General features: G+C 37.1%; 3 protein-coding genes, 1 long non-coding RNA gene and 1 other non-coding gene across 7 annotated transcripts; 3 read left to right on the top strand and 2 right to left on the bottom strand.

The window, feature by feature from the left end:
• Window positions 1-17,925: 17,925 nt before the first annotated feature.
• Window positions 17,926-18,033, top strand: LOC112746675 (small nucleolar RNA R71). The gene has a single exon (XR_003174546.1). It is a non-coding gene; the product is annotated as a small nucleolar RNA R71 (small nucleolar RNA).
• A 10,390-nt stretch (window positions 18,034-28,423) lies between these two features.
• Window positions 28,424-32,122, top strand: LOC112743694 (uncharacterized). 3 transcript variants are annotated; one of them, XR_011871069.1, is made up of 8 exons: window positions 28,424-28,695; window positions 28,951-29,068; window positions 29,291-29,390; window positions 29,672-29,702; window positions 29,815-30,071; window positions 30,692-30,753; window positions 31,132-31,223; window positions 31,326-32,122. It is a non-coding gene; the product is annotated as an uncharacterized lncRNA (long non-coding RNA). The 3 variants fall into 3 exon arrangements; XR_011871070.1 differs by having other exon boundaries at window positions 28,951-29,216; window positions 29,526-29,702; XR_011871068.1 differs by having other exon boundaries at window positions 28,431-28,695; window positions 28,783-29,068; window positions 29,526-29,689.
• Window positions 32,123-44,166: 12,044 nt separating this feature from the next.
• Window positions 44,167-44,967, bottom strand: LOC140178667 (calcium-transporting ATPase 12, plasma membrane-type-like). Its single transcript, XM_072215881.1, has one exon. It carries the CDS (start codon window positions 44,965-44,967, stop codon window positions 44,167-44,169), a length of 801 nt encoding a protein of 266 aa, XP_072071982.1.
• Window positions 44,968-44,987: 20 nt separating this feature from the next.
• LOC112742916 (calcium-transporting ATPase 12, plasma membrane-type-like) lies at window positions 44,988-47,201 on the bottom strand. The gene has a single exon (XM_025792159.1). The coding sequence runs from the start codon at window positions 47,199-47,201 to the stop codon at window positions 44,988-44,990; it is 2,214 nt and encodes a 737-aa protein (XP_025647944.1).
• A 2,121-nt stretch (window positions 47,202-49,322) lies between these two features.
• On the top strand, window positions 49,323-49,733 carry LOC112742915 (uncharacterized). Its single transcript, XM_025792158.1, has one exon. The coding sequence runs from the start codon at window positions 49,323-49,325 to the stop codon at window positions 49,731-49,733; it is 411 nt and encodes a 136-aa protein (XP_025647943.1).
• The last annotated feature ends 22,356 nt before the right edge of the window (window positions 49,734-72,089 follow it).

The raw sequence follows: 72,089 nt of genomic DNA, 5'->3' as shown, positions 1-72,089 counted from the left end.
AATAATATCTCATAGTTTTTGAGTGAAGCTCAGATTCTAATTAAATGAGCGGGACTAGTAGCTTTTTGCTTCCGAACAGTTTTGGCATCTCACTTTATCCATTGAAGCTCAGAATGATTGGCATCTATAGGAACTTAGAATTCAGATAATGTTATTGATTCTCCTAGTTCAGTATGTTGATTCTTGAACACAGCTACTTTATGAGTCTTGGCTGTGGCTCTAAGCACTTTGTTTTCCAGTATTACCACCGGATACATAAATGCCACAGACACATAATTAGGTGAACCTTTTCGGATTGTGACTCAGCTTTGCTAAAGTCCCCAATTAGAGGTGTCCAGGGTTCTTAAGCACACTCTTCTTTTTGTTTTGGACCTTGACTTTAACCGCTTAGTCTCAAGTTTTCACTTGACACCGTCACGCCACAAGCACATGGTTAGGGACAGCTTGGTTTAGCCGCTTAGACCAGGATTTGATTCCCTTAGGCCCTCCTATCCACTGATGCTCAAAGCCTTGGATCCTTTTTTATTACCCTTGCCTTTTGGTTTTAAGGGCTATTGGCTTTTTCTGCTTGCTTTTTTTTTTTTGCAAGCTTTGTATTCACTGCTTTTTCTTGCTTCAAGAATCATTTTTATGATTTTTCAGATTATCAATAACATGTCTCATGTTCATCATTCTTTCAAGAGCCAACATATTTAACATTCAAAAACATCAAATTCCAAAGACATATGCTCTGTTCAGGCATTCATTTCAGAAGGCAGAAAGCATTGCCACCACATGTAAATAATTAGAATTTCTTTTATTAAGAATTCGAAAAAATATTGCCTCCTTATTCTAAAGAAAATCTTCTATTTTATTCATGTTTAATGATGATGAAAGAAATAAATTATAGCTTAATTGGAGATGAAATCACTACTAATTACTACTATAACTTCTAAGGTAAAACTCAAATAAGAACAATTATCACAGAGTTAAGGCTAAGATTAGAACTCAACAACCTTGAGTTTGGGATGTGGATGTTCCTCTAGTCTGTGGGGTGCTTGGTCCTTCAAGAGATAACTTCTGACGCTTCAGTTCCTTTAAGTCACGCCCTTGCTCTTCTTGTTCCCTGAGCAGTTTGCAGAGCATATTGTTTTGATTTTGTTGTTCTTCCTTTATTTGGTCCATAGATTCTTGCAACTTGGTAACAGATGCTTCAAGCTGTTCCCAATATTCAAATTGAGGGACTTCCAGGAGAAATTCTTGCGCCCTCCTCTTGATGGGGTCATCCTGCACTTGTTGTTTTTCCATTGTGGTTTTAGTGATTGGTTGCTCCACTGAGATGTACTCCGTTATTCCCATCCTTACTCCAGCATCTTTGCAGAGCATAGAGATTAGGCTTGGATAAGCCAACCTGGCATCTTTGGAGTTCTTGTTTGCAAGTATGTAAAATTCAGATGGAATCAGTTGATGAACTTCCACTTCTTTTCCCAACATAATGCAATGGATCATCACTGCTCTTTTAACGGTGACTTCCGAACGGTTGCTAGTGGGCAATATAGAACGCCCAATGAAGTCCAACCATCCTCTGGCGACTGGTTTGAGATCTTCTCTCTTGAGTTGATTTGGGACACCCTTGCTGCTACCACCTGGCTCCAGGGATGCATATATCCTCTAGAATCTTATCCAGGCCCTTGTTTGTTCTCATCATTCTCCTATTGAAGGAGTCTGGGTCATCTTTCAGCTAAGGTAGCTTAAAGATCTCCCTGATTTTTTCAGGGTGGATGTGAACAATCTTTCCTCTGACCATAGTCCAATAGTCATAGAGGACAGTTTCAGATATTCTCTGCCTGTCTGTTTGCCACAGATTTGCGTAGAACTCCTGAACCATATTCCTTCCCACTTTTGTTTCAGGATTAGCTAGGACTTCCCAGTTCCTGTTTCGAATCTGCTCTTGGATCTCTGGATATTCTTCTTCTTTCAGATCGAACTTGACTTCCGGGATCACTGATCTTAGACCCATTATTTTGTAGTAATGGTCGGAATGTTCTTTGGTTAAGAACTTCCCTTGATTCCAAAGTGGTTTTGGAATACTCTCTTTCTTGCCTCTTGGAGTGGGTTGTTTTCCTTTAGGAGCCATGATCTTAGTGGGTATAGTTTAGTGATCACGGATAAACACACCAAACTTAGAGGTTTGCTTGTCCTCAAGCAAAAGAAAAGAAAGGAGAGGGATAGAAGGAGAGCTAGTGTCGGATGGTGGATGAGAGGAGGGAGGCCGAATGTGGATTTAAAAGGGAGGGGGTGGGTTTTCGAAAATTTTAAAAAGATAAGATATAAGATATGATTAAAAAAATAAGTATGATATGAAAAGATGTGATTTAAAATTGAAAAGATATGAAAGATATTTGAAAAAGATAAATTTGGATTTTGAAAAAGATAATGTGGAGATTTGAAAAAGATATTGATCAGTTGAAAAGATTTTAGAAGGAAAAGAGATAGATTTGTTTTGGAAAATTTGAAAAAGAGTTGGATTGGATTGAAAAAGAATTTGTGTTTATGGATTAAGATACATTTGATATTTTTAAAGTAGGATTTTTAGAAATTAGGGTTTGTAACATGTTTATGCAAGAAATCATGAATTGAAACATGAAAATTAAAAAATGTGAAATAAAAACGAATTTACCTCCTCCCCACCATCCTGGCGTTAAACGCCCAAATGCTGCATGTTTTGGGCGTTTAACGCCCAAATGCTGCTTCTCCTGCGCGTTCAACGCCCAGCTGTTGCTTCTTTCTGGCGTTGAACGCCAGGAACTCCTTTGTCACTAGGCGTTTTTCTGAACGCCCAGGATGCTGTCAATCTGGCGTTAAACTCCCAGAAGCTGCTTCTTTCTGGCGTTTAACGCCCATATGGCTATCATTACTGGCGTTAAACGCCCAGTAGATGCTTCTTTCTGGCGTTTAACGCCCAGTTGTGCCTCTTACTGGCATTTTCTTGCCAGTGAGCTCTTTTTCTCTGTTTTCCTTCTGTAACCCTGTGAACCTATGCAATTGACTCTTTGCCTTATTAATAGTGAACTTTATATAAACAAATAAAATCAAGAATAGGGCAAAACAACAGAAAAAGTTTTGCCAATGGCTGGGTTGCCTCCTAGCAAGCGCTTCTTTATTGTCTTTAGCTGGACCTTGCTGAGCTTTTAATCTATCTTCAGCCTTGAGCACTCTTGCTCAACATTGCCTTCAAGATAGTGCTTGATTCTCTGTCCATTAACAATAAACTTCTTATCAGAATCAATGTCTTAAAGCTCCACATAACCATATGGCGATACACTTGTAATCATATATGGTCCCCTCCACCGGGATTTCAGTTTCCCGGGGAATAGCCTGAGCCTAGAGTTAAACAGCAGAACCTTTTGTCCTGGTTCAAAGATTCTAGATGACAGCTTTCTGTCATGCCACCTTTTTTATTTCTCTTTATAAAGCTTGGCATTTTCGAAAGCAGTGAATCTGAATTCCTCTAGCTCATTCAGCTGGAGCAATCTTTTTTCTCCAGCTAGTTTGGCATCAAAGTTCAGGAATATGGTTGCCTAGTAGGCCTTATGTTCCAGTTCCACGGGCAGATGACAGGCCTTACCATACACAAGCTGGTATGGAGAGGTTCTTATAGGAGTCTTGAATGCAGTTCTGTAAGCCCACAGAGCATCATCCAACCCTCTTGCCCAATCCTTTCTACGGGTACTGACAGTCCGTTCCAGGATTCTTTTTAGTTCTCTATTAGAGACTTCAGCTTGCCCATTTGTCTGTGGATGATATGGAGTGGCCACCTTGTGGCTAATCCCATACCGGACCATGGCAGAGTAAAGCTGTTTGTTGCAGAAGTGAGTGCCCCCATCACTGATTAGTACTCTTGGGACACCAAACCTGCTGAAGATATGTTTCTGGAGGAACTTCAGCACTGTCTTAGTATCATTAGTGGGTGTGGCAATGGCCTCTACCCATTTTGATACATAATCGACTGCCACCAGGATATAAGTGTTTGAGTATTATGGTGGGAAAGGCCCCATGAAGTCAATTCCCCATACATCAAATAACTCAATCTCCAAGATCCCTTGTTGAGGCATGGCGTAACCATGAGGCAGATTACCAGCTCTCTGGCAACTGTCACAGTTACGTACAAACTCTCGGGAATCTCTATAGAGGGTAGGCCAGTAGAAGCCACATTGGAGGACCTTGGTGGCTGTTCGCTCACCTCCGAAATGGCCTCCATATTGTGATCCATGGCAATGCCATAAGAGCAGCATGGTCAGTGTACACAATCACTTTTGATCCTACTAAGTATGATCTAAACTTGTCAATGGCATAGACCACTGCAAGTAATTCCTTTTCTGTGGTTGTGTAATTTTTATGGGCATCATTTAAAACACGGCTAGCATAATAAATGACATGCAGAAGCTTGTCATGCCTCTGCCCCAGTACTACACCAATGGCGTGATCACTGGCATCACACATTAATTCGAATGGTAATGTCCAGTCTGGTGCAGAGATAACTGGTGCTATGACCAGCTTAGCTTTCAGAGTTTCAAACGCCTGCAGGCACTCTGTGTCAAATATAAATGGCGTGTCAGCAGCTAGCAGGTTGCTTAGAGGTTTTGCAATTTTTGAAAAATCCTTTATAAACCTCCTATAGAATCCTGCATGCCCCAGAAAGCTTCTGATTGCCTTAACATTGGCAAGTGGTGGTAATTTTTCAATTACTTCTATTTTAGCTTGATCCACCTCTATTCTCTTGTTTGAAATTTTATGTCCAAGGACAATCCCTTCAGTCACCATAAAGTGACATTTTTCCCAGTTTAAGACCAGGTTAGTCTCTTGGCATCTTTTCAAAACCAGTGTCAGGTGATCAAGATAGGAGCTGAATGAGTCTCCATATACTGAGAAGTCATCCATGAAGACTTCCAGAAATTTTTCCACCATATCAGAGAAAATAGAGAGCATGCATCTCTGAAAGGTTGCAAGCGCATTACACAGTCCAAATGGCATCCTTCTGTAAGCAAACACTCTAGATGGACATGTGAATGCTGTTTTCTCTTGATCCTGGGGATCTACTGCAATTTGGTTGTAGCCTGAATAGCCATCCAAAAAACAGTAATAATCATGACCTGCTAGTCTTTCTAACATCTGGTCTATGAATGGTAAAGGAAAATGATCCTTTCTGGTGGCTGTATTGAGCCTTCTGTAGTCAATACACATGCGCCACCCTGTAACTGTTCTTGTAGGAACCAGTTCATTTTTTTCATTATGAACCACTGTCATGCCTCCCTTTTTGGGGACAACTTGGACAGGGCTTACCTAGGGGCTATCAGAAATAGGATAAATAATCCCAGCCTCCAGTAATTTGGTGACCTCTTTCTGCACCACTTCCTTCATGGCTGGATTTAGCCACCTCTGTGGTTGAACCACTAGCTTAGCATTGTCCTCCAATAAGATCTTGTGCATGCATCTAGCTGGGCTTATGCCCTTAAGGTCACCTATGGACCACCCAAGAGCTGTCTTGTGTGTCCTTAGCACTTGAATTAGTGCTTCCTCTTCCTGTGAATTTAAAGCAGAGCTTATGATCACTGGAAAAGTGTCACCTTCTCCCAGAAATGCATATTTCAGGGATGGTGGTAATGGTTTGAGCTCGGATTTAGGAGGTTTTTCCTCTTCCTGAGGAAATTTCAGAGGCTCTTTCAATTCCTCTGAATCTTCAAGATCAGGCTGAACATCTTTAAAGATATCTTCCAACTCTGATTCGAGACTCTCAGCCATGTTGATCTCCTCTACCAAAGAGTCAATAAGATCAACTTTCATGCAGTCTTTTGGTGTGTCTGGATGCTGCATGGCATTGACAGTATTCAACTTAAACTCATCCTCATTGACTCTCAGGGTGACTTCCCCCTTTTGGACGTCAATGAGAGTTCGTCCAGTTGCTAGGAAAGGTCTTCCTAGAATGAGAGTAGCACTCTTGTGCTCCTCCATTTCCAGCACTACAAAGTCAGTGGGAAAGGTGAATGGCCCAACTCTGACAATCATGTCCTCAATCACACCTGATGGGTATTTAATGGAGCCATCAGCAAGTTGGAGACATATCCGGGTTAGTTTAACTTCTTCAGTTAAACCAAGCTTTCTGATAGTGGATGCAGGTATTAGGTTGATGCTTGCCCCAAGATCACATAAGGCTGTCTTGGTGCAATTACCCTCTAATATGCATGGTATCAGAAAGCTTCCGGGATCTTTAAGCTTTTCTGGAAAGCTTTTCAGAATGACTGCACTGCATTCTTCAGTGAGGAGAACTCTTTCAGTTTCTCTCCAATCCTTCTTATGACTCAAGATCTCTTTCATGAACTTGGCATAAGAAGGTATTTGCTCAAGTGCCTCTGCAAACGGAATCTTTATTTCAAGAGTCCTGAGATAATCTGCAAAGCGAGCAAATTGCTTATCCTGCTCCTCTTGGCGGAGTTTTTGAGGATAAGGTATCTTGGCTTTATATTCCTCAACCTTAGTTGCTGCAGGTTTATTTCCTACAGAGGTGGTTGGAGAAGCCTTTTTAGAGGGGTTGTTATCAGCACTTGTGTATGTCTGATCCCTCACTGGCATTTGAATGCCAGGGTTAAAAGCTGGAGTGATGTTGGACGCCAACTCCTCACCTGTTCCTGGCGTCTGAACGCCAGAACTGTGCTTCTTTTGGGCGTTCAACGCCATTTCCTTGCTTGTTTCTGGCGTTGAACGCCAGGACTGAGCATGGTTTGGGCGTTCAATTCCAGCTTTCCACCCAATTTATGGTGTTTGATTGCCAGAATTATTCCTCTCCGGGGTCTTACTGTCCTCAGATGAATTTTGGGTATTTTGCTCATTTCTTAGCTTCTTGCTACCTTGAGGTGGGGCATCTAATGTTTTCCCACTTCTCAATTGAACTGCTTGGCACTCTTCTGTTATTTGTTTTGACAGCTGCTGCTTTGTTTGCTTTAATTGTACTTCCATGTTTATATTAGCCATTCTTGTCTCTTGTAGTCTCTCCTTGAATTCGGCTAACTGTTTTGTTAGAAAATCCAATTGCTGATTGAATTCAGTAGCTTGTTCTACAGGACTGAGTTTAGCAGTCACTGTTCTAGCCTCTTCTTTCATGGAAGGTTCACTGCTTAGGTACAGATGCTGATTTCTGGTAACTGTATCAATGAGCTCTTGAGCTTCTTCAATTGTCTTTCTCATGTGGATAGATCCACCAGCTGAGTAATCTAGAGAAATCTGAGCCCTTTCTGTAAGCCCATAATAGAAGATGTCTAACTGAACCCACTCCGAAAATATTTCAGAGGGGCATTTTCTTAGCATCTCTCTGTATCTCTCCCATGCATCATAAAGAGATTCATTATCTCCTTGTTTAAAGCCTTGGATATCCAGCCTTAGCTGTGTCATCCTTTTTGGAGGGAAATATTGATTCAGGAATTTTTCTGACAGCTGTTTCCATGTCCTTATGCTAGCCTTAGGTTGGTTATTTAACCACCTCTTAGCTTGGTCTTTCACAGCAAATGGAAACAGTAATAGTCTGTAGACATCCTGATCTACTTCCTTATCACGGACTGTGTCAGCAATTTGTAAAAACTGTGCCAGAAACTCTGTAGGTTCTTCCTGTGGAAGACCGGAATACTAGAAACTTTGCTGCACCATGATAATGAGCTGAGGATTCAGCTCAAAGCTACTGACTCCAATGGAGGGTATACTGATACTACTCCCATATGAAGCAGTAGTGGGGTTAGCATATGATCCCAGAGTCCTTCTGAACTGTTCATTTCCACTTAGATCCATGATGGAGAAAGGGAGATGATGTAAAATAGAAAAAAAAAATATTTTTATTTATTTATTTATTTCGAAAATAAAATAAACTAAAATAAAATAAATAAAGATGGGTGAAGATTTTCGAAAAATGAAGAGAGAGAAAAAAGAAAAAAGGTTAGAAAGTTTTGGAAAAGATATGATTTGAAAAAGATATGATTTTTAAAATTGATGACTAATTTAATGCTAATTTTTCAAAAATTATGAGTGGAATGAAGAAAAGATATTTTTTTATTTTTGAATTTTATGATGAAAGAGAAAAACACATAAAAGACACACAACTTAAAATTTTTGGATCTAATGCTCCTTGTTTTCGAAAATTTTGGAGGGAAAACACCAAGGAACACCAAACTTAAAAATTTTAAGATCAAAACACAAGGAACACTCAAGAACACTTCGAAGAATCACAAGAACAACAAGAACATGAAGGTAGAACACCAAACTTAAAATTTTTAGAAAACTAAAATAAAATTTTCGAAAACCAAAGAAAAATCAACAAGAAAACACCAAACTTAAAGTTTGGCACAAGATTTAATAGAAAAATTATTTTTGAAAAAAAAGAATTTAAAAAGAAGATACCCAATTACCAAGAACATAGACCAACGCTTTAGCCAATTGGGCAGTAAATGTAACACTTGTTTTGAAGAAGTATTTTTAATAACTAAGAATAATTTTTTTTTGAAAACTAATGTTTTGAAAAGGCACACGAAAAACAAGAAAAGAAACAGAACAAGAAAAACTAAAGATCAAACAAGAACAATAAACAAGAACAACTTGAAGATCCAGGAAAAACAAAGAACACAAATTCGAAAATTTAAAGGAAGATATAAAATATGCAATTGACACCAAACTTAAAATATGAAACTAAACTCAAACAGAAAAATTCAATTATTAGTTTATAAAATTTTTGAAAAGTTTAAAAAGAGAAAACAAGGATTTTAAAAGAAAAACTTTTCCTAATCTAAGCAACAAAATAAACCGTCAGTTGTCCAAACTCGAACAATCCCCGGCAACGGCGCCAAAAACTTGGTGCACGAATTGTGAATCACACTTTTTACAACTCGTACCACTAACCAGCAAGTACACTGGGTCATCCAAGTAATACCTTACGTGAGTAAGGGTCGATCCCACGGAGATTGTTGGTTTGAAGCAAGCTATGGTTATCTTGCAACTCTTAGTCAGGATATTAATTTGTGGTTATCAGTTGACTTGCAAATGAACAAGAGAGCATGAATTAAAGGTTACTTGTTATGCAGTAATGGAGAATATGTTGGGGTTTTGGAGATGCTTTGTCTTCTGAATTTCAGCTTTTCTCTTGTATTCCTCTTCCCTCATGCATACAAAAGTGCAAAGTTCCTTCCATGGCAAGCTGTGTGTTGGTGGATCACCGTTGTCAATGGCTACCATCCATCCTCTCAGTGAAAAGGGTCCACGTGCGCTGTCACTACACAGCTAATCATCTGTCGGTTCCCACTCATGCTGGAATAGGATCCATTGATCCTTTTGTGTCTGTCACTACGCCCAACACTCGCGAGTTTGAAGCTCGTCACAGCCATCAAATCCCAGAATCCTACTCGGAATACCATAGACAAGGTTTAGACTTTCCGGATTCTCATGAATGCCGCCATCAATCTAGCTTATACCACAAAGATTCTGATTAAGGAATCTAAGAGATACTCATTCAATCTGATATAGAACGGAGGTGGTTGTCAGACACACGTTCATGGATTGAGGAAGGTGATGAGTGTCACGAATCATCACCTTCTCTATAATTAAGCGCGAATGAATATCTTAGATAGGAACACGCATGTTTGAATGAAAAACAGAAATAGTTACATTAATTCATCGAAACACAGCAGAGCTCCTCACCCCCAACAATGGAGTTTAGAGACTCATGCTGTCAGAGATTACAAAGTTCAGATCTAAAATGTCATGAGATACAAAATAAATCTCTAAAAGTTGTTTAAATACTAAACTAGTAACCTAGGTTTACAGAAAATGAGTAAACTATGATAGATAGTGCAGAAATCCACTTCTGGGGCCCACTTGGTGTGTGCTGGGCCTGAGACTTAAGCTTCTCATGTGTCTGGGCTGTTTTGGGCGTTCAACGCCAGGTTGTAACCTGTTTCTGGCGTTGAACTCCAACTTGTAACCTGTTTCTGGCGCTGGACGCCAGACTGCAACATGGAACTGACGTTGAACACCAGTTTACGTCATCTATCCTTGAGAAAAGTATGGACTATTATATATTTCTGGAAAGCCCTGGATGTCTACTTTCCAACGCAATTGGAAGCGCACCAATTGGACTTTTGTAGCTCCAGAAAATCCATTCCGAGTGCAGAGAGGTCAGAATCCAACAGCATCAGCAGTCCTTTTTCAGCTCGAATCAGATTTTTGCTCAGCTCCCTCAATTTCAGCCAGAAAATACCTGAAATTACAGAAAAATACACAAACTCATAGTAAAGTCCAGAAATATGAATTTTTCCTAGAAACTAATGAAAATATACTAAAAATTTAACTAAAACATCCTAAAAACTACATGAAATTAACCCCAAAAAGCGTATAAAATATCTGTTCATCACTTGTGCATGGTTGTAGATCCTTGATTGGTTTGGATGCAGCTTTTTTTAAGACTTTCTATAGAAGATGGTTGATGTTTGTCATGGGGGTAAGATGCAAACAACTATATCTACCCCATAGATGCTATTGGAGTAATTTATGTTACTAATGTTGTTTAGAAATCACAATTTGATCATTTTTATTGAGTATTATAATAATTTATTACTATTAATATTGTAAATATTAGCATTATAGTTGATTCTAGTTGTTATGATTGAGAGTTGCTGAAGTGAAAGATAACTAGGCGAAACAAATTTCTAATTATTATGCCATCTGTTGATACTACCAGTTCTCCAAAGACAAACTCTGTCCCTTGCAGCTCAGCCCTATCAAATGTTGGTGCTGCTAACATGGTTTTAAGGGAGAAAATCAAAGGAGTAAATACAGAAACATCTGAAAAGATGGAAGATTTGATAAAGTTTGTTTTAATACCTGAATTTAAAGCACCAAAAAAGAAAGTCTAATGATGTGATGATAAATGTAATATGTTGGATAGATAGTAGGACACATTTGGTGCTATTAAGTTTACTTTTTCTTTTGATACATTATGACTAAACTTATATTTTGAATTTGCTTTTGTATATTGGTGTGGCCCTCATACTAAATGGCCTAATTTATATTTTGCTTTTGCATTATGCTGATGCATAATAGACACTAATATATGCTTTTGCACTAATAATACCAATGTAATAGTTATTATAATGTTAATTAATTAGGGGATGTTTTATTTATCAATCCATCTTTGTTCAAATTTTTTTGTTATTTATTTTTGACCATATTATCTATTGAAACTGAAAAAGTTGATAAGTAATTACCAAACTTAACTTCATTTTAATTATTATATAATGAACTTAAGATTGTACATGATGGTCAATTGATCATAAACACACCCACTGGTGCGCAGAAGTTGTGATTACACTTTAATTATGTAAAATTCATCGCTCTTTCTTTCCCTGGTAATGGCGCCAAAAAACATGATGCCAATACCCTGGTTCACAACTTCGCACAACTAACCAGCAAGTGCACTGGGTCGTCCAAGTAATACCTTACGTGAGTAAGGGTCGAATCCCACGGAGATTGTTGGTATGAAGCAAGCTATGGTCACCTTGTAAATCTCAGTCAGGCGGATATAAAATAGTAATGGAGTTTTCGAAAATAATTAATAAAATAGGGATAGAAATACTTATGTAAATCATTGGTGAGAATTTCAGATAAGCGAATAGATATGCTTTCGTTCCTCTGAACCTCTGCTTTCCTGCTATCTTCATCCAATCAGTCTTACTCCTTTCCATGGCTGGCTTTATGTGATACATCACCATTGTCAATGGCTACTTTCGGTCTTCTCTCGGAAAAATGATCCAAATGCCCTGTCACGGCACGGCTAATCGTCTGGAGGCATCACCCTTGTCAATGGTTTCATCTTATCCTCTCAGTGAAAATGATCAACGCACCCTGTCACGGCACGGCTATTCATCTGTTGGTTCTCGATCCTGCTGGAAAAGGATTTACTATCCTTTTGCGTCTGTCACTACGCCCGGCAATCGCGAGTTTGAAGCTCGTCACAGTCATTCAATCATTGAATCCTACTCGGAATACCACAGACAAGGTTTAGACCTTCCGGATTCTCTTGAATGCCGCCATCATTCTAGCTTATACCACGAAGATTCCGATTAAGAGATCTAAGAGATACTCATTCAATTCTAATGTAGAACGGAAGTGGTTGTCAGGCACGCGTTCATAGGGAATGATGATGATTGTCACGTTCATCACATTCAGGTTGAAGTGCGAATGAATATCTTGGAAGCGAAATAAGATGAATTGAATAGAAAATAGTAGTACTTTGCATTAATCTTTGAGGAACAGCAGAGCTCCACACCTTAATCTATGGAGTGTAGAAACTCTACCGTTGAAAATACATAAGTGATAGGTCCAGGCATGGCCGAATGGCCAGCCCCTCTAAAACGTGATCACAGGATCAGAATACAATCCAGGATCCAGGATTCAAAGATGTCTAATACAATAGTAAGAGGTCCTATTTATAATAAACTAGCTACTAGGGTTTACAGAAGTAAGTATTTGATGCATAAATCCACTTCCGGGGCCCACTCGGTGTGTGCTTGGGCTGAGCTTTAACTTTCTACGTGCAGAGGCCATTTGTGGAGTTGAACGCCAGGTTTTGATCCATTTCTGGCGTTCAACTCTGGTTTTTTATCCCTTTCTGGCGCTGAACTCCAGAATTAGGCAGAGAGCTGGCGTTGAACGCCAGTTTGCATCGTCTAAACTTAGGCAAAGTATGGACTATTATACATTTCTGGAAAGCTCTGGATGTCTAATTTCCAAAGCAATTGGAAGCGCGCCATTTCGAGTTCTGTAGCTCCAGAAAATCCACTTTGAGTGCAGGGAGGTCAGAATCCAACAGCATCAGCAGTCCTTCTTCAACCTCTGAATCTGATTTTTGCTCAAGTCCCTCAATTTCAGCCAGAAAATACCTGAAATCACAGAAAAACACACAAACTCATAGTAAAGTCCAGAAATGTGAATTTAACATAAAAACTAATGAAAACATCCCTAAAAGTAACTAGATTCTACTAAAAACATACTAAAAACAATGCCAAAAAGCGTATAAATTATCCGCTCATCACAACACCAAACTTAAATTGTTGCTTGTCCCCAAGCAACTGAAAATCAAATAGGATAAAAAGAAGAGAATATACTATAAATTCCAAACTATCAATGAAACATAGCTCCAATCAGATGAGCGGGACTTATAGCTTTTTGCCTCTTGAATAGTTTTGGCATCTCACTCTATCCATTGAGGTTCAGAATGATTGGCTTCTATAGGAACTCAGAGTTCAGATAGTGTTATTGATTCTCCTAGTTCAGTATGATGATTCTTGAACACAGCTTCTTTATGAGTCTTGGCCGTGGCCCTAAGCACTTTGTTTTCCAGTATTACCACCGGATACATAAATGCCACAGACACATAATTGGGTGAACCTTTTCAGATTGTGACTCAACTTTGCTAAAGTCCCCAATTAGAGGTGTCCAGGGTTCTTAAGCACACTCTTTTTTGCTTTGGACCTTGACTTTAACCGCTCAGTCTCAAGTTTTCACTTGACACCTTCACGCCACAAGCACATGATTAGGGACAGCTTGGTTTAGCTGCTTAGGCCAGGATTTTATTCCTTTAGGCCCTCCTATCCACTGATGCTCAAAGCCTTGGGATCCTTTTTATTGCCCTTGCCTTTTGGTTTTAAGGGTTACTGGCTTTTTGCTCTTGCCTCTTGGTTTTAAGAGCTTTTGGCTTTTTCTGCTTGCTTTTTCTTTTTCTTTCTATTTTTTTTCGCCTATATTTTTTTTTCTGCAAGCTTTGTTCTTTGCTGCTTTTTCTTGCTTCAAGAATCATTTTTATGATTTTTTAGATGATCAAATAACATGTATCCTTGTCATCATTCTTTCAAGAGCCAACATATTTAACATTCTTAAACAACAACTTCAAAAGACATATGCACTGTTCAAGCATTCATTTAGAAAACAAGAAGCATTGTCACCACATCAATATAATTAAACTAAGTTCAAGGATAAATTCGAAACTCATGTACTTCTTATTCTTTTGAATTAAAACATTTTTCATTTAAGAGAGGTGATGGATTCATAGGACATTTATATCTTTAAGACAAAGTTACTAATTACTAATGATCATGTAATGAAGACACAAACATAGATAAGCACACAACATAGAAAACGAAAAACAGAAGAAATAAGAGCAAGGAATGAATCCACCTTAGTGATGGTGGCGTTTCCTTCTTGAGGAACCAATGATGTCCTTGAGCTCTTCTATGTCTCTTCCTTGTCTTTGTTGCTCCTCCCTCATTGCTTTTTGATCTTTTCTTATTTCATGGAGCATGATGGAGTGCTCTTGATGTTCCACCCTTAATTGTCCCATGTTGGCACTTAATTCTCCTAGGGAAGTGTTGATTTGCTCCCAATAGTTTGTGGAGGAAATTGCATTTGAGGCATCTCCGGGATCTCATGGTGATGAGCTTCTTGCGCCTCTTGAGCTCCATGAATGGGCTCTCTTGCTTGCTCCATCTTTTTCTTAGTGATGGGCTTCTCTTCCTTAATAGGAGTGTCTCCTTCTATGAAAGCTCCAGCTGAGTAACATAGATGGCAGATAAGATGAGGAAAAGCTAGCCTTGCCATGGGGGATGACTTTTCGGCTATTTTGTAGAGTTCATTAGAGATGACTTCATGAACTTCTATTTCCTCTCCAATCATGATGCTATGAATCATGATGGCCCGATCCACAGTAACTTCAGATCGGTTGCTAGTAGGAATGATTGAGCATTGAATGAACTCCAACCATCCTCTAGCCACAGGCTTGAGGTCCAATCTTCTTAGTTGAACCGACTTGCCTTTGGAGTCAATCTTCCATTGGGCTCCTTCCACACATATGTCCATAAGGACTTGGTCCAACCTTTGATTAAAGTTTACCCTTCTAGTGTAGGGGCGTTCATCTCCTTGCATCATAGGCAAGTTAAACGCCAACCTCACATTTTCCGGACTAAAATCTAAGTATTTCCCCCGAACCATTGTAACATAGTTCTTTGGATCCGGGTTCTTACTTTGATCATGGTTCTTGGTGATCCATGCATTGGCATAGAACTCTTGAACCATTAGGATGCCGACTTGTTGGATGGGGTTTGTTAGAACTTCCCAACCTCTTCTTTGAATTTCATGTCGGATCTCCGGATACTCATTTCTTTTGAGTTTGAAAGGGACCTCAGGGATCACCTTCTTCTTGGCCACAACATCATAGAAGTGGTCTTGATGGGCTTTGGAGATGAACCTTTCCATCTCCTATGACTCGGAGGTGGAAGCTTTTGTCTTCCCTTTCCCCTTTCTAGAGGATTCTCCGGTCTTAGGTGCCATCAATGGTAATGAAAAAACAAAAAGCTTATGCTTTTACCACACCAAACTTAGAATATTGCTCGCCCTCGAGCAATAAAAGAAAGAATAGAGGAAGAAGAAGAAGAAGAAAATATGGAGAAGAGGGGTGAAGTGTGCTTCGGCCAAGTAGAGAGGAGAGGGTTGTGTTGTGTGAAAATGAGGAAGAATGAAGGGCTATATATAGGGGAGGGAGGGGGGTTAAGGTTCGGCCATTTAGGGTGGGTGTGGGTGGGAAATTGGTTTTGAATTTTGAAGGTAGGTGGAGTTTATGAGGTGATTGGTGAAGGGTTTTTGGGGAAGAGTGTTTATGGGGTTGTGTGAAAGAGAGTGGTGAGAGGTGAGAAGAAGTGAGTGGAGGTAGGTGGGGATCCTGTGGGGTCCACAGATCCTGAGATGATCCTGTGGGGTCCACAGATCCGGAGGTGTCAAGGATTTACATCCCTGCACCCATTAGGCATGTAAAATGCTCTTGCACACATCTCTGGGCGTTCAACGCCCATTTGTTGGCCATTTCTGGCGTTGAACGCCAGAACCATGCTTGTTCTGGGCGTTCAGCGCCAGGATGCTGCCCATTTTGGGCGTTCAGCGCCAGAACCATGCTCTGTTCTGGCGTTGAACGCCAGGCAGATGCTTCTCCAGGGTGTGATTTTTCTTCTGCTGTTTTTGATTCTGTTTTCAATTTTTATATTCATTTTGTGACTCCACATGATCATGAACCTATAAAGACATATAAATAAGAAAAATATTGTTAGATAAATAAAAATTGGGTTGCCTCCCAACAAGCGCTTCTTTAATGTCAATAGCTTGACAGTGGGCTCTCATGGAGCCTCATAAATGTTCAGAGCATTGTTGAGACTCTCCAACACCAAACTTAGAGTTTGTATATGGGAGTTCAACACCAAACTTAGAGTTTGGTTGTAGCCTCCCAACACCAAACTTAGAGTTTGACTGTGGGGGCTTTGGTTGACTCTGCTTTGAGAGAAGCTTTTTATGCTTCCTCTCCATGGATGCAGAGAGAGATCCTTGAGTTGTAAACACAAGGTTGTCCTCATTTACTTGAATGATCAATTCTCCTCTGTCCACATCAATCACAGCTCTTGCTGTGGCCAGGAAAGGTCTTCCTAGGATGATGGATTCATCCTCTTCCTTTCCAGTATCCAGGACTATGAAGTCATCAGGGATGTAAAGGCCTTCAACCTTTACTAACACGTCCTCTACTTGTCCATAAGCCTGTTTTCTTGAATTGTCTGCCATCTCTAATGAGATTTTAGCAGCTTGCACCCCATAGATTCCCAGTTTCTCTATTACAGAGAGTGGCATGAGGTTTATTCCTGAACCGAGGTCACACATAGCCTTAAAGATCATGGTGCCTATGGTACAAGGTATTATGAACTTTCCAGGATCCTGTCTCTTCTGAGGCAATGTCAGTTGATCCAGATCACTTAGTTCATTGGTGAACAAGGGATGTTCATCTTCCCAAATTTCAATACCAAATAATTTGGTATTCAGCTTCATGATTGCACCAAGAAACTTGGCAGTTTGCTCTTCAGTAACATCCTCATCCTCTTCAAAAGATGAATACTCATCAGAGCTCATGAATGGCATAAGGAGGTTCAATGGAATCTCTATGGTCTCTAAATGAGCCTCAGAGTCCCTTGGTTCCTCAGAGGGAAGCTCCTTATTGATCACTGGGCGTCCCAGGAGGTCTTCCTCCTTGGGATTCACGTCCTCCTCTCCCTCTTTGGGTTCGGCCATTTTGGTTACGTCAATGGCCTTACACTCTCCTTTTGGATTCTCTTCTGTATTGCTTGGGAGAGTACTAAGAGGGATTTCAGTGATCCTTTTACTCAGGTGGCCCACTTGTGCTTCCAAATTTCTAATGGAAGACCTTGTTTCATTCATGAAACTCATAGTGGCCTTAGATAGATCAGAGACTAAGTTTGCTAAGCTAGATGGGTTCTGCTCAGAATTCTCTGTCTGTTGCTGAGTGGATGATGGAAAAGGCTTGCTATTGCTAAACCTGTTTCTTCCACCATTATTAAAGCCTTGTTGAGGCTTTTGATCCTTCCATGAGAAATTTGGATGATTTCTCCATGATGAGTTATAGGTGTTTCCATAAGGTTCACCTAAGTAATTCACCTCTGCTATTGCAGGGTTCTCAGGATCATAAGCTTCTTCTTCAGAAGATGCCTCTTGAGCACTGTTGGATGCAGCTTGCATTCCATTCAGACTCTGGGAAATCATATTGACTTGCTGAGTCAATATTTTGTTCTAAGCCAATATGGCATTCAGAGTATCAATTTCAAGAACTCCCTTCTTCATAGGCGTCCCATTATTCACAGGATTCCTTTCAGAAGTGTACATGAACTGGTTATTTGCAACCATGTCAATGAGTTCTTGAGCTTCTGCAGGCGTTTTCTTTAAGTGAATGGATCCACCTGCAGAGGTATCCAATGACATCTTAGATAACTCAGACAGACCATCATAGAATATATCCAGGATGGTCCATTCTGAAAGCATATCAGAAGGACACTTTTTGGTCAGTCCTTTGTATCTCTCCCAAGCTTCATAGAGGGATTCACCTTCTTTCTGTCTGAAGGTTTGAACATCCACTCTAAGCTTGCTCAGCTTTTGAGGAGGAAAGAACTTGGCTAGGAAAGCCTTGACCAGCTTATCCCAAGAGTTCAGGCTATCCTTAGGTTGAGAGTCCAACCATACTCTAGCTCTGTCTCTTACAGCAAAAGGGAAAAGCATGAGCCTGTAGACTTCAGGATCTACTCCATTAGTCTTAACAGTATCACATATCTGCAAGAATTCAGTTAAGAACTGAAAAGGATCTTCAGATGGAAGTCCATGAAACTTGCAGTTCTGCTGCATCAGAGAAACTAATTGAGGTTTCAGCTCAAAGTTGTTTGCTCCAATGGCAAGAATGGAGATGCTTCTTCCATGTAAATTGGAATTTGGTGCAGTAAAGTCACCAAGCATTCTCCTTGCATTGTTGTTGGGTTCGGCTGCCATCTCCTTTACTTGTTCGAAATTTTCAATCAAGTTGTCTCTGGATTGTTGTAATTTAGCTTCTCTTAATTTCCTCTTCAGAGTCCTTTCAGGTTCTGGATTAGCTTCAACAAGAATGCTTTTTTCTCTGTCCCTGCTCATAAGAAAGAGGAGAGAAAAAGAAAAGAAGAGGAATCCTCTATGTCACAGTAAAGATGTTCCTTATTGTTAGTAGAAAAGAATAAGAGAAAAATCTGAACTCAGAAAGAGAGAGAGAGGGTTCGGATTTTTGGTAGTTGAGGGAGAGATGTTAGTAGATGAATAAATAAATAGAATAAGATGAGAGAGGGAAAATTTCGAAAATAATTTTTGAAAAAGAGTTAGTGATTTTTGAAAATAGTTTTTGAAAAAGGTTAGTAGTTTTTTTTTTCGAAAATAAAAATTAAAATAATAAAAAAGAAATTTTTGAAAGAGGGGGAAGATATTTTCGAAAATTAGAGAGAGAGAGGGAGTTAGTTAGGTAGTTTTGAAAAAGATAAGAAACAAACAAAAAGTTAGTTAGTTAGTTGAAACAAATTTTGAAAAGATAAGAAGTTAGGAAGTTAGAAAAGATATTTTGAAAATCAAATTTTTGAAAAAGATAAGATAAGAAGATATTTTTGAAAAGATGTGATTGAAATTTGTTTTTTTTTTTTTGAAAAAGATTTGATTTTTTTTTAAATCACAATTAATGACTTGATTCACAAGAAATCACAAGATATGATTCTAGAACTTAAAGTTTGAATCTTTCTTAACAAGCAAGTAACAAACTTGAAATTTTTGAATCAAAACATTAATTGGTTATGTTATTTTCAAAAATTTGATATAAAAATAAGAAAAAGATTTTTGAAAAATATTTTTGGAATTTTCGAAAATAACTAAGAAATTTGAAAAAGATTTGATTTTTGAAAAAGATTTTGAACAAGATAAGATTTTCAAATTGAAAATTTGATTTGACTCATAAGAAACAACTTGATTTTAAAAATTTTTTGAAAAAGTCAATCCAAATTTTCGAATTTGATGAGAGAAAAAGGGAAAGATATTTTTTTTATTTTTGAAATTTTTTTTTATGATGAGAGAAAGAAACATGAAAAATGATGCAATGCATGAAAGTTATGGATCAAAATAATGAATGTATGCAAGAATGATATGAATGTCAAGATGAACACCAAGAACACTATGAATGTCATGATGAACATCAAGAACACATTTTTGAAAAATTTTTAATGCAAAGAAAACATGCAAGACACCAAACTTAGAATTCTTTCATGTTTAGACTCTAACAAACGAAAAATGCACATGAAAAACAACTAAAGATGCAAAACAAGAAAACATCAAGATCAAACAAGAAGACTTACCAAGAACAACTTGAAGATCATGAAGAACACTATGAATGCATGAATTTTCGAAAAATGCAAGATGCATATGCAATTGACACCAAACTTATGATATGACTCAAGACTCAAACAAGAAACACAAAAATATTTTTGATTTTTTTGATTTTCTAATTTTTTTGGATTTTTTTGAAAATTATATGAAAAAGAAAAATAAGGATTCCAAAATTTTTTAACATAAATTCCAGGAATCTTGCATTCTTAGTCTAAAGCTTCAGTCCAGGAATTAGACATGGCTCACTAGCCAGCCAAGCTTTCAATGAAAGCTCCGGTCTAAAACACTAGACATGGCCAATGGCCAGCCAAGCTTCAGCATGTAAATCAGGAACAACAGCAGGTAGATTAGCAACAACTAGCTTGCTCTTGATAACAAATTGCAAGCCTCAGTCCAAATGAATTTAGACATGGCTTTACAGCCAGCCAGGCTTCACATGCTTCATGAAACACTAGAATTCATTCTTAAAAAAATTTTGAAGCCATAGAATAATTTATTTTTGAAAACATTTTTTTTTTCGAAAACAAAAGAAAAATTTTTGAAAGATTTTTTTGAAAAATTTTTGAAAACAAAACAAAAAGAAAATTACCTAATCTGAGCAACAAGATGAACCGTCAGTTGTCCAAACTCGAACAATCCCTGGCAACGGCGCCAAAAACTTGGTGCGCAGAAGTTGTGATTACACTTTAATTATGTAAAATTCATCGCTCTTTCTTTCCCTGGTAATGGCGCCAAAAAAACATGATGCCAATACCCTGGTTCACAACTTCGCACAACTAACCAGCAAGTGCACTGGGTCGTCCAAGTAATACCTTACGTGAGTAAGAGTCGAATCCCACGGAGATTGTTGGTATGAAGCAAGCTATGGTCACCTTGTAAATCTCAGTCAGGCGGATATAAAATAGTAATGGAGTTTTCGAAAATAATTAATAAAATAGGGATAGAAATACTTATGTAAATCATTGGTGAGAATTTCAGATAAGCGAATAGAGATGCTTTCGTTCCTCTGAACCTCTGCTTTCCTGCTATCTTCATCCAATCAATCTTACTCCTTTCCATGGCTGGCTTTATGTGATACATCACCATTGTCAATGGCTACTTTCGGTCTTCTCTCGGGAAAATGATCCAAATGCCCTGTCACGGCATGGCTAATCGTCTGGAGGCATCACCCTTGTCAATGGTTTCATCTTATCCTCTCAGTGAAAATGATCAACGCATCCTGTCACGGCACGGCTATTCATCTGTCGGTTCTCGATCCTGCTGGAATAGGATTTACTATCCTTTTGCGTCTGTCACTACGCCCGGTAATCGCGAGTTTGAAGCTCGTCACAGTCATTCAATCATTGAATCCTACTCGGAATACCACAGACAAGGTTTAGACCTTCTGGATTCTCTTGAATGCCACCATCATTCTAGCTTATACCACGAAGATTCCGATTAAGAGATCTAAGAGATACTCATTCAATTCTAATGTAGAACGGAAGTGGTTGTCAGGCACACATTCATAGGGAATGATGATGATTGTCACGTTCATCACATTCAGGTTGAAGTGCGAATGAATATCTTGGAAGCGAAATAAGATGAATTGAATAGAAAACAGTAGTACTTTGCATTAATCTTTGAGGAACAGCAGAGCTCCACACCTTAATCTATGGAGTGTAGAAACTCTACCGTTGAAAATACATAAGTGATAGGTCCAGGCATGGCCGAATGGCCAGCCCCTCTAAAACGTGATCACAGGATCAGAATACAATCCAGGATCCAGGATTCAAAGATGTCTAATACAATAGTAAGAGGTCCTATTTATAATAAACTAGCTACTATGGTTTACAGAAGTAAGTATTTGATGCATAAATCCACTTCCGGGGCCCACTCGGTGTGTGCTTAGGCTGAGCTTTAACTTTCCACGTGCAGAGGCCATTTGTGGAGTTGAACGCCAGGTTTTGATCCATTTCTGGCGTTCAACTCTGGTTTTTGATCCCTTTCTGGCGCTGAACTCCAGAATTGGACAGAGAGCTGGCGTTGAACGCCAGTTTGCGTCATCTAAACTTGGGCAAAGTATGGACTATTATATATTGTTGGAAAGCCCTGGATGTCTACTTTCCAACGCAATTAGAAGCGCGCCATTTCGAGTTTTGTAGCTCCAGAAAATCCACTTTGAGTGTAGGGAGGTCAGAATCTAACAGCATCAGCAGTCCTTCTTCAACCTCTGAATCTGATTTTTGCTCAAGTCCCTCAATTTCAGCCAGAAAATACCTGAAATCACAGAAAAACACACAAACTCATAGTAAAGTCCAGAAATGTGAATTTAACATAAAAACTAATGAAAACATCCCTAAAAGTAACTAGATTCTACTAAAAATATACTAAAAACAATGCCAAAAAGCGTATAAATTATCCGCTCATCACCCACATTACCTACTTGTTAACTAAAATCACACCAAAGAAAATCTTAAACCAAATCCAACAATAATCACAACATACACCAGGGCCACCATTATCATCTTTAATGTAGTTACAGCACTCTCTAAATTTCCTACTCTCCAATTGTGCTCATTCAATATTTTCTGTGAAACTTGAACCACACCTTACTATTCTTTGTATCCATCATCTATCCCAATGAAAGAAATTAGACACCAAACTGCAATAATTTAGACGCAGACAATGAATAACAATCACTAAATCATCTCTTCAAATACAACACAACAGAATCAGATAGCTTTTAGATATATCTAAATTTACCTCATAATTAGGATACCCATAAAATGACATTCCAAGATTGTCTGTGGTGGCTGAATACTTAATGACCATACGCAACTCACAATTACATAACAACATTCTTACCCTTGTTTTGAATACCCTAGCCACTATAATTTTTGGTACTAGAGTTGTTTATGCTTGAACTTTCTTGACTTATATCACCAAAACCCATCATGCCTCATGCATAAAATAGGAGAAGAACAGCAAGAGACGTGGAGGAAAATGACAACAGAGAAGAGGAGAAGAAAAATAAATGATGAAGATGAAGATTTGAGAGTTAGCATTTTATAATTGTGTATGGATCAATTTGAGTTTTTAAACAAATTTGAATTTGGATACCATGCAATTTGAATTGAACTCATTGTTTGTCCAAATCAACTAACAGTTAACTACCAAGTTGGTACTTAACTACACACATCAACAACATTAAACGGTTGATGGTACACGTGGTCATGAACATCGAAACTGCTCACCTTCTGCATATATCAATCGACTTTGCTTTCTGGGAGAGCCAATAGAGAACTCAACAAGGGTATCCACTTTTGACTCGACTCGTTGAAAGAGTAAAAGCTCCTGACTAGCTTTAGAGCACACGGCTATTGTACTTCACTATCGGTCACCGCATTGTAAGCGATCTTTATACGTTAGGTAAGTTAGCGGCGTAATAAGCCGGCCTTTGAAGAAAGAAAGACCGTTCCATTTTGTTCGAAAGCGGTCCACTCCGAAAGTAGTGGTGGAAAATCTTTGGGATGGACTTAAAAACTCTTTCTTTCTTGAAACGAAAGAATATGAAATGAAGAATGACAGGGTTAGGTAAAAGGTGCATTAAAGCAAGTCACTTATTATCCCCACCCACAGGGGGTAAGGAACTGGGACGGAATGCGAGCCAGAGGCAGTACATCCTTTCCGGTAAGCAGCACGTGTGGGTGTGTTTGTTCGTCTCAGATTTCTGAAAATGAAGAGTATATTTGGTCATTTTATAAAATGAAAAATTTAATCGAAGCGGATTTTGAATTTTACAGACCATTTGGAGCATTACCTCCGTTATTATTTATCAGTTTAATGCATAATATAGTTTATGAGAATATGCAAGTAAGTTTCAAGAAATAAAATGTGTGTAGGTTGTGTTTATCACATTGTTTTGATGCGTGTAAATTTTTAGTTTTTGTCTTCGTGACATATGGATAAGTTATTAAGTGTTTAGTTATATGTATTTGTTTTATAAAAAAAATTAGCATATATATATATTTATTGTTGTCACCTTAAGAATGTTCACTTTTACCCACGATCAAGGAGTCAGTCGGTAATCAATTTTAAGTGCGTGAGTAAAAGTTTTATTGGAAAATTTAAGAAATATTACTGACGATTTGTAACCGTCCATAAAAACAAAATAATAATAACAGTGCTTGTACGAGTGCTAATAAAAATTGTCAAAAAAAATGAAAATATTAAATTTATTGATGCTTAAGTCATCGGTAATAATAACAAAGATTTTTTATTATTAAAAATGTGCATTTACCGATGATTTAATCATCAGTAATGATATTATTCATTGTTTTCTATTATTTCCATTAATAATATATTATTATATTTTTCAAATACCTATTATATATTATTAAAAAAAGTTTAAAAATAATTCAAAAATAAATAAATAGTAAACATATAGGCTTATTCAAAATTCATACCAATAAACTAAATAAATGCAATAAAGTCAACAAAAACAATAGATACAATCAAATCCTATCTAGTTAGTATGCTGCATGTAATCCTCATAAAGGAATTGAATATCATCATCCCTAGTGGTCGTTATCACGCTGCTCGGGATTATCACTACAAAAAAGTCATTGAATACCGTTAGATTTATTGACAGATTTAGCGACAGAATAAATCTGATGGTATAAACTTCGTCAGTAATTATTTATCGACGAATTTTTTCGTCCGCTGCTAATTACCAGCAAATTTAGCGACGGATTTAAATTTTTAATTGATGAAATTTTGGAGCTTGTTATCGTCGGATATTTTACCCGGCAAATCCGATGGTAATATATTATTTATTATTAATAGTTACCGGCAGATTTAACCGATAGTAAACTTAAATTTTAATTTTTTTAAATAATTTTTTTAAATATTCAAATTTAATAATTTCTAAACTAACAAAATTCAAAGTTTTACAATTTTGTATAATAATTTATCTATAATTTTTAAGTAAAAGTTCACAAACAAATTTAAATATCAAAGTTTAATATTAAAACTAAAAAAAAATCAATTAAGCAAGAAAATCAAATTTAAAATACACCAAACCTTCAATTTGATTTTTGACATTTTTTAATTTAATTTTATTCTATACATATTTTCACTTATATTTATATAAGCCTAACATACTTTAAATACATTCAGCAAAAACCATAACTGTCTATAATTGTAAGAGCTATACATATATAGAATATGAATTGAATATATTTACAATAATAAATGCAATTCCAAACAACTAACATATATTTTATTAATAGAATAAAAAAAAGTAAAAACACAACAAAAGACCTTAAAAGAAAAGAAGCTAGACAAAGTATTCAATGACTAATGAAGAAGACACTTCTCAAACGAAATTTATGAGACCTTTACATTTATAATTTGCAAAAAAATGAAATATGTGTGATCACAATAGTAGATCAGATGCTCCCAAAGCACTGACAATATTGCAAGCAAATCAACATGCATCTTGATAATATGTATACTTTTATTATATTGCAATTGTTTTACTAGTTTTCTTTATTTTTTTCTTTCTTTTGGCTTCTATAAAAGTAAATTTCATCTCTATTTGTTCTTTTTTATAATAACTAAAATAAAATAAAATATCACATATTTTATAAGGACTACTAGATAGAACGATAAACCTAATTTAACTTAACACTTAGAAATTATCCTAATTATTAGGTTTAGGGTTTAGCAAATATCAATAATGCCATATAAAATAGAAAGAAGGAAAGAAGACATACATGAATGAAAGAGGAAGGATAACATTGCAGCTGACAAAGACAAGTGGTGGCGGCGGCAAATGATGGAGGCAGCAACTCACAGCGGAGAAACAAAATCCTCCATGGTAGAAACAAGCTCTAGGTGGACGCTCCTCAACGACGACGATGGCTAGAGTTTTGGGAAGCGGTCGACGGCGATGAAACGGCAATGAATGGTGGCGATGGGGACTGACGGCGAGAGAGAAAGAGAAGGGAGAGAGATGAAATTGTTGATTTTGCAAAAATAGAGGAGAAGAGTTTGCAAATTCGAATTGAGGATCAATTTTACCAACGGATTTACCGTCGAAAAAATCTATTGGTATCGCACAGCCTATGACCAAAACGATGCATTTCATTTAATTATCTCACCATCAGCTTTTTTTATCTCTAAATTCGATGGTAATGATCGTGCCAATTTATCTTTTTTTTCTCTAATTATTATCGGCGAATTTACTGCCAAAAAAATCGAATTTACTAGTAAACCCACTGCTAACCTGTGACGCTAAATTTAATAGTAAATTCGATAGTATTTAGCATTTTTTTATTGTGCATCGGGGATGCATCTTATGGTGGTCGAAACAAAGGCTATAAAGGAGGTTTGGTGGAAGAGACATGATCAGAACACCACTCGATGTTGATGGTGTCACAAAATAAATTATGTTATGTGTCATTATCATCTAATATCTGATGGAATGATTAATTTTTGCAATTGTATCTTTTACAAACCATTCGAGGCATTTAATAACTACATTGGCGCATACATATGGTATATGTTATATCTGCATTTAAAAAAAATGCTCTTTACATTTACTATATTTATGTTCAGTTGTATTTAGGTTTAATTATTTTGTCGGTCCTTATAATTTTACCGAATTTTCAATTAGGTCTCTATATTTTTTTTTATTGAATCTCGAAACTAATATTTTCTTCAATTAGGTCTCTACTATGACAAAACCGTTTAGTTTAACAGAATATTCCATTTTCAAATTGCAGATACTCTCAATTTTTTTGAATCCTAATTATGTCTCTCTTTTATTTTTATAAAGACAAAATTAACCGTTTCACTCCTCTTCTTCTTCCTCTCCATCTCCCTCCTTTATTCCCGCCTCTCCCTCTCCCACCCTCACTCCTGCCACTTCCGCCGCACCCCTCCTCCCCCTCTCCAATTCTACCCCCGATGACCTCTCCTTCCACCTCCCGAGCTCGACTTTGATGACCAGAACACAAGGGATGGAAGAGAAGAAGGAGTTGGAGCAACTGCAGGTAAAAGAGAACATTCAAACGAAGTTCATTTCTTTGGAGAAGTTCATAGGTGTTGACGCGTTGAGTAGCGGTGATATTGGCAATGAAGAAGGTCCAAACTCATGCGTTTTTCACTAAAGAAAAGCTCGGAGATATGCTGGGATTTCCACTAAAGAAAAGCTCCCAGATCAGTTGCGTCGATCTTCGAGATTGCCTCCAACACTGTCACCCTCAACTTCTTCACCTTCATTGTAATCACGAGTCCGCTGCTTTGATCTAACAGGAGCATCGTCGAATCCTTCTTTGGCCACCCTCCACGCCTCAAGAGAGAGAAAGATAGAACGAGAGAGAAAGAGAGACCGCGAAAGAGAGATCACATTACGGGGAGAAAGAAAGGGATCGAGGAAGAGCGAGGCGACGGAGGGTGACAACGCTGCTGCCATCGTTCTTGGAAGAGGTCACTGACGAGCTACTTCCTTTCCGTCTGTTGTTGGTGTTTGCGGTGTCAAATTCGGCATCCGTTTGCTTCGTTTTGTTTCACCCTTTTTTTCTTGCTTCATTATGCATCTGTTTCTACTTCATTTTGCTTTTGATTCATTCTATTTCTGTTTTTGAATTAGTTTTACTTCTGTCCAGTGATTATGTTAAAAAAAATTGATTGTGATAAAGATTATGATTATGAGTTCTAATTATGTGTGTTTGCTTGTAATTAAAATGATTATGTTATGGCAAAAACTTTGTTTATGATCATGCTAAAAATTGATTATGGCAAAAATTTTAGTTTTGCATTTATGTTGATTATGACAAAAATTCTATCATAGAAGAAAGGGAGCTTGTTGGTAGGAGGGTAATGACAGAGAAGGAAGGCGAGAAGATGCTAGAGGACGGTGAGGGTGGAAGAAAGAAGGGAGGGAATAAGAGTAAATTAGTAAATTTATATTTCATAAACATTTTTTTATCGTTAACTATTAATAAGGACTTAATTAAAAAATCTAATATAGTATAGAAACTGAAGTAAAAAGGAAAAAAAAATATAAAAACTTAATTAAAAATTTGATAAACTATAAAAATCAGCAGAATAATTAAATCTTATAATTAATTAATCACTTTAAATTTTAGAAACAATTATATACCATTGTTATAATTTGTCATTATGAAAAACAACTTTTGTTCTTAGTTTATTTAGTATATCTGTTAAAACTTTTGGAAAGCAATAGTAATAACAAAATTAAAGTAGTCTTATATCACTACTAGAAAATTAGTTATTACAGACGGATATTTCCGATGGATTTTATCCCACGGAAATACAGACGGAATTTTAGAGGGATTTTTTGTCGGAAAACAAAAAAATGAATTAGCATAAATTACAGACGGAAAAAAGAATCCGTCGATAATTCTGTCGAAAAAATTAATTTTTTCCGTCGGAAATAGTTACAGACGGAAAAATCCGTCTATAATTAAATAAATAAAAATTCTGAATTTTATTAAATTAATACAGACGGAAAATCCGTCTGTAATTTAAAATTTTCCGTCGAAAATATTAAAATAAGAGTTTAATTCTCGTTCCTCTCTTCATTTCTCAAACACCCCATCTTTCGCGGGCTCCTCACCCATGCCCTCCAAATCCTTCATCGGCGGCACCTCTCACCGTTGCACCGCCACTGCCCGGAGCTCCATCACACCCCTTTCCCAATCTCTCCGTCACACCCGTTCACCAGTCTCTCTCTTTCAGCTTCGACGTCGATGAATTTTGCCACCCTCTCGACACCGTTTTCTGTCGCTGCTCGTTGAAGCTCGTCAGCGTCGTCACCGCTTCTACCTTTTCTTCTCGTCGCCGTTGATTTAGGTATGCTCCGTCGTCCCTTCCGATAACATTGATTCTCTTGCCATTGTATCTGTTCTGTTCTGAAAACAATTTAGGATTTTGTTACAGACACAGAGATGGCAAGCTTTATGTGAAGGAACTCCAATTTGTTGAGCATTGAATTGAATCAGATTGGATATATTTTGGAATGGACTTTGTTAATATGCATTCTACCTGTTTGTTGTTTTGTCTATTTCTGATTTTCTGTTGTTGTTGTTGTTGTCTCTTTGGGGTTAGCCTCATTCTTCAGGAGAAATTAGGAATAGATTTATGTGTGTGAAAGGGGAAACTAAAATTGGGAAGAAGCTTGAGAAATCACGCGTCTCAGAAGAAGAGATGATTAAGAAAATTGAAGGTAATACCTTGACTTCAAATTGATTGTGACTATGTTGCTGCTTCTTGTCACCTTTGTCAATTAAGCATCAAGATTCTAGACGGCATGAAAAATCATCTCATGTTAAGACTAACAGGGATATGAAGTTTCTACTTAGATATAGAGAAATGTAAGGAAAACTTCTAATTCAATGCTTGAACTAGTTTCATCATCAGGCTCTTATTCTTCTTCTTCTTCATGAAGGGTTACTAAGATGTGGTAAGAGTTGCAGATCTCAAAAGAGGAAATATCTCTATGAAGAGGAAGCCATCATCACTAAGTTACATGCTTCTTTTGGCAACAGGTTAGTGCTATTTACTACTACTCTATATGTGTCTCAATGCCATTATGTGTCTCAATGAGAGAGGTGACCTACAACTCCTAATTCATGGCATATGCATACGTCTCCTTATTGTTATGTTTGCCACTTTCCTTGCAGTCACAAAGGTGGCTGTGGGAAACATGTGAGGATTTGTTATTTGGTGCATTCATGACACATGGCTCCTCTTCCCCTTGGATTGATTATTCATTATTATTCAAACTAATGGTCCATTTTGCTTTGCTGTTTCAACTTCTCGGAATTAGGTTGGGCGTTGATCTACTGTGAGTCCCTGGCGTAAGCTTTTTTAATACAATACAATACTATATTTGATTTCACGTGGTCATTTATCTAATCAAATACTCCTACCAAGAATATTAAATTTCTTTGTCTGCGAGGTGTTTGTCAGAATTCCACAGAGAGCGAGAAGAAAAGGTGGGTTTGTGATGGCTGGATAGCTTTAGGATCAGGGTCAGAGTCAGCATCAGTGGGTGCTGATACATGGAAGGCTCATTTAGCCATGGCCATGGTGCAGCTCTTATATGGTGGATACCATGTCACCACAAAAGTGGCCCTCAATGTTGGTGTCAACGAATTAGTCTTCTGTGTGTTTAGGGATCTCGTTGCCCTTTCTATCCTTGCTCCTGTCGCTTATTTCCATGAAAAGTATGCTCTTTTTATCTCCCTTTTCTCCTTTAAGAAATTTTTAATTGTGTTCTGTTTTAGCCATAAATAATTACTACTTTCCAATTTGTTGTAGAAAAATTTAACCTGTTAGAATAATTACTATTTTGCATTTTCTTCTTATTGATGCACTTTCCACTGTATATGATGGGTGATTCTGGCACCGTGGAGTCTGTGTTTAGGGCCATTCTATTTGTATGAAAATATTAATTATTTAGAAATTTCTTCCTGCAAATTTAGAGCATGCTCTGTATTTCACTGATATTGAATGGCTTACTCCTTTTGGACATTAATTTGAGGCAATGAACAATAGTAATCTAAAACCTGGTTCAAGAAATGTACTATGTTTGTGCTTGATTATTGCTACTGGTTCCAGGCTGCTAATCATGTTTATATCTTATACAGGAAGACTGCTAATTTTGATTGTTGGCACCTAACAGCATAGGTTATACATACCTACTTTGCACATTTAACAGTTCTACAGATTCGAAGTAATTTAGAAACAGTTTTAGCTCTGAATTTTATTGTTTCCACTGACGGTATTCTCAAGTCTTCATTTCATTTATTATTTGTGATTTCCTAATCTACCATGTTGCCTGTAGGCGTACACAGCCCCAATCATGAAGCGCCTATTGCTGTCATTCTTCTTTCTTGGATTAACTGGGTAAGATTCTTGATGTAGTCACTTGTTTACTGTTTTGGCAATATAGGAACAATAATCTTATTATCACGTATACTACGTTTGCTTCTTGAATCTTGGTCAGGATATTTGGCAACCAGCTTTTGTTTCTTATGGGTTTAAGCTATACTAATCCAACATATGCTTCTGCCACGCAGCCAGCAATTCCAGTCTTTATGTTTCTGTTTACTGTATTACTAATTCACTAAGTAAAAGATAAAGGAAGTACATGAAAAATGTGATTTAAATTTTGTGGGTCTCTCTAATTATAGTTTTGCATTAGAAAGTTGTAAATAGCATTTTTCCATGATTTCAATGTTTCTGTTTAGTTCAGATTAGGAATTATGAATTTGGTTTATTTAGCAGGTGGAGTGGGACTGTTTCTGCTATTGTTTCAGAGGGGAGCGCAGTTGGCGCGAGTTTTTCTGCGACTGAAGTCTTCAAATTGACAAAATGTATTCATCTTCTCTCTGTCTGATTCTGATCAATGGTTAATCCTGCTATTCAAGAATTCATTTAAGATCAATAAAACTCATCGTCATGATTACATTATGCAGCGTTATATATATATTAGAGACATGCACAACACAATAGATCCTTTATCATCTCAGAGCAGCATGGCGGGGCCTGTTTATGTGCTCCAACTTATTTGTCTTGTTCCTTTATCATCTCAGATTCCCTTGTTTTATTTGTCTTGTTCCTAATGACATGATGGATGAAACTCCAACTTATCTGTAAATGCTCCTCTTCCCAGGTTCAAGTAATGGATTCGTAAATTGTGCTAGGTTCATCGTGTATATTATGAACCTCTGTTTTTGGGTTTGAGATCTGCAAACAATTTGAATTATTTATGCATAAAATAGCAATGCCAACTCCAGAAGTTAGTGGAAAACATTGAAGAAAGATTAACGAGTGTATGCCTATATATACTATGGGAATCCAAGAATCTAATAGAATACACTATGGAAAGTCACAATCTTCTGTTGAATTGGGTACCTCGTCAGGGGCCATGATGCCTTTTGGAGGTCTGAACAATATGAGACAACCTGATAATAATAACTCTTCAGGGTCCCCTTCTGCTGGAATTTTGAATCTTCCATCAGCTAAATCTGCTACAATATTAACCAATTTAATAGGAACTCTCAACCTTCTTGGCCTCCTTGGTGGCTTCTTAGCTGATCCTGGCATTCAAAATTTATATGATGCTATAAGAACAATACAATGAATTTATGTTTTGAATTATAGTTGATGTATTAACACATTTTGCTGATGTATAGTTGTTATTTATTATTATAGTTGATGTATCAATACACTTTGTTTATTTTTTGAATTATATTGGCTTTCTTGTAAATTACTTTTTTCTTTCAGTTTAATAATACAATAAATTTGTTTATTTTTTGAAATATTATAAATATTCGAATACAAATTAGATAAAAAAATTTTATTTATTAAATTTATATTTATTTTGTATGAAAAAAGGTGTATTTTGCAATGAAAAAATCCAAAAAAAAATTACCTTGCTGATGGATTTACAGACGGATTTTTTGTCTGTATTCAAAGTTTGAAAAATCTGTCTGTAATTATAGACGGAAAATCCGTCGGAAAATCCGTCTGTAATTACAGACAGAAAATCCATCGGAAAATCCGTCTGTAATTACAGACGGAAAATTCCGTCAGAAAATCCGTCTGTAATTACAGACGGAAAATCCGTCTGTAATTACAAACGGAAAATCTGTCGGAAAGTTCGTCGCCTTCGAAAAATGGATGCAGGATTTACAGAGGGAAAATCCATCGGTAACTGGTAAAAATCCGTCTGTAATTTTCCGACGGAAAAAAAATCCGTCGGTAAATAATTTCCGACGGGACTTTTACAGAGGGACAAAATCCGTCGGTAATTTCGTCGGTAACCAAAAATCCGTCTGTAATAAAGACTAAATCCGTCTGTAAATCTGTCTGTATTAATCCATTTTCTAGTTGTGTATATAGGGCTACGTACTTACGGACATAAATTTTAATATCTTTAGGATTGATTTGGATTGGTTTTTGAAAAAAATATTTATTTTTTATTTTTTTTATTTTTTTAATAAATAAAAATTATTTTATATTTTGACAGATTTTTTAAAAAAAAATTTAAATATTAAAAATATTTTTTATTTTTATTTTTTAATTAAAGTAAAGTATGGTTTAGTTTAAAAAAAATAATTTATTTTTTTAATAAAAATATTTTTCTTAAAGATATATTCAAATGAGTTTAAAATTTAATAAAAATATTTTATTTTTTATTAAAAATATTTTTTATTCAAATAAATTAATCCAAACTAACACTTAGACGTGTGAAAAAAATATTAGTTACAATAAAATTATAATTGCGACAAAAAATACAATTTAAAACCTTATAATTAAAATTAAATTTGGGAGAACATTTAAAAATTTTCAATAATCAATCCATATAAATTTTTTGTGTATTTTAAAATTTTATATATAAATTTCCAATTTTTTAAAAATAAAATTTCTTTTTATTAATTGACTAATTTTTATTATCCTTTAAAATGTTTTAAATTATCGTGTCCCATTTTGCACGTATATCGTACAATTCTTACCTGGAGAAATTTATCAAAAGTTCTATATTATATTCCCTCCTTCCACGTCATTTTATTTGTTAGAGAATCATTAGCATCAATTTACATCAATTAGTATCGTCTATATTTATATAGTATATCTGTATATTAATTATAGGATTCTATGTCTTTATTACTCTGATTCATTTAGCACCTATAAATACCTCTTGTATATTGTACCTTTTTACACAATTGAATAATACACTTTTCAGATTACTCTCTGAGTCTCTTGTTTCTAACATGGTATCAAGAGCTTAGGTCTTTCTTTTTTTTTTCAATGAATATTAATTCCTAGTCCCATTGTTTTTCCTTTTCGGCAGTGTTCTTTGGCCTCCTTTTTCGTTATCTTTTCGACGCTTTGGTTCGTCAACCCCATAACCATCTTGTTCGTCTTGTCTCCCTGATTCCAACGCAACCAGAACCGCCGCCATCCGCCGCCAGACGCGCCTCCACGCGCCGCCGAAAGACGCTACCACGACCAGGTTGCTCTTCCTTCCAGCTTCCACCCGTGCCTCTTTGCTCGCCTTTTTCGACCTGTTTCCGATGCTTTGGTTCGTCACCTCCGGTATCATCGTGTTCTTCTCTCCGTCAGCTTTCCAACGCCGCCAAGATCGCCGCCAGAGACCACCGCACGCGCCCCCACGCGCCCTCCAAACGTTGATGTCCACCACCATTCTTTTCTCCTCTAGAGGCTTCCTATTCCGTTGGATCTTCGTGCAGATCGGACGTCCCTGGAGCGTCCACGTGTCACACGCAAGCTGCTGGGTAACCCTAACCTGCGACGACCCGACCCGACCCGCCCTTTCAACCCGCGTGCCACCTGTCGCCAGCGTGCCTCCTTCCGCCTATCCGGTGCTGCCACGTGTCGTCACTCGCTGACGTGGTGCTGACGTGGCGCTGACGTGGGCCAAGCGGGACCCTCTCTAAGGTTTTTGGGTGAGCTCTTTCCGATTTTACACTCCGATTTCTCATTTTTTGCTTCGAAATTGCAGTTTTCTCTCCTCTCTTTGATTTGTGTGACTACTGTTATGAAAAAGTCGGATGTTTTTGTTGCCACAGACAGAAAGGATACATTCTGTCGAAACTGCAACCGTTTTGGGCACCTTTTCTCCGTCTGCCCCTCTGTTGAATGTCGCACATGCCACCAGAAAGGGCATATTAGCTACCATTGTTCACAGTTGTTCTGCCGTTATTGCAAGCTCTCGGGACATTTGATTACTACCTGTCCTACTCATCCACCACGTCCTGCGCCTGCTTCTGTTGTTGCTGCTACTACTGAACCTACCACCTCTGCACCTTTCAACCCGTCTTCTGTCTCTCTATCTAATATTGCGTCTCTTCTACAGCGTCTTCTCTCTGTTTCTGGTAATACCCCTACTGCTTTATCGATTCCTCCAGGTAATTCTAAATGGTACTTTGACTCGGGTTGCTTTAATCACATGTCTCCGTTGCGTAATATTTTCTCGTCCATACATATCCTATGGGTCACTAGTCTAAGTGTCTAGAAATATTATATATTACATAGAGAAAATCGAAACCATACCTTGGCTAATTCCCAATATATACAAAATCACCAAGATTTGATTCCAACAAGCCTCAACTCACCAACCGCCAATTCAAGAACCAATGCTCCAATAATCACAATTCCAAGCTAGACATACATAATTTATCATAAATCAATACCTAGGGTTGCTAATTACACAAACTCACAAGGGAGAAAAGCAAGTTTACCTTACCCACAGTTGATTAGGACAAAACCCACTAAGTACCGGTGCTAGATTATACCTAATTAATCAAAATCACAAGAACTACTCATTCACTATAGCCAAAATCGAATCTATTATAGAAGGAAAAACTGGATAAAAAATTGAAAGTTTCTTACTACTTTAGTCAGATGAAATCGAAGAGCTCGACAACAGCTTCGCGTGGCAACTGATGGCACATGAATCAGAGCTCCGGAGAGTGAGATATGGCTCCAAGAAGATGATGAATAGTAAATGAAACCCTCACCTCTCCTCTCTTCAATTTCACATTGCTGCTGCTGTTTGGTGTTAAAAGTGGCTGAAATGGCCACTTAAATGACTTTATATATGTCGAGCTTAGGTCCAACTTGGGCTCAATCCAACCCATTAGCGTTTTTGGCCTGTTTGACCAATTTCAGGCCAAATCTTTAAAATTAACATCTGGTTTTCAACTTTAATTATTTTCCTAAGTTTTCTACAATTTTTATTATTCTCATGAAGTACCAAACAGACTTAAGCCAGTACTCTCGACTAATTTACCAGTATACGTTTTTATGCAATTTTTCGCAAAAAATTACATTTTCCAACTCAGAAAAATCTATTGAGTCCAAATATTATATTTATATTTTCTAATTACTATTCTAAATTTTTGAACCTAATTCGGACAATTTAATTATTATTATTTAACGTTAATTAACTGGTTAATTAATTCGCGATTCTTACAAAATACATGGAGATTTATCTGGCATAATGGCATTCACATCTCAACTTTTTGATACTGATGTTTCAGTGCATCGGAAGGGGGAGTCTCTATTAAACTGATTGAAGAGCAATCTCTCTCTCTCTCTCTATTTTAGGAGAGACAATTGAGAGTTGAGAATTTGTTTTAAGAGAGATGAAGGGAATCAATAGAAAAACAGAAAAGATTTGTGTTGGGCAGAACCTTAGAAGATTGGTATCCTCTCTAATGCTACCTTGTTCTGTACCTTTCAGCATTTTGTTTATCAATTAACACATCAGAGATTGGGAGGTTATCACCTTAATATCTTCCTGCTCTTCTGATTATTAAAAGTAATGTATGCTTTTAAATTGATGTTTAATATTTAATTAAACTAATTAATGAATTAATTATTATGTGTTACTGATAATGGATGGCATGAATATGCATGCAGGTGGAGGATATGTAGTAATTCATTTAACAAAGGAAAGCAGTTAGTAGTAAAACACATGCTTGCAATTGATTAGAAGTTATGAAAATTGTATCTGAGGCCCCCAACATCAGGATCCTTAACCCTTAGAATGCTAGAGAGATGTGCAGCACTGAGAGAGATGTTCAAATCAAAAGGGGAGGAATAAAGTGTAGAAAATATTGCAGCAGATATAGGGATACCAGCAACTCTAGCAAATGAGAAGGAGGATAATGAAGTAAAGACAGGAGATAGTGGCAGCAAAAAGGTTGTGGACCTTATGGAAGTGGAAGATGATGCTCCCAAAGAGGCTGTTGTAGATATTGCAAAAAGGATAAAGGATCCACAAATGGCAGCTAAACAACTAGCCACCGAGGCATTGAACAGAGATAGTAAAGATGTTTTGAATACAGAGTTTATATTTTAAATTATAGTTGATGTATCAATATATTTTATTGATGTATGATTGTTACTTATTATTATAGTTAATATATCAATATACTTTGTTTATGCTTTGAATTATATTGACTTGTTTGTTTATAGTACTTTTCTTTTAGTTTGATAATATGAATTTGTTTATTTTTTGAAATATTATAAATATTCGGATACAAATTAGATAAAAATTTGTATTTATTAAATTTATATTTATTTTGTATGAAAATAGGTTTATTTTGCAATGGAAAAATCTAAACAAAAAAATTCTATTTTACCTTACTGACAGATTTATAGACGAATTTTCTGTCTGTATTCAGAGTTTGGGATGATTTTCCAAGGTTCCAATTACAAACAAAAAATCTGTTGCCAATTACTGATGGAAAATTCGTCGGAAAATCTATCTCTAATTACCAACGGAAAATCCGTCGAAAAATTTGTCTCTAATTATCGACGGAAAATCCGTTGAAAAGTTTGACATTTCAGGGAAATGGAGGAGAAAATTTACCAAGGGAAAATCTGTTGGTAACTGGTAAAAATTTGTCGGTAATTTTCAACGGAAAAAAATCCGTCGGTAACCAAAAATCTGTCTGTAATAAAGACTAAATCTGTCTGTATTAAGCAATTTTCTAGTTGTGATTAAAAAGTATAGGCTAAAGTATGTTGTTGGATTACTAAACTAAAAGAATTTGATTGATGGCAAAAATTAGTGACTAAAACTAATAAATTTTGATGGCCCTCTAGTCAGGGACGTGATTATGTGTATTGTTATGGGGGCAAGTGCCCTCACTACAATTTGAAATTATTTTTGAGTAATATATGATAACAATATTTATTTGTCCCCATTAAATTATTGAATTTGTCCTCAAAATAAGTTTTTACTCAACTTTTGATACTTAATAGTTAATTTAAGAATTTCATATTAGATGCCTATTAGAATTATCAATTTTCAATTTAAATGAGATTATTGGTGCTTTTTTAGAAATTAACCCGAAAGAGTATTATTTATCTTCTTTTAAAATTAACTTTAGTTTTTCTGTAGCAACTGTATTAATTTAAAAAGCTTTTTTAACTATGAATATCAGTATAAAAGATGGCTACTAAGTATACAAGAAGTAAATTTTAAAGAGAGAGAGAGAGAATTTTTGATTATATTGTTAAAAAATTGCTCAATTTTTTACCATATAAAATCTAAAAAATTAAATTTTAAATTAGAGCATTAGTTATCTTCTTTTAAAATTAACTTTAATTTTTCTGTAACAACTGTATTAATTTAAAAAAATCTTTTTAACTATGAATATCAGTATAAAAAATGGCTACTAAGTATACAAGAAGTAAATTTTTAAATCATTATTTACTGATAATATATATATATATATATAGAGAGAGAAAGAAAGAGAGATATTTTGAATTTTTTATTATATTATTAAAAAAAAATTGCTCAATTTTTTTCAATATAAAATCTAAAAAATTGAATTTTAAATTATATACTATTATTTAAATTACTATTTTAACGTTTTAATTTGTAAATTAAATATTTCGAAGATTAATTATATTACACAATTATAAAGTATAATTATAACAATAATTATACTATATATACATAAAAATAATCACCCTATAGAATATATATTAAAAATAAATTTTTAAAATATATATTTTTACATAAATACATAATAATTAATAAATAATTAATAAATAATTTAATAAATAATTTATATATAATATTTCTATTATAATTAAAAATTATTATTATGTTATATATTTTGTCGCTTATTAAAATTTTTTAGATTCATCTCTAGTATTTCTCATGATTTAAATTATCGTGTCACATAATATATATTCCTTTGCACTATATGGTACGACTCTAACGTCAGAATTTAGTACTAAAATTAAAAATGCTAAAAAAATAAAAAAAATTTATAAATAAAATATAATTTACATTTTTAAAATTTTTTTTTTTACTTAAAAACAGATATTCTTAACATAATAAATAAAACAAAAAAAAGTACTTTATGTTATTGTATTTAAATATAATTGTTAAATAAAATTTTTATTTAAAATATTTAAATATAAAATTATTTTTATTTTTTTTAAAAAAATTACTTAAAAAAAAATCTTTTTGTAAAAATTCATTCAAATAAATTTTAAATTAAGGCGTTAAACACATTGATGCTACACATTTTCTTCTAAAAGAAGGCTTCTTTCAAATTGTATATCAGGAAATGTTAAAGAGTCAATATTTTAAATAATAATAAAAAAAAGAATTGGCCTATAAGGCATCAATGAGGTAATCCCGAAAAAACGAAAAAAAAAAGATAAAATTACTATTTTCTCAAGTTAACATCCCATTCCTTTCAGGATAAAAAAAAATGGAGCAATGAAAATGGTAAAACAATATATACCCTCGGAATACGAGAACAAATATATGATAATAATTAAATTATTTAAACATGAGCAAACAAATAAAATAGCATACTACTTTTTTTTTCTTTTATCTCTATTTAAGTAGTTGAGTAAAGTATCGTTTTTATCCCCAATGTTTGGGGTAAGTCCTAAAGTTATCCCTAACATTCTAATCGTCTTATTTAAGTCCCTAACGTTTTAAGATTGACTCAATATTGTCCTGCCGTTAGGGATCCGTTAACAAAATTGACGGCGGAACAAAATTGAGACGATTTTGAAATGTTAGGGACTTAAATAGGACGAAAACGTTAAGGACAAAAACGATACATAAAAATAAATTTTAATTTAATTTTATCTTTCAATAATATTAATTTTTTATTGTACATAGTATTCAATTATTTTTTAATTACATCTAAATAAATTACACTTAATCACATTACTTTCATTTTAAATAAATTTATTTTTTTTATAATTTTAAAGAATTTTGATACATTAGAGACAAAAGGTATAATTTATATTTTATTGTATATATATCATTTTTTTTTCTTTTCTGCAAGTTTATATATTAGTCATTTTACAAACATTTCATGATAACTAAAAATTTTTAAGAGTAAAATTATTAAAAAAATTAATTTATTTAAAATGAAAGTAATATGATTAAGTGTAATTTACTTGGATGTGATGAAAAAATAATTGAATACTATGTATAGTAAAAAATTAATATTATTGAAGGATAAAATTAAAATTTATTTTTATGTATCATTTTTTTCCCCAACGTTTTCGTCCTATTTAAGTCCCTAACGTTTCAAAATCGTCTCAATTTTATCCCGCTGTCAATTCTGTTAACGGATCTCGAATGGCAAGACAACATTGAGTCAGTTTTAAAACGTTAGGGACTTAAATAGGACCACTAAAACATTAGGAACAACTTTGAGACTTATCCCAAACATTTGGGACAAAAACGATACTTTATTCTAAATAGTTTTACATAACACTACGTGACATAGGATATAAGAGAGAAAAGAACATAGTTATTGTTTGAAATTAAACAAAAAGTCTTCCTTTTAACCCATATGAGAATATCTGAACAAAAAGCACTTCCCAATGCCAGTCCAACAACAAATCCTCCCACATAACCGATGAAAATTATTTTCCAGTCAAATTCCACAAAAGATTTTGAGCCAGAGTAGTCTTGATGGCCATTAGATTCAGGTGGTTGATGTCTAGTACAATCATCACATTTCTTCTTCAGTTGAATTTCACACAAAGTATTAAACTACTCTTCTACTTTTGTCTATGACAACAATAAAAAATTTCGTGACCCACAAATTCAACTCAACAAAATACATAAATTCAATTATAATTTTAATTTTTATTATCTTATCTTATCTTTTCTTTATCTTTTCTTTATTTGTTTTTATCTTTCATAGGACAATACTCTATATATATTTAATTTTATCTTCATAATTTACAACTTCAATTCAATCAATCAAAAAATACAAAATATAATATTCTTCCTCTCTTCTTTTCTTATTCTTTCACAATTTTATCACAAAAATATGTTTACAGGAACACAAGAAACAAGCATTTGGGCGTGCCACATGTCCTCAAAGGCCTCTAAATCTCTAGCCAAACTTGCTTAGGGCGTGCCACATGCCAATCTTGAGCGTGATACTCTGGACATTTTTTTAGGAAAGTCTCCAAGACATGAATGAAGGGCGTGCAACACGCCAATATTTGGTGTGCCACACGTCCAAAGAAGAGATTTCCAGGGCTGAAATTTTGTAGCGTGTCACACGCCAATCATAAGAGGCGTGCCATTCAAAGGTTCCTCCAAGCTAGAAGTTGACATGCAACACATCAAGGGTGAGCGTGCCACATGCTAAGGTTGCATGCTTCCAGGACTGAAATTTTGATGGTGTGCAACACGTCAAAGGTGGGCGTGCCACACACCCATGTTTGACAAGCCCAATTACCACTCTAAGTCCATGATGTTGAAGAATTGAATCACCAAACTTTGAATCTGAATTACAAGGAAGATTACTAGTCAGTTAAGAGTCATTAAAAAAAGATTTGATTTGAATTAGATTTGATTCTGTTTTGATTTAGTTTTGTATTTAAATTCTAGGTTTCGGTTTAGGTTTTAAATAAGTCCAAGGATTGTTTTCACGAGGTGGACATCATATCTCATATAGTTTACACTAGACTTTAGAGTTTTTGTTTTCATTCCACTGTGAGTAACTAATCTCCTTTGTTAAGGTTAGGAGCTTTGTTCATCTTTTTATGGATTATTAATCTAATTTTACTTTATATGAGGTTTGTACTTTAATCTATTTTATGATTGAGTTTTCGTTCTTCATCCCTAAAGATTCAAAATTGTTGGAAAACATTCTAACTTTGTTTTAGATTTTAAATATTGTTTTGAAAAACTTAATATTAGAATTAACTTGAAAACTCTTTCTCACAACTTTTTTATTTGACTATGAATAATGTTTCAAAGAGTGTGCAATACTTTGTGATTTTCAATTGCTCTAGTTTGAAAAGTGACATAAAATTTGGATTAGAAAACTTTTAGAAATCATTCTTCTTTCTTGTAAGTTTCAATTGTTTAAGACTAGCTTGAATAAGTGATATATAATCCAACCTAAAATTATTCTTGAATCTTATTTGAAACTAAATAAGATTTGTGCTTAACCTCTTTTCTTAATTAGTTGACCAAAGAATTGACAATTAGTTAATTAAGGAGAAATTGGATTCTCAAGGAATTGAAATTCAATTATATATGATTTTATCGTGATTGATCTCTACATGCTTTAACATTCTCACCATCATTATTTTCACTTACAGTTTGCTATTTACTTTTCCTCTGTTTATATGTTTGCTTTAATTCCTCATTCATTCTTCTGTTTCTTGATTTGTCTTATTAGAATAATCAATTAATCATTGTTGTTTAGTCCTTTAATCTTCGTGGGAATGATAACTTATTCACTGTGATATTACTTAATACGATTCAGTGCACTTGTCGAATTGTGGTTTTGAAAAATTTCACATCAATAGACTGCTTTGTATATTTGTAGATATTGTATTTGTGGATGTTAGGTTAATTGCTGATATTAGGTATTACCTTTGACTATAGTTTCTGCACAAACATTGCTATTTTAATAGTGATCACAGAATGAGAAAAAGCACACATTAAGGAGGAGCTAATCAAATGAAAGAGAAGGAAAAATCAATATGCATGAAAGTGGATCATCAAAGAGAAGTATCATTAACTCTTCTCACCTCTTTTAATATCAATTCATTTTCTTTTATAATGTTTGTCATCAAGAGAAAGATTGTTGAGTTTAAATAAAAATAACAATAATTTGATAATGACAAATATTAGTGATTTCGGTTGAAAGCCCAAAAATGTGTATAATATATATGTTCACTGTGCAGAAAAATAAAATATTCAAAACAGGCCCAAAGCTCCCTTAACAACACTTATTATCTTCTAGCCCGTAACCAAGTGTTCAAATTTCCAAGACTCTAACCAAACAATCACTTTTCTCTTCTGACCATAACCCATGTGACTAATCTTAAACCAAGGATAAAAAGATGTTTCACAAGTAAAAATGTATACTCAGATTAGGTTTAAGAAAAGTGAAAAAGGTGGATTACCAAATTTATGCATCAAAAGGGAAAAAAAGGAAAAAGTCAAAGATTGAAGGCAAAAAGAGAAAAATCAAATCAAATTTGGTTAAGAGGCAAAACAAAGAAGAAAGTTGTCATCTTTGTACAATCACTATAACTTGTTGAAGTACCATCTTTCTGTTTTCGGGCAAGAAAAAGAAAATGAATGTTGTTTTACTCTATTGTAAATCAAATGTCACAATTGAAACTTGAAGCCAAAGAATGGATCAATAGTTCATATTTTTTATGTCAAAGAAAAAGAAAGAAAGAAAAGTAGTTAGGTAAGAATTCAAGTTAACTCTATAATCCATGAAATTATTGCTGCTGTCCTATCTCTTCTTTGCGTCTCTAATCTGATTTATGAGAAAAAAGAATAAAGACAAAGGTGTTTAACCAAGCTCAAATTTTGATAGCTTTATTCTTATTTAAAAGGATAAATAGCCAAAAATTAAAACAAGAAGAGTGAGCACACTGTTTCGGCCTTCATAGCTTTCTAGTTATATTTTTTTCTTCTTCATGGATTTACATTGAATTTTATGTTCTTCAGTTTTATCCTTCTTTGTTTTTAAATCAATGGAAAAAGGCAAATATGTGAGTCATTAATAAAAGCCATTAAAAGAAAAGGCAAAGAGAGTAATCATGGAGAAAAATCAGAAAATTATTCCAATTTCTTTTGTACATATTTCTATTTTGTAATCATTATATCCCGAGAAGATTTTCTTGTTAAGTTGGGTGAGCACTTAATGGTTGTAAGACTGGGAGTGAACCTATCTAAATCAAGCTTTGGTAAAAGTTTGATTGTCCTAATAGGATTAGGTTGAATTCTTGGAAATTGGTGTTTGTAAATCTTTAGATAGTGGAAATTCTACCACAGTTGTGATAGAGACTAGATGTAGGTCACATTGCACATGGTGGTTGAACCAAGATGCATGACTGTGTCATTTATTCTTCTCTGCTCTATTTCTTTTTTACTTTTGATATGAGACAAAATGAAATTATCTCCTGAATAAACAATCTTGCAGATGTCACAACAACTTAGTCTATTACTGATCAATCGTCAAAAGACAAAACAAAATTGTCTCCTACATAATCAATATTGCAGACTCAATAACAACACTGACTTAAATTCAGTTTGAAGTTGCAGTATACAAATTTAAAAAAGACCATAGATTCAGCTCCCATCCTAGACTATTGAGAGCCTTCAATATATAGCACATATCATCGGATTGGAAACAAACAAACAAAAACAAAACATCAAGGATAAAACCATGATGTTGAACAAAGAAAGAAACTAAATAAAAGGGACAATATATGATTCTGTTGTCACTTGTGATCCAAGTTTCAAAGGACATTACAAATGAATGGCTCTTGAGAGACAACAATGAGCTTGCTGCCTATATACTGTATTGGCCATGAGGTGAAGGCAATGCCAACAGATGCACCCCATTGCCACATGTTTAAATCTCCTCCTCCTGTAGCAATTGCTAGACTCTTGACCATCACCACTTGAAGAATCACAATGCCAAAAATTATTCCCCAAAACAATTTCGTCCTCCCTGTTCCTTTAAATATACCTCTTCCATCAAGCTTCCTTGCTTTCAGAACAGCAAAGACTTGGAACAAAACCAACAGATTAAAGACGAACGTGTCTTTCACATTGCCATCGATAGCCAATAGATTTTCGCCTTTGAATTGGAAGGTTAAGAGGACAGCTATCTCATGAGAGGCATGAATGAGTATGTTTTTGAGAATTTCGTTGCTGATGAGTGGTTGGTTAGGCCTTGCAGGCTGCTGCTCCCGCATGAACTCGTCTGTTGTTTTTCGCTCCACCACTATGGCGAGAACAGCTAAAGTACCAATGATGAGCTTCAACCACAGTATTTGCAGCACTGCGTATGGGATTTCTTGAACAGAAATACCTGTCAAAATATTAATTGTTGGCGGTTGATCTGTCGAAATTATGGAAACGAAGTCTGTCACCAAGGAGGCTAAGTTTGCAGCAAGCAGAAACTGAATGAAAACTCTGATGTTATCATAAATCCCTCTCCAAATTTGTAGGACAGAAAAAAAAGACACAAAACCTCCGTTAAGGACGACTATGTCAGAATTCTCTACGGCTATGTTGTTACCCTTAAAACCCATATGAATGGCAACATCACCTTCTACCAAGGCTGGGGCATCGCCGGGGCTGTTTCCGGTGACTGTAACCACATGGCCTTTTTTTTCAAGCATTTCACTAGGAGGAGCTTGTCAGACGAACTAGCCTTGGCCATCACGCAGATTTGTTCAACAATATCTAGTCTTTCGCTATGCGAATAGTTTCGAAATTCCAGCGCTTCCATTACCTGTCCATTACAGAATTCTTGATTGGGATGAAGGATGCCACACTCAGAAGCTATAGCTTTTGCTGTTGAAACATCCTCGCTTGTAATTAGTTTGATGTTCACTCCTGCTTGTTTGCAATCTTGTACAGCTTCCGGCACCCCAGAATGGATGAGATCCTTGAAACCTATCAGTGCTAGTAAGACTAATGTGTCATCTTCAATCCGTGGATGGGATTCAGAAATGTCGTTGAGTGCTTTATGTGCAAATGCTATGCATTTGAACCGTTCCTGTTCCATCAATTGCATTGCACATTCTACATTTCTCCTTGTGTCATTATCTAAGGCTTTCACATCCCCTTTAACTCCATAATAATATGAACACTTGGAAAGTATCCCCTCGGCTTTTCCGTTCACATGCACATGAATTGTGTGGTCACCTTCATTCCTTAAAAGAACTTTTCTTTGCTTCATTTCTTCGTTCAATGTTTCAACATGGAGAACATTGAAACCTTCCCTTGACTCTTGGGCATCCATGCCTAATTCCGTAGCGGCCCAACAGATAATGTCATCCTCATTTGAAATATGTCCTAGACCAATCCCCAGGCAGACCAGGTGTCGAATGTTCGCTGCTATTAACTGTGATAATGATGAAGAACTATCCTCTCCCTCTTCATGGATAAAGAATTTTTTACCTAACCAAAGTTTGAACTTGTTTTGTTTCACGGGTGTTAGTATTTCATTGGTGTCAGTACATATAACAGTGGTTGAGGCAAGCTGAACACAAGCTGAGAACTGTCTGAATAATGCTTGATTCTTTAGCATTCTCTTCACTGCGTAGCTAACTGTAATTGCCACAGCCAAAGGCAACCCTTCAGGGATTGCCGATGTTGCAACGGCCACTGCGCTCACCATAAGCCCAACTACTTTAGGCCAAGCATCATAGGCGTTACTCTTGCCGGATCTAAACATTAGTGAACCATCATTATTTCTCATATAACCAGAGAAAAACCGAACTAGCAGAACAATCAATGTGGATGCTGTTACTACAGATCCAATTATACTTGTTATTCTGGTCAGTGCTATAAGCCGGCTTTCAAGAGATCTCCATTTGTGAGGTTCCTGGCCTAGAAGGCTCATTATCTCATTCCATTTGGTGTTTTCACCTACTGAAGTTACTAGCATCTTACCATGGCCATGATCAACCTTTGTCCCAGAAAACAAGAAAGGATTTGTGCCTTTACTAACCTCGACTTGGTGCTCCACTCCCAAGGTTGATTCATCCACAAGCAATGGCAATAATGAATTGGAACTCAAAAGAACTCCATCTGCAGGAACTTGGCAGCCATTCCTTAAGCAAACAACATCTCCGACGACGATGTCAGATACCAAAACCTGCTGCTCCTGCCCATTTCTTACTACTTGAATAAACTGGTTTTCATTGCTCATCTGTAGCAGCTTATTGAAGTGTCTATAGGGCCAGAAGTGACTAATTGAACAAACGGCAACAACAACAAGAACAGCAATGAAAATGCTTCCACCATTATACCATCCATGTATGAATCCATCTCCCCTTATGTTGAAAACAAGAGACAGGGTGGCACATACCAATAGGATAATGAGTATTGGATCCTTCATTACTGATAGCACATAGTGGAGGAAGCTCTTTGTTGTTAGCTTATGATAATTGTTGTTGAACCCGAACGCTTTGTGTCGACAGGAAATTTCTTCCGGGCTTCCATTGATGCCGTTCCTTTCATCGGTTTGAAGCAACCTTACAAGACCATCTACACCTCCAAATTGATGAGCTAGTGTGCCATGATCTTTGTCCTTCACAAGGTTGCTTATGCGTGTCTTGTTAAGATCTGAAAAGAACAAGTCTGGCTCACCAACATGGATGGCAACAAATGATGATGGAGTATTGTGATTTCTCTTGGCAGCAACTTCATTGAAAAGAGAAGCTATAGCTCTATAGGAGTAAATAGCAGCAAAGGCCACTTGCCACCTGTGTCTTGCATTGTTTACAACGGCACAAGATTCTTGCGAATTGATCATCACAATAATTAAGCTTTGCAATCTTGGAAAAATGGGGAAGAAAAGGTGGAGAGATTTAAGGGTAACACACTTAAAATGGAGCTATTTCAAGTCACTGGAAAGAGTACTTTGACACTGGTGTAGCAAGAGAAATTTCATGGAATTGAAGTGCGGTATGTCTCAATCAGGTTTCTTCAACTTAATTGATTCGGGTAGTTTCGTTGAAATATAAGATCATTATCCCATACTCAAAAGTCAAAAAATCATTTCTAAAAGAGTACGGTGACTTTTTTCTTATGAATTGCATCAACGGATCAACCTAATAATATTTTTTTTAGAAATGTTGGATGAATAAGTCATTCTTTAACCGAGTCTAACAAAGTCTTTTCTCTTCTTATATTTTTCATCCTTCTTCTTCAAATAATTTTTATGAGTTAATAGTCAAATTAGTCCATGAAAGATAAGATATTTTTAAATTCATTCCTAACAATTTTTTTCAATCAAATTAGTCCTTTAAAGATTACGAAATAATCATATCTGTCTTTCAATTACTCTACTCATAATTTTTGTCAACGATTGATGATATAAAATGTTAACTGATAACATACATAACATGTTCAATTGGCCGTTAACTAAATATGTTTAAGAAAATCTATCAATTTAGTCACTAGATCATATTGAGAATAGAATTTTTATAATTAGAAAAAATGACTAAATTAATAAATTTTCATAAATATATTTGGTCAATATCTAATTAGACATATTGGGTATTATATATATATATATATATATATATATATATATATATATATATATATATATATATTATTAATTAACATTTTACAGCATTAATCTTTAAACAAAATTATTAATGGAGTGACTGGAGGACAAATATGATTAATTCGTAATCTTTCAAGGATCAATTTGATTGAAAAAATTTTCCAGGGATGAATTTGAAGAATGTCTTATCTTTTAGTAATTTGACTATTAAGCCTAACTTTTATTGTGCCAATTGTTACGGACCCACACAGGTCCAGCCCGATTACCCGGCGGGTCGGGGACACCGCCTCCGACCCATGCCCGAACCACCAGGATAAGGAAACCCGACGGGTCGGCCCCCCACGCCCGACCCGGAGTAACGCGCGACTTGCCACTGCGGCTCAAGTCACCACGCCCAGCAAACCGGTTGGATCGGTATCCTCGAGGCAGCACCCGAAATCCCGACCTGAAGTCCGGAGCGACTTGCTCCTCCCACGTGGACCAGAACAGCTCACAGAAGCTTCTTGGCCAGTAGGCTGGGCCATTTAATGGGCCCGCCCAGCACAGTATATAAGGGGAGAAGTCAGCTCTCCCCCCAAGGTACGCAGCATCTTACCCAATTTGGCTATAACCTCGTACGGACACTGACTTGATCGTCGGAGTCTCTTGCAGGTGGCCACCCCTTGTCCATTCTACCTTCGGTGTCGCCAGCCTTCAACTCACGTCCGGAAACCCACACAAAGTCACCCCGGGGTCTCGCCCACTCACCCTTTCATCGTCACTCGACCCATCGAGTACCCGAGATCTTCAGGTAACGAACATTGGCGCCTTTCTGTGGGGACCCTAGAACAGACATGGAGCGACTCCCCACTTCGGAACAGAACTCCGCGAAGGAAGCGGGGCCCGCCTGAGTAGGGCGAGTTCGACAGCTCGTACTGGCGAACAGCCACGATCCTCTATTCAGTCAAACCAACCAATCTACACCAAGACCCCCGAAAGACGTCCTTTCGGAGGAATGGGAGCCGACAGCGCCAAGATCATACAAGAGCTCAGACACAGAGTACAAAACCTTGAAAGGGAGCTGGCAGTGAGGAGTCGATCCCACGGCGACGACAGCCGATCCCACGGTGACGCCAGCCGATCCCGCACGCACACCCGCTCCCCTTCCCGAAGATACGAGAACAGAGAAAGGAGCCCAGCAAAGTGCGACAAAGCACATACACAGGCGACCTCTCGACCTACCCAAGGCAGGCCGAGAGCCACGGGGAGTCCCAAAGAGGGAAAGCCAAGAAACAACAGGAACCCATCATCATGGGAGCCACCCCTTTCCACCCCTCAATCCTCAAGGTCTAGCTTCCGAAGAATTTCGACAAGCCAACGGACATGAGGTACGATGGGACTAAGGATCCCCTGGAGCACCTCACAGCTTTTGAAGCAAGAATGAATTTGGAAGGAGTAGGCGACGCGGTCAGATGCCGAGCATTCCCTGTGACGCTAGCCGATCCAGCGATCCGATGGTTCAACGCACTCCCACAAGGGTCCATCACGGCCTTCGCAGACATCTCCCAAAGCTTTCTGGCTCGGTTCACGACACGCATAGCCAAGGCAAAGCACCCGATTAACTTACTAGGGGTTACCCAAAAACCCAGAGAGCCGACCAGGAAGTTCCTGGACAGATTCAACGACGAATGCTTGGAGATCGACGGCCTTACGGACTCAGTTGCTAGTCTCTGCCTGACGAACGGCCTGCTAAACGAGGACTTTAGGAAGCACCTCACTACCAAGTCCGTCTGATCCATGCAGGAAATTCAAAGCGTGGCCAAGGAATACATCAATGATGAGGAGGTGAGTCAGGTTATAGCAGCCAACAAACGGCAGCTCCCAAACCCCTCACCTCTGCAGGCCCCCCAGGTCGACAGATACAAAGAAGCTCCCAAGGATGGCACCCTAGCTAAGCAATCCAAGCAACCCCCACGGGTAGGGAGGTTCACAAACTACACGCCACTCACGGCGCCCATAGTGGAGGTTTACCAACAAATTGCAGACAAGGGATTCCTATCCAGACCTAGACCATTGAAAGAAAGAACAGGAGGCAACAAAAGCCTTTACTGCGATTATCACAAGGGATTCGGTCACAAGATCCAAGACTGCTTCGATCTCAAAGATGCCTTAGAGCAGGCCATCAGAGAAGGAAAGTTGAGCGAGTTCTCCCGGCTCATCAGAGAACCGAGGAGACGGGAACGTGAATGCTCCGAGGAAGATCATAGCTGGACTGTCAAGCCAAGGAAAGAACCCATATGGGACGCCAACAACCCCCCAACCTTTGTGGTCAACGTCGTGGTCGGGCGCGACAGCCCTCCTAAATCCAAGTCGGCAACAAAAAAGGATACCCGGATTCTATCTGTCTTGACAGAAGGTCCCATCGTCAGCAGAGGACCTCCCACGATGTCCTTTGGCCCAAAAGATAAATGGTTTCACGACCTCCCCGAAAACCCCCATGGTAGTTATAGGGATGGTCGGGACAGGGTTAGTCAGACGAATCCTCGTCGACACCGGGGCCGACTCTAACATCCTGTTTAGAAACGTATTCGATACCATGGGGCTCAAGGAGTCTGACCTCAAGAATCACCAGCACGGGGTTATGGGGCTAGGCGATAACTACATTAAACCCGACGGGACAATCTCCCTCCCAATCTGCCTAGGAACCGGTGACGCCAGGAGGTCGGTTATGGCGAACTTCGTAGTCCTCAGAGACTCCACAGCCTACAATATCATCTTGGGTAGAAAGACCATCAACGAGTTCTCAGCCATAATATGCACTAAATTCTTGATAATGAAGTTCATAACGGACAAGGGAACAGTTGGCTCCATAAGGGGAGACCTAGAAGCGGCAGTCGCCTGTGACAACGCCAGCCTCTCCCTAATGAAAGAATCTAAGAAGGCAACTGGCGTGTTCTTGGCAGACCTGGACATCAGGATGGAGGACAAGCCAAGACCAGAACCAGAAGGGGACATGGAAAAGTTTCAGATAGGAAAGTCGGCAGACCAGTTTACCTTCGTAAACAATAACCTACCCCCACGAACACAAGGGCCCCCTCATGGAGGTCGTAAGGGCGAACGGTGACCTCTTTGCGTGGACACCATCAGACATGCCGGGATTGGATCCCGAGGTCATGTCCCACCGACTAGCCGTGAAACCAGACGCCAAGCCAGTAGCCCAGCGGCGAAGAAAGATGTCTCAAGAAAGGGCCAATGAAGTCGCCAAACAAACAGCCAGGTTGTTGGAAGCAGGATTCATCAAAGAACTTGAGTACTCGACATGGCTGTCCAACGTCATCCTAGTAAAAAAAGCCAGCGGGAGGTGGAGAATGTGGGTTGACTATTTCGACCTGAACAAAGAATGCCCCAAAGACTCTTTCCCCCTCCCCAACATTGACACCTTGCTAGACTCGGCGGTAGGGTATCGTTTTCTCAGCTTCATGGATGTGTACTCCGGCTATAACCAGATCCCAATGCACCGACCCGACGAGGACAAAACGGCATTCATAACGCCAGGAGGCACCTATTGTTACAAAGTAATGCCATTTGGGCTGAAGAACGCAGGAGCCACCTATCAAAGGCTAATGAGCAAGGTCTTCCACAACCTCATCAGCAAGACAGTAGAAGTGTACGTCAACGACATCTTGGTGAAAACAGCAGAGCCGAACAGGCTAATAGATGACATCCAAGCTGTCTTCAAAGCACTAAGAAAATTCAAAATGAGGCTCAACCCACTCAAATGCGCATTCGCCATGAAAGCAGGGAAATTCTTAGGATTTATGATAATACAAAGAGGGGTGGAAGCCAACCCAGACAAGTGCAAAGCCGTCCTCAAAATGACAAGTCCTGGGTGCATCAAAGATGTGCATCGACTCACTGGGAAGCTCACGGCTCTATCCCGGTTCCTCGAAGCCTCGGCGGAAAGGGCCATCCCATTCTTCAACCTAATGAAGAAAAGAATCGCCTTTGAGTGGACCCCGACATGTGAAGAAGCATTCAGCCACTTCAAGAAGATACTCTCAGAACCTCCCGTGCTCAGCAAACCCAGAGAGGGGGAACCTCTGTACTTATACCTAGCAGTGACCACACAAGCCATGGCGGCAGTCCTTGTCCGAGAGGAAGACAAGACTCAACGCCCAATATACTTCATCAGCAAAGTACTCCAATGGGCGGAGTTGAAGTACACCAAGTTGGAAAAATTGGCTTACGCCCTACTAACCTCATCCAGAAGGCTAAAAGAGTACTTCCAAGGGCACGTGATCATCCTAAGAACCGACCAGACCATTCGGCAAGTCCTCTAGAAACCCGATCTCGCGGGAAGAATGATGGCATGGGCAATAGAGCTGTCCTAATATGACTTGCAATACGAACCCAGGCAGGCAATTAAAGCCCAAGCGATGGCAGATTTTCTGGTAGAGGTCACAGGAGAGGCTCCCAACATACTAAACACACGGTGAAAACTCCATGTTGACGGAGCATCCAACCAAACGTTCGGAGGGGCTGGGATCATTCTCGAGAACTCGGCAAGAGTAGCTTACGAGCAATCGATCAAGTTCGATTTCCCAGTCTCCAACAACCAGGCAGAGTACGAAGCCCTGATAGGAGGGTTAATCCTAGCCCAAGAGGTTGGAGCATCAAGGGTGGAAGTTAGTAGCGACTCCTCGTCACCTTTCAGATAAACGACAGCTACCAGGCCAGGGACACACTACTACAAAAATACCTGGAAAAGGTAAAGGAGCTATGCAAAAGCTTCGAGGAAGTCAAAATTCAGCATGTCCCTAGAGAGAGAAACGCCCGAGCCGACCTCCTCTCCAAGCTAGCAAGCACCAAGCCCGGGACGAGAAACAGATCATTAATTCAAGGGCTAGCAACTGAACCTGCAATCATCTTGTGTGCAACCCAAACGCCGAACCCCCCTCTTGGATAGACCCTATCCTCTGATACTTGGAGCATGGTGATGCATGAGCATCTTTCCTATATTTTCCTAGTGAATTTGCATTTAATTTGTTGAGTTTAATAAAGAATTAATTATTTTTTAGCCACTATGGATGCTACTTTGATTCTCATGTAATTCTGTTTATTTTAGGTAGCATTCAACTCGATTTGATGGAGTTTCTGCAGCACAAGAATTAAAGGAGATGTCAGCGAGGAGCGACGCGTGCGCGTACCTGACGCGTACACGTGGCATGCGCCACATGCAGAAAATGCAGAAAACGCAGAAAATGCAGAAAACGCTGATTAATTAATTCTAATTTAAAACTTTATTTTTATTTTAATTAGGAAAAGATATTATTTAGTTTTAGAAATTAGATTTTAAATTTATTAGGATTAGATATAAAAGGAAAAAGAAACTTCCCTTTTGGAAAGGTCCCAACGGGATCCCAACATTAGTTAACTTTTCATTCTACCTCAGCCCAATTTACAATCCTAGTTTTTCACTCTGAACCATGAGCAGCTAAACCTCCATTGTTAAGGTTAGGAGCTTTGTCTATTTGTATGGATTGATTCTATTACTTTTCTATTTTAATTCATGTACTGATTTATAATTTAAGAATTATTTTTGCTCTTTATCTTATGAATTTGGGTGGAACGGAAGTATGATCCTCTTTCTAATTGAGTTCTTGTATAACTTGAAAAAGCTCTTTACTTGAACAACAGCTTGAAAACAATTTCTCCTAAATTCAAATTATCTGGACTTAACGGGATACGTGACATATAATCCTCTTATATTTGGATAATTAGGATTTTTGTGGCATAATAACTAGAATTAAACTTCACCCTCTAATTGGAATTAATTGACCAAGGAATTGGCAGTTAATGAGAATTAGAGGAGACTAGAAAGGTCTAAGGAATTAGGGTCTAATCACATATAGTTTGCCATGAATTAAATCTTACATGATTAAAATAGTTAGTAAGAAAAGTTAATCTGGAAAAATAGATAACTCTGAAACCTTAACTGCCTTCTCCATATTTTATTCCCAACCTATTCACTTGCTTGTTTTCAAACTCTGAATTTATTATTTAATGCTTTTTGAACTCTCAAACACTATTTTCTGCTTGTCTGACTAAGCCTATCACTCAGTTATTTTTGCTTGATCCATCAATTCTCGTGGGATCGACCCTCACTCACCTGAGGTATTACTTGGTACGACTCGGTGCACTTGCCGGTTAGTTTGTGGCTATAAATTCTGCACCAAGTTTTTGGCGCCGTTGCCGGGGATTGACTGTGATTAACAACTATTAGTTGTTTGATTGCTTATATTAGGCGTTTTAGTTTTAATTTTTTTATTTATTTGTTGCTTTATTAATTTCAAAAAAAAAATAGTATTGATATTTTTTTTCTTAATTTCTGAAATTAAGTTTGGTGTTACCTAGTTAATTTTATTCTAATTTTCCTGTTAAATTTTCGAAATTTTTTTTGTCTAATTTCTGTTATCATTTTCGAAATTTTTTTCTATTTTATTTATTTAGTATTTCTATTTTATTATTTTACACAGGTTACCTCACTAGGAGTTCTCTGCACTCTAACGTAGAGAACCCCATTTTTTTTTCTTGTCTTCTGTCTGTTTATGAGCAGGAACAGGGACAAGGAACCTCTGTTAGACTTTGACCCTGAACCTGAAAGGACTTGTAGACGATGTTTACAACAATCAAGACTTTATAAGGCTGCAAAATCCACTATGGATCCTAACAATGCTGCTAATGCCAATGTGGCAAATCCAAATGGGGATGAGCAACAAAGGAGAGTGCTTGGCTCTTATTCTGCCCCTACTGCGGATCTTTATGAAAAAAGCATTGTGGTGCCTCCTATAGCTGCGAACAACTTTGAGTTGAAGCCACAATTGGTCACCCTGTTGTAACAAAATTGCCAGTATCATGGACTTCTTCATGAAGATCCAAATCAATTTATCTCTGATTTTCTGCAGATTTATGATATTGTGAAGACAAATGGAGTGAACCCTGAGGTGTACAAACTCATGCTCTTCTCGTTTGCTCTGAGGGATAAATCAAAGCTATGGCTAGATTCCCAACCCAAGGAGAGTTTGGATACTTGGGACAAGGTTGTTACTGAGTTTCTTACTAAATTTTTCCCACCAAAGAAGCTGACCAAGCTTAGGTTGGAGGTTCAGACTTTCAGGCAGAAGGATGGTGAAACTCTTTATGAAGCATAAGAGAGATACAAGCTACTGACTAGGCAATGCGCTCCGAACATGTTCTCCAAATGGACCCAACTAGATATCTTTTATGAAGGCTTGGGTGAGATGTCCAAGATGAGCTTAGATACTTCTGCAGGTGGTTCATTGCACAAGAAGAAGACACCAGAGGAGACTATTGAGCTTATTGAATTGGTGGCTAGCAACCAATATCTATACTCATCTAACAGGAATCCTGTGAACTCTGAGACCTCTCAGAAAAGAGGCGTGTTGGAAGTGGAAGCTGTTAATGCTCTTTTTGCTCAGAACAAGCTTATGTCTCAGCAAATAAATCTACTTATTCAGCAGATGGGTGGCATGCAAGTCTCAGCTATCAACACTCAAAATCCACCTCAAGAGGTCTCTTATGACATGGCAGGTAATTTTGTGCAAAATGATACTTATGATTATGCTCAATCCTCTTCTGAACAGGTCAATTACATGGGGAGTGGTCCTAGGAATCCCAACAACGATCCATATTCTAAGACATACAATCAGGGGTGGAGAAATCACCCAAATTTTGGATGGAGGGACCAACCTCAGAGACCTTAGAACTTCAACAATAATTCTCAGGGCGACTTCCAACAGAACAATTACAATAACCGCCAATTTCAGTCTCAGCAACAACAACCAACTCAGCAGGCAAACTCTAAATCCGAAGAAGATTCTAATTGGGAGATGATGAGGAGTTTTATGCAGGAAACCAGAGCCTCCATTAGAAATTTAGAGGTGTAAATGAGCCAACTAAGCAAGCAAATACCTAAGAGGTCTGCAAGTACATTTCCAAGTGATACAGTGGTGAACCCAAGAGAAGATTGCAAGGTTATTCAATTGAGAAGTGGTAAAGTAGTTGGCTCTAAGAAAAAGGCCAATGAAGAGCTAGTTGAAAAGGAAACTCCAGAGAAGAAAAAGGGAGAAGTGGAGCACGCCCCTCCAAAGCGTGCAGACAACCCGTTCCCCGACTCTCTTGACACTTATCCTACCTTGCCAAAGGCTCCTGAATACAAGCCAAAAATGCCATACGCTCAGAGGCTTTAGAAGGCTTCCAAAGAAAAGCAATTTTCTAAATTTTTAGATGTTTTCAAGAAGCTACAGATCAACATTCCTTTTGCAGAGGCTCTTGAGCAAATGCCTCTCTATGCTAAGTTTATGAAAGAATTGTTGACCCACAAGAGGAATTAAAAGGAACAAGAGACAGTGGTGCTAACCAAGGAATGTAGTGCCATTATTCAACACAACCTTCCTAAGAAGATGCCAGACCCATGGAGCTTTGTCATTCCTTGCACCATTGGAGATGTCACCATTCAAAGAGCTTTATGTGATCTTGGAGCTAGCATCAATTTAATGCCACTTTCAGTGATGAAAAAGCTTCAAATTGAGGAGGTAAAACCCACTCGTATTTCTCTTCAACTTGCTGATCTTTCTATTAAATTACCTGTAGGTGTTGTTGAGGATTTACTTGTTAAAGTAGGACCATTTATTTTTCCTGTTGATTTTGTTATATTAGACATGGAAGAGGAGGTAAAATGCTCTATTATACTTGGTAGACCCTTTTTAGCTACAGGTAGAGCTCCGATTGATGTGCAAAAGGGTGAATTAACCCTGAGGGTCAATGAAGAACAGGTGGTCCTCAATGTCTTTGAAGCTCTCAAGCACCCTAATGATTCTGAAGGGTGTATGAAAATTGATGTTATTGAACCACTTGTTCAAGAGGTACTGAAAGTTGAGGTACTTGATGACATTCTGGATCCTATTTCTGAGTATGAATTAGTTGAAGTTGATGATTCACCACCCCAGAAAGCTATGGTTCACACGCCTAAAGCAGAGGAGGAAGCCCCCAAGCTTGAGCTCAAACCTTTACCTCCTTCTCTGAAATATGTGTTCTTGGGTGAAAATGATTCTTATCCAGTGATTATTAGCTCTTCCCTGAAGTCTGAAGAGGAAGAGGCGCTTATTTCAGTGCTCAGAAGCCATAAAACAGCTCTTGGGTGGACCATTAGTGACTTGAAAGGGATTAGTCCAACCAAGTGTATGCACAAGATCCTCCTTGAAGATGATGCTAAACCAGTTGTGCAACAACAAAGGAGACTCAATCCAACTATTAAAGAGGTGGTCCAAAAAGAGGTAATGAAATTATGGGAAGCAGGTATTATTTACCCTATTTCTGATAAACCTTGGGTAAGTCCTGTGCAGGTAGTTCCTAAGAAAGGAGGGATGACAATGATCAAGAATGAAAAGAATGAGCTTATTCCTACAAAAACAGTCACAGGTTGGAGAATGTATATAGTCTACAGGAGGCTCAACACTGCTACAAGGAAGGATCATTTTTCCCTGCCTTTCATTGATCAGATGCTTGAGAGGTTAGCTAGTCATGCTTTTTATTGTTTTCTAGATGGATATTCTAGATATAATCAGATTGCAGTGGACCCTCAAGATCAAGAGAAGACAGCATTCACATGCCCCTTTGGAGTATTTGCCTACAGGAGAATGCCATTTGGACTTTGTAATGCTCTAGCAACTTTTCAGAGGTGTATGCTTTCAATTTTTTCTGACATGGTTAAAAAGTTCATTGAGGTATTTATGGATGACTTTTCTATTTTTGGTAATTATTTCGAAACGGTGTCAAGAATCAAACCTTGTTTTGAATTGGGAAAAATGCCATTTTATGGTCACAGAAGGCGTTGTTCTTGGACACCGAATTTCAAGTAAGGGGATTGAGGTTGACAGAGCAAAGGTGGAGGTAATTGAAAAATTACCACCAGCAGCTAATGTTAAGGCATTTAGGAGTTTCTTGGGTCATGCAGGATTTTATAGGAGATTCATAAAGGACTTTTCTAAAATTGCTAAACCATTGAGCAACCTGTTGGTTGTTGATGTTCCTTTTGTCTTTGATTCTGATTGTCTGCATGCTTTTGAAACTCTAAAAACAAACCTTACCTCTGCCCCCATTATAGCTCCCCCTGACTGGGATTTACCATTTGAATTGATGTGTGATCCCAGTGATTTTGCTATAGGAGCTATTTTAGAAAAGAGGCATGGTAAGCTTGTACATGACATTTACTATTCCAGTCTGTGTTAAATGATACCCAAAAGAATTACATAACTACAGAAAAGGAATTATTAGCTGTTGTGTATGCTGTTGATAAGTTTAGGTCTTGTTTACTTGGTTCTAAGGTTATTGTTTATACTGACCATGCTGTTTTGAAGTACCTTCTAACTAAGCAGGACTCTAAACCAAGATTAATCAGATGGGTGTTACTCCTTCAGGAGTTTGATATTGAGATAAAAAACAGGAAAGGATCAAAAAATCAAGTAGCTGACTATCTCTCCAGGATTGAGCCTGAAGCCGGAGTACAACCACCCACAGCTGTGACTGAGACGTTTTCGGATGAGCAATTATTCCTCATTCAGCAGGCTCCATAGTTTGCAGATATTACAAATTATAAGGCCATGAATTTTATACCAAAGGAGTACAGTAGACAACAAGTAAAAAAGCTATTGATTGATGCAAAGTACTACATTTGGGAGGAACCATACCTTTTTAAAAGGTGTTCAGATGGTATCATCCGGAGATGTGTCCCAAATGAAGAAACACAGCAAATCCTTTGGCATTGTCATGGTTCAGATTATGGAGGCCACTTTGGTGGTGAAAAGACAGCTGCAAAGGTCCTTCAGAGCAGGTTTTACTGGCCGACTCTCTTCAGAGATTCAAGAGAATTTGTGAAGCACTGTGATAGATGTGAAAAAGCCACAAATCTCTCTGCCAACCATGAAATTCCACAGCAGGGGATTCTTGAGGTTGAGTTATTTGATGTGCGGGGTATTGATTTCATGGAACCTTTTCACCCTCACATTCAAACAACTATATTCTAGTGGCAGTTGATTATGTGTCCAAGTGGGTGGAAGCTGTGGCTCTACCCACCAATGATGCTAAGGTGGTAATGAGCTTTCTTTGGAGATATATCTTTAGCCGGTTTGGTGTCCCAAGGACACTGGTTAGTGATGGAGGCAGTCACTTCTGTAACAGACAGCTGGACTCTCTTCTGCAGAGATATGGAGTCCGTCATAAAGTGGCATCCCCCTATCACCCTCAGACAAGTGGACAGGTTGAAGTTTCCAACAGGGAATTTAAGAGGATTCTAGAGAAGATCGTCGGTGTTTTAAGAAAAGACTGGTCTAGGAAGCTTGATGATGCTCTCTGGGCATGCCGGACAGCATACAAGACTCCCATTGGCATGTTCCCTTATCAGTTGGTCTATGGCAAATCCTGTCACTTGCCAATTGAGCTAGAGTACAAAGCTTACTGGGCAATCAGGTATCTGAATCTTAATTCAGAAGCTGCAGGAATTAAGCGAATGCTTCAGTTGAATGAGCTTGATGAATTCAGATATTCAGCCTATGAGAATGCCAAGCTCTATAAGGAGAGAACCAAGCTATTGCATGACAAGAAGATTGCCATCAGAGTCTTTGAGTTAGGATAGTGAGTGCTTTTGTATAATTCAAGGCTCAAACTCTTTCCCGAGAAGCTGAAATCTTGGTGGTCAGGACCGTTTGTGGTTACCAGAGCTTCACTATATGGTCATGTGGAAATACAGGAAGAGAATTCTAACAGAAAATTTACAGTGAATGGCCAGAGGTTGAAGCACTATCTTGGAGGCGAGATTGATCGCCAGAGGTCCACTCATCTACTAAATTAGCAGAACTGACCGTCAAGCTAGTGACGTTAAAGAAGCGCTTGTCGGGAGGCAACCCGATAATTTTGTATCCTTAGTTACTTTTCGTAGTAGTAGTTTTCTTACTTATTTAATTTTTATTGAGTTTTTACTATTTTTCTGATCATGCAGCTAGTTTAAGAACAGGAACTGGATAATTTAAAAAAAACCGAGCACACGACACGCAAGCATCGCTGACGCGTACGCGTCATATGTGTGTGCATGAAAAATAAAATTGAATAGAGAGTTGTGCAGGAGTGGTTCTGGTGGAGTGCCTAGCGCACAAGCGAGCCCACGCGTACGCGTGACCCTGCAAATCGGCGTAAATGGGTGTATGGCCAGAGAGTTATGATGGTATGGGGCTGGAATGGTGCTGGGAGCACAAGTCGCATCACGCGTATGCGTCCCTGATGCGTTCACGTCATTTTCCCACCCTGGCCGTCCATGCGTATGCATCCCTGACGCGTACGCATCGCTTGAAATTCACGCAATCCACGCGTACGCGTTCCTTACGTGTATGCGTCGCATACGACGCCCAATTAAACCACCTCAGCACCTGATTTCAAATCATCCAGCCCCCAATCCTAATTCTCTCTTATTCTTTTATCCTTTTATTCTTCTTTCATTATACTATTTGTTTTTGTTTTCAGTTCTTCTTTACTTGAGGACAAGCAAACCCTTAAGTTTGGTGTTGTCGCTTTGCTTATGGATTTTCTATGGGACCAAAGGGAGGCGAATCATCTTCACTGAAGAGCATAGCCGGAGGAATGAGATGGACACCAACATAATTGAGGTGGTTGAATTCCTTTCATTCTATATTCCTTCCCGCTCTTACTATGTTATGTTCCGGTTTTTCTGCTATTTTGTCTCGTTTATTGCATGATCCTTTATTAGATAAATTCCTAGGTTTTAGTTTGGTTCTGTTAGTTGCTTTAATTCTGAAAGGTGTCTCATGTATTGTCCACTGAGCTTGAAATCAAAAAAAAAAAAGAAGAAAAGATGTAGTGCATGAGAAATTGAGTTTAATTTCTAGAATAGTCTCATTTATTCAAATGTGGTGGTATTTTCTGTGACTTTGAATGCATGACATGAACAGTTCATATTTAAATTTGAATCAAAGAATGTTGATGTACAAGGAACAAGAATTTAGAGAATTATTATGAAGTCTCTGCAATAAGTAAAAGTTTAATCCTTGAAGCAAAAGAAGCAACAAAAAAAAATATAAAAGCAAGGTCCAAGGCTCTGAGCATCAATGACTAGGGAGGTCAAACATGATTAAAAACTCAAAGAGTTGTTTCCCTAGTCACATGCTTGTGGTGTTCTTGTGTCAAGTAATCCTTGAGACAAAACATTTAGAGTCGAGATCAATTGTAATTAACAGAGTATGCCAAAGGCTTTGAGCACCACTGTCTGGGAGTAACTAAAAGGAAAATCAAAACTTAAAGAGAGTTCCCCAGTTAAGTGCTTGTGGTGTTTCTGTGTCAAGTGAAGCTTGAGACAAAACATTTAAAATCACGGCTAGGCTCAAGGTGCAAAGCACCAAAGAAAAAAAAAGAATCAAAGAAAAATTGATGTGTTCAAGGGTTAAATTGAGTTACAAATGATCAGAGAATTCATAATATTATCCGGATTCTAATTCCGAATGACAGTGACATCCTTCTGATTCAAAGGAGAGTGAGATGCCAAAACTATTCAAGATTGTAGTTGTAAACCCCACTATAAGAAGAGACCTGAGCTTAATCAAACTCTCATTCTCATGCAAATTCACATCCTAAGCCTAAATTAATTTTGGTTGCTTGAGGACAAGCAACAATTCAAGTTTGGTGTTGTGATGCGTGAGCATCTTTCCTATCTTTTCCTAGTGAATTTGTGATGCGTGAGCATCTTTTCTATCTTTTCCTAGTGAATTTGCATTCAATTTGTTGATTTTAATCAAGAATTACTTATCTTTTAGCCACTATGGATGCTACTTTGAGTCATGTACAATTCTATTTAATTTAGGTAGTATTCGGCTGAATTTGATGGAGTTTTCGCAGAAAAAGAGAAGAAGGCGAATGATGCTGTCAACCCTGACCTCTCTGCACTCAAACCTGAATATCTGGAGCTACAGAGGTCCAATGGACGTGATTCTAGTGGCATTGGAAAGCTAACTTTCAGAGCTTTCCAACGATATATAATAGTCCATACATCTTCTCCACCAAGTTAGCAAAGGTGGCGCCTAACTTGAGATTTCTCAAGTTAGGCGCAAGGATGAAGGAAAAGCGCCCAAGGAGTCTGCCTAGGCTGTGCCTAACTTGAGAATTCTCAAGTTAGGCGCAAGACACCAACAAGCATGCATAAGGAGCAACTCACACTCCATGTAAGGCGCATGAATCCTTGAGTTAGGCGCAACCTCACCCACTCAAACTCCAATCCATGCGGCCAGGACCAAGTAAGGCGTGGACAACCCCAAGTTAGGTGCATGATCTCCCGAATCAAGTGGTCCCAGCGTCCAAAATAAGGCTGTTCGAAGATTTTATTTTAATTCTGATTAAGCTTTAATTTTATCTTAAAAATAGGAAAAGATATTATTTAGTTTTAAAAATTATAATTTACATTAATTAGGATTAGATATAAAAGGGAAGAGAATTAGTCCTTCGGGCTCTTCTCTTTTCTTCCACCTCATTCTGCAATTTACAGTTTTTCACAATCCTAGTTTTCTCTCTAAACCATGAGCGACTAAACCTCCACTGTTAAGGTTAGGAGCTCTGTCTATTGTATGGATTGATACTATTATTTTTTCTATTTTAATTCATGTAATGATTTATATTTCAAGAATCGTTTTCGTTCTTTATCTTATGAATTTGGGTGGAACGGAAGTATGACCCTTGTTTTAATTGAGTTCTTGTATAACTTGGAAAAGCTCTTTACTTGAACAACAGCTTAAAAATAATCTCTCCTAAACTTCTAATTATCTGGACTTAACGGGATATGTGACATATAATCCTTTTATCTATGGGTAATTAGAGTTTCTGTGGCACATAAACTAGAATTGAACTTCATCCTCTAATTGGAATTAAGTGACCAAGGAATTGGCGGTTGATGAAAGTTAGAGTAGACTAAGAAGGTCTAAGGAATTAGGGCTTAATCATATATAGTTTGCCATGAATTAAGTCTTGCATGATTAAAATAGTTAGTAAGAAAAGTCAATCCAGAAAATAGATAACTCCGAAGCCTTAACTGTTTCTCCATATATTATTCACTATTTGTTTACTGCTTGCTTTTCTGATATTCTGAATTTACTGATTAATGCAATTGAACTCTCAACATCATTTTCTGTTAGCCTAACTAAGTAAATCACATAACCATTGTTGCTTAATCCATCAATCCTCATGGGATCGACCCTTACTCACGTAAGGTATTACGTGGTACGACACGGTGGATTTGCCGGTAAGTTTGTGGTCTTGAATTCCGCACCAAGTTTTTGGCGCCGTTGTCGGGGATTGATAGTGATTAACAACTACTAGTTGTTTGATTGCTTAGATTAGGCACTTTAGTTCTCATTTTTACATAATTGTCACTTTATTATTTTCAAAAAAAAATTATATATATATATATATATATATATATATAATTAAATTAGCACTAATATTTTCCTTATCTTTTTTCGTTAGCACCCCCCTCCCCTGCTTCGTTTTCTTTCTTTTGTCTTTTATTATTTAATAAATAAAATATATATTTATATATATTTACATTAGTACGAATATATTTTTTTTAGTTTATGAAATTAAGTTTGGTGCTACCTAGTTAAGTTTGTTTTAATTTCTTTATTTAATTTTCCCTTTAAATTTTCGAATTTTTTTTATTGGGTCGTAAGTATTTTTAATTTATTATTTTACACAAGTTACCTCACTGGAAATTCTCTGTACTCTGACGTAGAAAGTTCCACCTTTTCTTGTCTTCTATCTGTTTATGAGCAGGAACAGGGACAAGGAACCTCTGTTAGACTTTGATCCTGAACCTGAAAGGACTTTGAGGCGGCGTTTGCAACAAGCAAGACTTTACAAGGCTACAGAGTCCACTGTGGATCATAATAATAATGTTGTTAATGCCAATGTGACAAACCCGAATGAGAATGAGCAAAGGAGAGTGCTTGGCTCTTATTCTGCTCCTACTGCAGACCTTTATGGAAAAAGTATTGTGGTGCCCCCTATAGCTGTAAACAACTTTGAGTTGAAGTCACAATTAGTCACCCTGGTGTAACAAAACTGCCAGTATCATGGTCTTCCCCACGAAGACCCAAATCAATTTATTTTTGATTTTCTGCAGATTTTTGATACTGTGAAGACAAATGGGGTGAACCCTGAGGTATACAAACTCATGCTCTTTCCGTTTGTTTTGAGGGATAAAGCAAAGCTATGGCTAGATTCTCAACCCAAGGAGAGTTTGGATACTTGGGAAAAGGTTGTTACTGAGTTTCTTACTAAATTTTTCCCACCAAAGAAGCTGACTAAGCTTAGGTTGGAGGTTCATACCATCAGGTATAAGGATGGAGAAACTCTATATGAAGCTTGAGAGAGGTACAAGCTACTGACTAGGCAATGCCCTCTGGACATGTTCTCCAAATGGACCCAACTAGATATCTTTTATGAAGGCTTGGGTGAGATGTCCAAGATAAGCTTAGATACTTCTGCAGGTGGTTCATTGCACAAGAAGAAGACACCAGAGGAGACTGTTGAGCTTATTGAATTGGTGGCTGATGAGCGGATAATTCATACGCTTTTTGGCATTGTTTTTAGTATGTTTTTAGTAGGATCTAGTTACTTTTAGGGATGTTTTTATTAGTTTTTATGTTAAATTCACATTTCTGGACTTTACTATGAGTTTGTGTGTTTTTCTGTAATTTCAGGTATTTTCTGGCTGAAATTGAGGGACTTGAGCAAAAATCAGATTCAGAGGTTGAAGAAGAACTGCTGATGTTGTTGGATTCTGACCTCCCTTTACTCAAAGTGAATTTTCTGGAGCTACAGAACTCAAAATAGCGCGCTTCCAATTGCGTTGGAAAATAGACATCCAGGGCTTTCCAGCAATATATAATAGTCCATACTTTGGCCAAGTTTAGATGATGCAAATGGGCGTTGAACGGCAGTTCTACGCTGCAGTCTGGAGTTAAACGCCAGAAACACGTCACAAGCCAGAGTTGAATGCCAGAAACACGTTACAAACTGGCGTTCAACTCCAAGAATGACCTCTCCACGTGTAAACTTCAAGCTCAGCCCAAGCAAATACCAAGTGGGCCCCCGGAGTGGATTTATGCATCAATTACTTACTTCTGTAAACCCTAGTGACTAGTTTAGTATATATAGGACTTTTTACTATTGTATTAGGGATCTTTGATCAGTTTTATGCTATTGATGAGAGGACTTTTGCGTGATCTAGAAATTTGCGGATAAATCCTTGTTGCAAGTATAGTTTCTAAACCTTCAAAAGTCCTTTCATACAAACGTTTTGGTTGTCACAAGTAACAAACCCCTTTGAAATTGATAACCGAGTATTAAACCTCGGGTCGTCTTCTCAAGGAATTGCAGGGAAGTATGTTCTTATTATTGGTTATGAGTTTGTAAATTGGGGTTTAGGAAGTAAGGTGGGAATATGTTATATGACAAGTAAAATAAAATAATAATAATAAAAATAAAATAAAATCTCTTGGCAAGGTATGAGAACTGGAAGTCCTATCCTTATCAATTGTGATGAGAATTGGATTTTAATCCCACTTTGTTAACCTTTGCTAAACAAAGGAAGGTTAAGTGGACTGATTAGCATGATTCTCAAGTCCTAGTCTAATCAGAATCTGCCAATTTCAACCACTGTTTTATTTGACAGCTCAAGTGTTACCAATTACTTGACCCAAGCCAAAGAGGGAAGAAATTCTACTTGAATGAAAATAATTTGGATAAATCGAGAATTTTAATAAATTAAAGAAAGCAATCATAAATCTGAAAAGACCTCAAATAACATTAATTAAGAAAATCAATCCAAACATAAAGAGTCATGAACAATATTTGAGAAAATAAATAAAAATAAAGAACCTGGGATTGAGAGTCACTCCTAAAACTAAGAGAAATCCTAAATCCTAAGAGAGAGAGGAGAGAACCTCTCTCAAAACTAATCTAAATCATGAGAAGTGAATTATTAGAGCCTGTCGATGAATGGATGCATTTCCCCACTTTATAGCCTCTAATCTGTGTTTTCTGGGCCGCAAACTGGGTCAAAAACAGTTTGAGTGCGAAGAGGTCAGGCTGGACAGGTTAGCAATTTCTCCAACTTCTTGCATTCCTTCCACTTTTGCATGCTTTCTTTCCATCCTCTAAGCCATTCCTGCCTTATAATATCTGAAAACACTTAACACACATATCAAGGCATCTAATGGTAATAAGAGAGGATTAATAATAAGCAAATATAAGATCAAAGAAGCATATTTTCAATCAAAGCACATAATTAGGAAGGCAAATGTAAAACCATGCAAATAGTATGAATAAGTGGGTAAAGAGTAGATAGAAACCACTCAATTGAGCACAAGATAAACCATAAAATAGTGGTTTATCAGCTATCTTAGACTTTCATGGGGGCTGGCCATTCGGCCATGCCTGGACCATTATCACTTATGTATTTTCAAACGGTAGAGTTTCTGCACTCCATAGATTAAGGTGTGGAGCTCTGTTGTTCCTCATGAATTAATACAAAGTACCACTGTTTTTCTATTCAATTCAACTTATTCCGCTTCTAAGATATCCATTTGTACTTCAACATGACTGTGATGATCGTGACAGTCATCATCATTCCCTATGAACACGTGCCTGACAACCACTTCCGTTCTACCTTAGATTGACTCAAAAGGCAAACCAGTTCAACTTAGAAGACTGGACCTCAAGCCTGTGGCTAGAGGATGGTTGGAGTTCATCCAACGCTCCATCATTCCCACTAGCAACCGATCTGAAGTTACTGTGGATCGAGCCATCATGATTCATAGCATCATGATTGGAGAGGAAGTAGAAGTTCATGAAGTCATCTCCATTGAACTCTACAAAATAGCCGAAAAGCCCTCCCCCTTGGCAAGGCTAGCTTTCCCTTATCTTATTTGCCATCTATGTTACTTAGCCGGAGCTTTCATAGAAGGAGACATTCCCATTGAGGAAGAGAAGCCCATCACTAAGAAAAGGATGGAGCAAACAAGAGAGCCCACTCATGGAGCTCAAGAAACACGTGAGGAAGCTCATCATCAAGAAATTCCTGAGATACCTCAAGGGATGCACTTTCCTCCATATAATTTTTGGGAGCGAATCAACACCTCCCTAGGAGAATTAAGTTCCAACATGGGATAACTAAGGGTGGAACATCAAGAGCACTCCATCATACTCCATGAAATTAGAGAAGATCAAAGAGCAATGAGGGAGGAGCAACAAAGACAAGGAAGAGACATAGAAGAGCTCAAGGACATCATTGGTTCCTCAAGAAGGAAACGCCACCATCACTAAGGTGGACTCATTCCTTGTTCTTAAATTTTCTGTTTTTTTGTTTTCTTATGTTAAATGTTTATCTATCTTTGTGTCTTTATTACATGATCATTAATGTCTAAGTGTCTATGCCTTAAAGTAGTGAATATGAATCCATCACCTCTCTTAAATGAAAAATGTTTTTAATTCAAAAGAACAAGAAGTACATGAGTTTCGAATTTATCCTTAAACTTAGTTTAATTATATTGATGTGGAGATAATACTTTTTGTTTTCTGAATGAATGCTTGAACAGTGCATATGTCTTTTGAAGTTGGTGTTTTAGAATGTTAAATATGTTGGCTCTTGAAAGAATGATGAACAGGAGACATGTTATTTGATAATCTGAAAAATCATAAAAATGATTCTTGAAGCAAGAAAAAGCAGTGAATACAAAGCTTGCAGAAAAAAAATGGCGAAAAAAAAATATAGAAAAAGAAAAAGCAAGCAGAAAAAGCCAAAAGCTCTTAAAACCAAAAGGCAAGAGCAAAAAGCCAATAACCCTTAAAACCAAAAGGCAATGGTAAATAAAAGGGATCCCAAGGCTTTGAGCATCAGTGGATAGGAGGGCCTAAAGGAACAAAATCCTGGCCTAAGCGGCTAAACCAAGCTGTCCCTAACCATGTGCTTGGGGCGTGAAGGTGTCAAGTGAAAACTTGAGACTGAGCGGTTAAAGTCAAGGTCCAAAGCAAAAAAAAAAAAAAACAGTGTGCTTAAGAACCCTGGACACCTCTAATTGGGGACTTTAGCGTAGCTGAGTCACAATCTGAAAAGGTTCACCCAGTTATGTGTCTGTGGCATTTATGTATCCGGTGGTAATACTGGAAAACAAAGTGCTTAGGGCCACGGCCAAGACTCATAAAGTAGCTGTGTTCAAGAATCAATATACTGAACTAGGAGAATCAATAACACTATCTGAACTCTGAGTTCCTATAGATGCCAATCATTCTGAACCTCAATGGATAAAGTGAGATGCCAAAACTATTCAAGAGGCAAAAAGCTACAAGTCCCGCTCATCTGATTGGAGCTATGTTTCATTGATAGTTTGGAATTTATAGTATATTCTCTTCTTTTATCCTATTTGATTTTCAGTTGCTTGGGGACAAGCAACAATTTAAGTTTGGTGTTGTGATGAGCGGATAATTTATACGCTTTTTGGCATTGTTTTTAGTATGTTTTTAGTAGGATCTAGTTACTTTTAGGGATGTTTTTATTAGTTTTTATGTTAAATTCACATTTCTGGACTTTACTATGAGTTTGTGTATTTTTCTGTAATTTCAGGTATTTTCTGGCTGAAATTGAGGGACTTGAGCAAAAATCATATTCAGAGGTTGAAGAAGGACTACTAATGCTGTTGGATTCTGACCTCCCTGCACTCAAAGTGGGTTTTCTGGAGCTACAGAACTCAAAATGGTGCGCTTTCAATTGCGTTGGAAGGTAGAAATCCAGGGCTTTCCAGCAATATATAATAGTCCATACTTTGGCCAAGTTTAGATGACGCAAATGGGCGTTGAACGCCAGTTCTACGCTGCAGTCTGGAGTTAAACGCCAGAAACACGTCACAAGCCAGAGTTGAACGCCAGAAACATGTTACAAACTGGCGTTCAACTCCAAGAATGACCTCTCCATGTGTAAACTTCAATCTCAGCCCAAGCACACACCAAGTGGGCCCCGGAAGTGGATTTATGCATCAATTACTTACTTCTGTAAACCCTAGTGACTAGTTTAGTATATATAGGACTTTTTACTATTGTATTAGGGATCTTTGATCAGTTTTATGCTATCTTAGACCTTCATGGGGGCTGGCCATTCGGCCATGCCTAGACCATTATCACTTATGTATTTTCAAACGGTAGAGTTTCTGCACTCCATAGATTAAGGTATGGAGCTCTGCTGTTCCTCATGAATTAATACAAAGTACCACTGTTTTTCTATTCAATTCAACTTATTTCGCTTCTAAGATATCCATTCGCACTTCAACATGAATGTGATGATCGTGACAGTCATCATCATTCCCTATGAACACGTGCCTGACAACCACTTCTGTTCTACCTTAGATTGAATGAGTATCTCTTGGATTCCTTAATCAGAATCTTCGTGGTATAAGTTAGAACCCATGGATGGCCATTCCTGAGATCCGGAAAGTCTAAACCTTGTCTGTGATATTTTGAGTAGGATCTGGGAAGGGATGGCTGTGACGAACTTCAAACTTGCGAGTGCTGGGCGTAGTGACAGACGCAAAAGGATAGTAAATCCTATTCCAGTATTATCGAGAACCTCCAGATGATTAGCCATGCTGTGACAGAGCATTTGGACCATTTTCACAGAGAGGATGGGATGTAGCCATTGACAACAGTGATGCCCTTATAGAAAGCTTGCCATGGAAAGGAGTAAGACTGATTCGATGAAGACAGCGGGAAAGCAGAGATTCAGAGGAACGAAAGCATCTCTATACGCTTATCTGAAGCTCTCACCAACGATATGCATAAGTATTCCTATCTTTACATTCTGTTTATTTATTATTATTATTCGAAAACTCTATAACCATTTGATATCCGCCTGACTGAGATTTACAAGGTGACCATAGCTTGCTTCATACCAACAATCTCCGTGGGATCGACCCTTACTCACGTAAGGTTTTATTACTTGGACGACCCAGTGCACTTGCTGGTTAGTTGTGCGAAGTTGTGAAGTTATGTTTGGACCATGGTATTGTGCACCACTTGTTGGCGCCATTGCCAGGGAGAGAACGAACAACAAATTTTACAACCTCTGAGTAACAATTTCGCATACCAAGTTTTTGGCGCCGTTGCCGGGGATTGTTTGAGTTTGGACAACTGACGGTTCATCCTGTTGCTCAGATTACGTAATTTTCTTCTTATTTTGTTTTCAAAAAGTTTTCAAAAATTTTTCAAAAATATTTTCTTCTTTTTCGTTTTTCCCAATTAATATTAAAAAAATATTTTAAAAAAATATATTTTTCTTCAGAATTTTTAAGAATGAATTCTAGTGTTTCATGAAGCATGTAGAAGCCTGGCTGGCTGTAGAGCCACATCTAAATTCATTTGGACTGAGGCTCCCAAGTCATCATTACAAGAGCAAGCTAGTTGTTGCTAATCAAATTTGTTATTGTATGACTGATTTGTATCTTCTAAAGCTTGGCTGGCTATTAAGCCATGTCTAACCCTCAGATTGGAGCTTTAGACTAAGAGTGCAAGATTCCTGGAATTCATATTAAAAATTTTGAAATCTTTATTTCTCTTTTTCACATTAATTTTCGAAAAATATAAAAAAAATTATAAAATCATAAAAATTAAAAATATTTTGTGTTTCTTGTTTGAGTCTTGAGTCAATTTTTAAGTTTGGTGTCAATTGTATTTTTTTTTTAAAATCTATGCATTTTTTTGAAAGTTCATGCATTCATAGTGTTCTTCATGATCTTCAAGTTGTTCTTGGCCAGTCTTCTTGTTTGATCTTCATATTTTCTTGTTTTGTGTCTTTTCTTGTTTTTCATATGCATTCTTGCATTCGTAGTGTCTATACATGAAAAATTTCTAAGTTTGGTGTCTTGCATATTTTCTTTTCTTGAAAATTTTTCAAAAATAAGTTCTTGATATTCATCTTGACATTCATAGTGTTCTTGGTGTTCATCTTGACATTCATAGTATTCTTGCATGCATCACATGTTTAGATCCAAAATTTTCATGCATTGCATCATTTTTCTTGTTTTTCTCTCTCATCATTAAAAATTCAAAAATAAAAAAAATATCTTTCCTTTTTTCTCTCATAAATTTTGAAAATTTGGATTGACTTTTTCAAAAATTTTTAAAATTCAATTGTTTCTTATGAGTCAAATCAAATTTTCAATTTAAAAATCTTATCTTTTTCAAAATCTTTTTCAAAAATCATATCTTTTTCATTTTTTTATTTATTTTCGAAAAAATTTAAAAATATTTTTTAAAAATCCTTTTCTTAATTTTACATCATATTTTCGAAAATATCATCAACAATTAATGTTTTGATTCAAAAATTTCAAGTTTGTTACTTACTTGTTAAGAAAGATTCAAACTTTAAGTTCTAGAATCATATCTTGTGATTTCTTGTGAATCAAGTCATTAATTGTGATTTTAAAAATCAAATCTTTTTCAAAACTAATTTCAATCATATCTTTTCAAAATATCTTTTATCTTATCTTTTTTAAAATATCTCTTCTAACTTCTTATCTTCTTATCTTTTCAAAATTGAATTTCAAATCTTTTTCAACTAACTAATTGACTTTTTTTTGTTCCTCATCTTTTTCAAAACTATCTAACTAACTATCCCTCTCTAATTTTCGAAAATACCTCCCTCTTTTTCAAAAATTCTTTTTAATTAATTAATTGTTTTCAATTTTTAATTTTAATTTTATTTCATTCTTAATTTTCGAAAATCATTAACCCTTTTTCAAAAACTATTTTCAAAATTTAACTTTAAATCCTAATTTTTAATTTTCGAAAACCCTCTCCCTCATCTCCTTCTATTTATCTATTCATCTACTAACACTTCTCTTTACCCAAAATTCGAACCCTTTCTTCTCCTCTGAGTTCGAATTCTTCTCTTCTACATTCTTATTCTTCTTTTCTTCTACTCACATAAGGGAACCTCTATACTGTGGTAAAAAGGATCCCTATTATTAT

Source organism: Arachis hypogaea, chromosome 14 (genome assembly GCF_003086295.3).
Source record: "Arachis hypogaea cultivar Tifrunner chromosome 14, arahy.Tifrunner.gnm2.J5K5, whole genome shotgun sequence".
In the NCBI taxonomy this organism is placed as follows: Eukaryota; Viridiplantae; Streptophyta; class Magnoliopsida; order Fabales; family Fabaceae; genus Arachis; species Arachis hypogaea.
The sequence above is the reverse complement of the archived record's forward strand: the minus strand, read 5'-3'. Positions and strand labels throughout refer to the sequence as shown.

What these genes read in the sequence shown, in the direction of transcription:
- LOC140178667 (XM_072215881.1), bottom strand. Translation starts at nt 44,967, where the DNA reads ATGGGTTTTAAGGGTAACAACATAGCCGTAGAGAATTCTGACATAGTC.
- LOC112742916 (XM_025792159.1), bottom strand. Translation starts at nt 47,201, where the DNA reads ATGATCAATTCGCAAGAATCTTGTGCCGTTGTAAACAATGCAAGACAC.
- LOC112742915 (XM_025792158.1), top strand. Translation starts at nt 49,323, where the DNA reads ATGAGGTACGATGGGACTAAGGATCCCCTGGAGCACCTCACAGCTTTT.